This window comes from Euleptes europaea, chromosome 1 (assembly GCF_029931775.1).
Source record: "Euleptes europaea isolate rEulEur1 chromosome 1, rEulEur1.hap1, whole genome shotgun sequence".
In the NCBI taxonomy this organism is placed as follows: domain Eukaryota; kingdom Metazoa; phylum Chordata; class Lepidosauria; order Squamata; family Sphaerodactylidae; genus Euleptes; species Euleptes europaea.
The window spans coordinates 164,158,593-164,230,281 of NC_079312.1; the positions used below are offsets into that span (position 1 = coordinate 164,158,593).

The window sequence follows — 71,689 nt, forward strand, 5'->3', positions numbered from 1 at the left end:
TGGGGAAACAAATCCAGTTCACCGGATTAGCCTCTGCTGCTCATGTGGAGGATCATAGAATCATATAGAATCATAGAATCATAGAGTTGGAAGGGACCACCAGGGCCATCAAGTCCAACCCCCTGCACAATGCAGGAAATTCACAAATACCTCCCCCCTCCACACCCCTAGTGACCAGAAGATGGCCAAGATGCCCTCCCTCTCATCATCTGCCTAAGGTCACAGAATCAGCATTGCTGACAGATGGCCATCTAACCTCTTCTTAAAAACTTCCAGGGAAGGAGAGCTTACCACCTCCCGAGGAAGCCTGTTCCACTCAGGAACCACTCTAACTGTTAGAAAATTCTTCCTAATGTCTAGACGGAAACTCTTTTGATTTAATTTCAACCCGTTGGTTCTGGTCCGACCTTCTTGAGCAACAGAAAACAACTCGGCATCCGAGTTGGAGTGGGGAATCAAACCCGGTTCTCTAGATCAGAGTCCACTGCTCCAAACCACCGCTCTTAACCACTACATTTGAGGGACACTGGCAAGGGCAGCCCGAGGCTTTTGGTGTAGTGGTTAAGAGCGGTGGATTCTAATCTGGAGAATCAACAGGAATCCTACTTTCCCACCTGGTCCGACAGACCTGTCATTATTTTGTGACACTCAGCAGCCAATTACATAAACAGTGAGCAAACTAGTCAGCTGGCAATTATGAATAAACCATGGTTTTATAAAAAAAAGTCTTAGGCCATAGCTGTTTCTTCGTGGTCACCACGCCGACTATGTCGGGGCTTTGCTTTGATTATGCATGCATTTTCTGACCGTCAGAGGTTGCCTTGATCTCCCCACGCATTTCCGTGCATTCTCCCCATGTTTTCTGGATTTGTGTTTAGCCAGCATCCAGAAAACACAGGGAGAATGCACAGAAATGCGCGGGGAGACCAAGGCAACCTCTGACGGCCAGAAAATGCAAGCATAATCAAATCAAAGCCCTGATGTAGTCAGCAGGGTGACCATGAGGAAACAGCCACTCATGAATAGGCTTACAGTTCATTGTTTAAGTCCATGTTACCAATACTATTGCACAGGTGGGTTTTTGCATAGCTTTCTGGCAGGTTTAGTTCCCCGCTCACATCATTCAATTCCCTGACTTGACCACAGTCCTGAGTAGAATCATCTCACCTACTACGCAGATGCAAAACCTCCTGCATCTTGGCCATCTTCTGGTGTGTTTTCTGGTTGCTGGCTAAACACAAATCCAGAAAACGCAGGGAGAATGGGTGGAAATAAGCGGGGAGTCCAAGGCGACCTCTGACGTTCAGAAAATGCATGCATAATCAAAGCAAAGCCTCAACATAGTCGGCGGGGTGACCGTGAGGAAACATGGCCTAAGACTTTTTTATATAAAAACATGGTTTGCTCATAATTGCCGGCTGACTGGTTTTATCACTGTTTATGTGATTGGCTGCTGAGTGGCACACAGTAATGACAGGTCTGCCAGACCGGGTGGGGAAAGTAGGATTCCTGTTGAGTTGTGGGTAAATGCGCACCTGTGAATCACTGCCAGTGAATTTCCTACATTGTGCAGGGGGTTGGACTAGATGACCTTGGTGGTCCCTTCCAACTCTATGATTCTATGCAAAACAAGAACACGAAATTCTATCTCTGTAGCTGTGGTTGCATCTGCAAAGCTGTTTGAGGTGAATGGGTTGGAGGTTTGGCTCCAGGTGATCATGGCTGTCACATGTGGTATGTTCACCCATTCAACATGTTCGCTATGAAGTTCACATCCCTAATTGTGTATTTGCAATCTAAATTCGCTACTGAGTATTTTGAACCAATTAGCCCTTGTACTCTCATCTTAAGCTCCCTCTCTCTCTCGTCCGACTGCAAGGGATCATCTGAAGCCTTCAGTCATATCCCTCTGCTTTTAGGGATATGTATCCTGCCCCTCCTCCACGAAGCTCCAGACAGTGTACATGGTACTTCCCTCAGACATTTTGTCTGCACAAAAGCCTTGTAAGGTAGGTTAAATTGAGAACAGTGACCGGCCCAAGGACCCCCCCCCCCAGTAGTTTTCATGACAAGCAGACATTTGAACCCAAGTCTCTGTGATCCAAATCCAACACTGTAACCACCACACATAGTAACTCTCATACACATAGCTCATACGTCTAAACAAGCCAAATCCTGTAGCCGAGGGGTGTCAAACATAAGGCCTGCGGGCCGGATCCGGCCCCTTGAGAGCTCTTATCTGGCCCATGAGCCAGCCAAGGCAGCCACCCACCCCCCACTCTCCAGATGGGCAGGCGAGGCCTGGCCTGGCCTGACCAAGTGACATTGATGTCAGATCCAGCCCTCGTTTGACACCCCAGCTGTACCCTCTGCTCACAAGTTCCCCAATTCAGTAGGTGCTCATTTTTGCACCCATTCCAATTTTAATTCCCTCCTTCCTGAAAACGTGCTCGATTGGAATGGGACACAACACACCAGATACATCATCAGTTTTGTTCATTTGTTGCATTCAATTATATCCCTTATTTGTTTATTTATTCCATGTATACCCTGCCTTTAGGCTTGCCCGATCCCTCTTTGCCACTGGTGAGAGGTTTTGGGGGCGGAGCCTGAGGAGGGCGGGGTTTGAGGGAGGGACTTCAATGGCATAGAGTCCAATTGCTAAAGGGGCCATTTTCTCCAGGTGAACTGATCTCTATCAGCTGGATCTCCAGCTACTAACTGGAGGTTAGGAAGTCAGTACAGGAGCGAAAAACACATATAGGTGCAAAGAATGTTTATATGCTACTGTGTCTAATATAATACGCACTCATAAATACACAAGGTTAACAACACATACAATCATATCAAGCATATCAAGATGGCTACATTTGTGAATGTTACCCTTCGTGGGAACTAACCTATATCCAGCACTTTGAAATTCATTATTATTACTATTAAGATGTGCAATATAAGAGGAACATGCTCGAAGGACTGATGAAGAATTCAATTGCAAAGAATTTGAAACGGCCGTATCCTCCATGAAGTTATTCCTCCCTGAATATTAAGTATCTGTTATATCTGCTCACTTACCTGCATGAGATGTATACAAAATACAGAAGATTGATGTGTATACTTTGAGAGACATTGCACTTTTGAATTGAACTGTTCCTTGTTACCACCATCCCTGAGATGGTTTTGTATGTTTGTGCTTGATATGATTGTATGTGTTGTTCACCTTGTGTATTTATGAGTGCGTATTATATTAGACACAGTAGCATATAAACAGTCTTTGCACCTATATGCGTTTTTCACTCCTGTACTGACTTCCTAATCTCCCGATACTAGTACAGTGGTGTCTATTTTCTCCCCCACTAACTGGAGGTTGGCAACCCTACCTGCCTTTCTCCCTAACGGGGACCAAAACCAGCTTACATCAGACTCCTATATTTTATCCTCACAGTTTAGATGAGGCTGAGAGTGTGGCTGGCCCACACTGGTCACCCTGCATGCTTCCATGGCAGAGTGGAGATTTGAACCTGGGTCTCCCAGATCCTAATCCAACACCAATAGGCAACATTTACTCTCAAGCCACTTCACGAACACTAGGGTTGCCAGCCTCCAGGTACTGTTGTTAATAAAGAAACAGTAGAGACTCAATATATACCAAACACTATATTCAATGAAAATATCTGTATAACAAGGTGTAACAAGGACAATATGAGTGATACATACAAAATGACACTATATACAAACTGTTACAAAATAAGGCAATAGCGCTAGTAGCATATTAGCTATCTCCAATATAATGTAAAGGCTAGAGAGTCCAAACAAAGACGATGGTAACAGCCCAAAGTTGTGATGGCAAATGGCCTTGACGTTGCTCAAAAACAAAGTAGCACTTGGAAAATAAGTTCAAAGATGCTCAAAAGCAGCAACAAGGACAACGGAGGAAACGCTATTCCGGATATTCGTAGCGCTTTCACTACAACATAGCTTCGTCAGCCTCCAAATTAGAGGATACAGCTCATTGAAAACGTCTTCATGTCTGGGAGGTTCAAATTCTTATATTATGCAAGTTGCAACGTTTTTGTAAGAAACCTTCTAGGCTTAGGTTTATAAAATTTTTGCTTGTACTTTTTTAGCTCCCACTAAGAATGGGCTGCTTAAACAATCAGGTCGTTTGGACTCTATGGCATTGAAGTCCCTCCCCTCCCCAAACCTCTCCCTCCTCGGGCTCCGCCCCAAAAACCTCCAGTTGGTGGCGAAGAGGGACCTGGCAGCCCTAACCAACACTGATTCTGTAATATTTACATTCCACCCCTATTGAGTAGGCCGCTATTATTTTTCTCATTATGCAGATGGGGAGTGGAGGGGATGCAGTTGCTAGGATTACACCAGGGATTCTCCCCCCCACCCCAACTCTGTTTGAGGACAGACAATAAACAAAAAAGCGAATGACCTTACACTTTGCACTATTGAATTCCATTCCATTTCTATTACCCCGGTTCACAAGGCCTTCCAATTCATTCCGTGTATAAGGTCATCCATAAGGTCACCAACCACAAGGCGGGCATTTAACTTATGGATGTTGCTGTCACTCTGTTTTTACTGTTTAATGTATTGCCACAAACAGTGAGCTACACTTGCTAAAGCCCATGAAAATCGATGGGCGTTTAAATGCATAACACATGGATGGATTGGGGCCAGACTATTTCTTCTTTTTGGTATTTGTTCAATTTTTTGTAAGTTGCTTTCAATAAATAAAGAGCAGAACCGGGGACGGGGGTGGGGGTGGGGGCTTTGCATACGGAAGCTCCCAGCTTCAAACCCTGGCATCTCCAGTTTAAAAGATCAGGTAGCAGGTGATGTAAAAGTCTTCTGTCAGAGACACTGAAGAGCTGCTGCCAGTCAGAGCGGACAATATTAACCTTGAGAACCAGTGTGGTGTAGTGGTTAAGAGTGGTGGACTGTAAACTGGGTTTGATTCCCCACTCCTTCACATGAATGGAGGACTCGGGTTGGTTTCCCCACTCCTACACATGAAGCCTGCCAGGTGACCTTGGGCTGGTCACAGTTCTCTTAGAGCTCTCTCAGCCTCACCTTCCTCACAAGGTGTCTGTTGTGGGGAGAGGAAGGAAAGATGATTGTAAGCCAGTTTGATTCTTCTTAAAAAGTAGAGAAAGTTGGCATGTAAAAACCAATTATTCTTCTTTCTTCTTCTTCTGTTCTTTCCCCACCAGATCCTCAACACAACCCACTGGGATAGGTTAGGCTAAGAAAGAGCAACTGGCCCAAGTCCTCAAACAGCTTTATCATCCAGCCTTGTACGTGGAAGGTCCTAGGTTCTATCCCCAGCATAGCCAGTTTACTGGGTGTTGGGATAAACCTTCTCTTGAGACCCTGGAGAGCTGCTGCCAGTCAGAGCAGATGATGTTGACCTTGATAGTCCAGTTTTCTGACTCAATATAAAGCATGTTCATGTGTGAATATAAACGTGCTATCCTGTCTCAGCAGGGGGCCCTAACCACCCAAAAGCAGGCCTCAGTGTTTGTGTTGCCAACCTCCAGTTGGTGGCTGGAGATCTCCTGCTATTACAACTGATCTCCAGGCGATATAAATCAGTTCCCCTGGAGAAAATGGCCACTATGGCATTTGGACTCTAGGGCACTGAAGTCCCTCCCCTCACCAAACCCCGCCCTTCTCAGGCTCCAGCCCCAAAATCTTTAGGTGTTTCCCAACTTGGAGCTGGCAATCCTACTTGGTGTGCACCCAAAAACCTCCCGCCGATGGCGAAGAGGGACCTGGCTGACCCAAGTGTTTTTGTCAGGGACCTGGCTGACCAAGAGGGACCAAGTGTTTTTGTACCACGTTCACGGGGTGGGTGAACATGGTACAAGACACTTGGCCTTGGTTACCAAAAAATCTGGAGCGGGCCAAACGCAAATACAAAGAGCAAGCAGACAAGCATCGTTCTCCGGGCTGGAACATCAAGGTGGGAGACCAGGTGTACCTGTCCACAAAAAATCTCTGCTCGCTACGTCCATGTAAGAAACTCAGTGAGAAATACGTAGGACCATTCCCAGTCACTCGACTCATAAATGAAGTCACAGAGGAACTCAGCCTACCGAAGTTTCTAAGGGGCATCCACCCTGTGTTCCATGTCAGTTTGCTGAAAAAGTACGTGCTTGCTCCGGAGTGGCATCCGGATCCCGGACCCGGGCCCCCGGTATTAGTGGGGGGAGAGGAACATTTTGAAATTTCCAAGATTCTAGATCACTGGTTCCCAACCAGGGGTCCGTGGACCCCCAGGGGTCCACGAGAACTAAATTAAGGTCCGCGAAAAAAAGTTATAAACCCATAATAAATTAATATTTTCAATTAAAAGTTCTCTATTATAAAAATATATATTCAAATATTATTCTAAGTTTAATGTTTAACTAACAGTTATGATTAAAGTTTATTTTCAAATTCTCAGAATTTTTATTTTGAACCTTGGGGTCCCTGCACAGAACAAAAAAGTCCTAGTGGTCCCTGGTCAAAAAAAGGTTGGGAACCACTGTTCTAGATGCTCGGGTCCGTGGTAAAGTGCTCTACTATCTGGTACGCTGGAAGCACTCAGGCCCAGGACACGATGAGTGGGTGGCTGAAAACCACGATGCCGCTCCCCGATTGATTCCCCAATTTCATGAGGCTTACCCCCACAAACCTCGCCCGGTCTCTGAGAGGGGAGGGGGGCAGAATGTCAGGCCTTTGCTATTGTCAGGCCTTTGCTACCCTAAGCAGGCCCCAGCTGGCTCTGCTTCATGACCTTGGTTCTCAGACTTTCATCTGTGTACAGTTTCGTTTCCAAACTCCTGTTATGTCTCCCTCGCAACGTATCCTCTTCCCCCTCGCCTGGGAAACGGTATCTCGGATTTGGTAGACCCGTTTACTTTCTCAAGCCTGCAATGCATTTATACTGTACCTGAACCATATATCGCCATAACTAGCCTTCTTGTGCTTTTAGCAGTCAGTCTCTTTGATCTGTCTATTGGCTCCTAATAAAATCCTACTGCTTCAGAGCTACCTGCCTGGACGAGTTTGATTAAGGGATGCTAGGGACAGACGCCTGGTCCTGACACTGGCATCCCTATGGGTAGGGTTGCCAGGAGGGAGGTTTTGGGGGTGGAGCCTGAGGAGGGAGGGGTTTGGGGAGGGGAGGGGCTTCACTACCATAGAGTCCAATTGCCAAAGTGGCCATTTTACTCCAGGGGAACTGATCTCTGTTGGCTGGAGATCAGTTGTAATAGTGGGAGATCTCTAGCCAACACCTGGAGGTTGGCAGTCGCAATCCAGAGTGATGTCATAGTTAGACTGCTGGACTAGGGAGGCTGTGACCCAAGTATCTGCACTCTGCTGAAGCTCGCTTGGGCCGGTAACCCTAAATGGGATCTACCTCACATGTTGATATGGAGCTAAAATGTTGTAAGTGTGTGGGGGATGCACATAGGGTTGCCAACCTCCAGGTACTAGCTGGAGATCTCCTGCTATTATGACTGATCTCCAGCCGATAGAGATCAGTTCACCTGGAGAAAATGGCTGCTTTGGCCATTGGAGATCAGTTGTAATAGCGGTAGGGTTGCCAGGTCCCTCTTTGCCACTGGCGGGAGGTTTTTTGGGTGGAGTCTGAGGAGGGCGGGGTTTGGGGAGGAGAGGGACTTCAATGCCATAGAGTCCAATTGCCCGTTCAGGATGAGCAAGAAGGTCGAGCTTTTCCTACATTATGGAAATCACAGGCAGATCTGTAGGGTTGGCAAGTCCCTCTTCGCCACCACCAGTAGGTTTTTGGGGTGGAGCCTGAGGAGGGCAGGGTTTGGGGAGGGACCTCAATGCCATAGAGTCCAATTGCCAAAGCGGCCATTTTCTGCAGGGGAACTGATCTTTATTGGCTGGAGATCAGTTTAAATAGCAGGAGATCTCCAGCTAATACCTGGAGGTTGGCAAACCTACAGGTAGAGCTGAGATTTTTTTGGGTAGAGCTGAGACATTTTTTGGGCTCCCCCATTCTTTCCTACATCCATGTTGTCCTTTACCTCCCTCTCGGCCCGGCACCAAAGCCGACTCCCTGGGCCTCTCTGGGCTCCGCACAGCCCAGCTGCTCTCGCCTCTTTGCAGCCGGCCGCCCCCTCCCCCGCCTCCGCCGCGCTTCCATCTTATTCACCCCGGATAATTGCAGCAGCCGTGAGTCAGGTTGTATTAATGATCTATAGATCCCAGGTCACCCATTGCGCTTAAGACTTGGATTGCAACACTCCATTACTATTGGCTATACAAGGGCAAAGCCTCCATCGGCTCGGCCGTAAATCCGGCCTCGTTGGGCCATCACTCAGCGCCACTCCGCCTGTCCATCTTCACCTGCCCGCGGCTCTTTTGTATTTTACATTTCTAATTAAATAAAATTACACACACAGACACCCGAGACATGCACACACTGGGAGAGAAAAGGGAGGGGGGGGCATAATGAATTCCTCAATGATTTGCTGTTATATTTTAAAGGGTCCATAAAAGCCAAGGGTGATAAAAATTGATTTTGTCGTTATCTGCTCTAGTGCTGGAACAGGGAAGCGGTCCCCTCCTTCCCAGGGATGCTGGTTTCCCCCTAGATGAGTTTGGGCTTTGCAGCAAGGTTTGCAGTCGAACAAGGAGGCCAGGAACGAACAAGAGGGTTGTCTCTCTGGAAAAGGCTGGGGCCGGCAGAGCAACCCTGGTGGCTTTTTTTGCACCGTAGTGCCAGACTGTGGAACTCACCGCCACAACATCACACTGGGGCAAATATGATGGCCAACGTTGCCAGAGTGTGGCAACCACCTTAAAAACAAACACCCCCCACCTAAGGATCCCAAATCTGCCTAATTAAGGTTGCCAGCATAAAATACAATCGGTGCATGATCATCTATAGGGCACTTTCAGTATCCTTCGCATGCATTATCTGGCTTTCATCCTTCCAGCATCCCTTTAGGGGAAGTCCATAATGTTATTGTTATGTATGCAGTGGAAGCAAGGCTCGTGTTGAGCTTGCTATTCTCTCCAGGCTCCTTCGCCTGCGATTCCAATTGGACAGTGGGCCGTAGCCGCCCTATCACGGACTTGGGTTACGCCTGGGTTCACATTGGACAATGGACTACAACAGGCCAATCGTGGACTTGGGGGCGTGGCTCCGGGTGGTTGGAATTGGTATATAAGCCGGGGTGTTGTGCACTTGCAGTTCAGTTCTGAAGCGTTTGGTTCAGTTCAAGAGAGTTCTTGATTGTTAATAAAGTGGTTGTTGTTGGAACTTCGTCTCTGGTCCTGCGCATCACCCACGTGTACATAAAAGTTATAACCGTACCGCAAAAGGAAAAAGAGTCAGACTTGCCAAAGACCACCGAGCGAGTTCATGGTGGAATAAGACTTGAGCCCAGGATCTCCCAGATCACATCTCATTATCTTAGCCACTTGCCACAGCAGTGTTTTACATCAGAAAACCCCCCCGTAAAGGGTTGATAATGCTCCAAGCCAGCGAGATAATTCCTGTGTGTTGTAGAAGTTTCTGGGGGGCACCTTTATGTCAGAGGAGGCAGACTTTATGATTCTGAGAGCTACTTAATTTTTTTCAAGGCCTTTGAGAGGTGCCAGTCACAAAATGGCGACTCAGTGGGTGGAGCCAGTCACAAAATGGCGGCTCGGTGAGTGCCGCCAGTAGGGCTGTCGATTCGGCTCTATCCGAACTGAAAAACAGCCGAATTTCCCCCGATTCGGCGGTTTCCTGTTTGGATAGAACCGAATTCAAAAAAAGGCGGGAAAACGAGGAGCCGAATTCGGCGAGTTCATGCGAACGCCGAATAAATTCGGCGAATTCGGGGGCTTCGAAGCAGCAGCATAACCGTCACTTAGTAAGCAGCATTCTCCCGCGGCCAATGGTGGCCAAGCTGGGTCTTCTCCTGGCCAATCAGAGCAGGCATTCTCACTTTTGAAATGGCCAGGAGAAGAGTATAAAAAGTCCCGTCCCTCCCCGTCTGTAGTCAATCATTGTCTTCCATTTTGGTGGTGGTGCTACTGAGAGATCCGATTCCTGGCTGGGCCGAGCTGCTGGTGCTTACTGGAATAGGATTGGATTTACTTCTCCTCCATGCTCCTGCTTGAAGAAGACATCACACAGTTTGATTTTTGGGTTTTCCTCTATACCTTATCTCCTGTGTGTGTGTGTGGGGGAAAGCAGAGTCTGCCGAGGGGGGGGGGTTGAGAGCGGCGGTGCGGCTTGCATGTCTCTCCGTCCGCTTGCCAAATGCGCCTCCTGTGCCTTCATCCCCCCCCCCCGTTTAGGGTCCAGCGCTGTGCCCTATTGGTTTGAAAGGGGGGGAGAAAGGGCGGCGGAGCGACTCGCGTGAGTCTCCGTCCGCTTTGCAAACGTGCCTCCTGCACCTTGGTTTATTTTCCCCGTTTGGGGTGCAGCAGCCGAGCCGCATTGGTTTGAAAGGGGGGGGGGAGAAAGGGAGGCGGCGTGAGTTTCGTGAGTCTCCGTCCGCCTTGCAAACGCGCCTCCTGTACCTTGGTTGTTTTTCCCTGTTTGGGGAGCAAGGAGCCGCGCTACGTTGGTTTAAGGGGGGGGGGAAGAGCGGCGGCGCAATTTGCACCGCTTGGCAAAGGTGCCTCCTTCACCTTGATTTTTTTTTATTGCGATGGGCAGATAGGTGGGGGGACCCCTTCTGGCCCCATATCTCGGGGGCCCCTGCCCCAATCGCCACCAAACTTGGGGGTTCTTGCAGGAAGGGCCCCCTCAAGCTATGCTGAAAGTTTGGGACCTCAAACCCCAAAAATGCCCCCCCTGGAGCTGCGGAAAGGTGCGAATGTGGTTTTTTTTTGCTTTATTCGGGCGAATTTTCCCCCGAACTCAAATCTTGCGCCGAATTCCACGGAACCGAAGCAGGGGAGTTTGGACTTTGGCATTTCCCAGATCAAAATGGGCCGGATTTTGCCAAATCCGAATTTTACCGATTTTTTTTTTCCCAACAGCCCTAGCCGCCAGACACCAAGTGGTCCAAAGCAGGAGGACAGACAGAGGAGGAGGATGGGAAAGGATGCTAGTGCTGTAGGGTTGCCAGATCCAGATTGGGAAATACTGGGAGATTTTGGGGGTGGAGCCCGAGGAGGGTGTGTGTGTGGTGGAGGGGAGTAGGGTTGCCAACCTCCAGGTAATAGCTGGAGATCTCCTCTGCTTAAAGACTGCCAGTGAGGGGGAGCTCACCACCTCCATAGGTAGCTGATTCCACTGTCAAACAACTCTTACTTTAAATCCCCCCACCCTAATATCCAGCCAATACCTTTCCTCCCAAAACTTAAACCCATAATTTACAGTGAGTCCTATCCTCTGCTGCCAACAGCTCCCTGCCCTCCTCTAAGTGACAGCCCTTCAAATACTTAAAGAGACCCATTGTAGCCATTCAACAGACACGAAGGCAGGCCATTGCGAAGAGACCGGATTTTATTAGAATAGCTGCAACATGTCATATAAATATAAATATATGTATATTATATACACCCTATACATAGACTTGGGGGTCATGTCAAGATCGGGGGGGGGGTTATTGCTTTGAGCTTTTGCCATTGACCGTTATACCCAGTTAAAAAACAACAAAAAAAGAAACACTTTTTTTCAGGAAAGAATAATTGGTATATGCCTGGAAGCAGAAGAGAAACTCACGACCACAAATGCAGCGCACGAGGATGAAGAAAAAAAGTTCCCGCGCATGTGTGTGGAGGCGATACAGCCTCTCCAAAAAGGCACAGTCACTAGAGTCATTCCTCTCGTTGCTTCTCTGTTGCTACAGCTGCATGGGGGCCTGGCATCCTTTTCCCAGGGCCCGGCGGAGATGCCAAGAGGCAGGAGAAAGAAAAGTCATTTGCGAGCCAAAAAAAAAAAAAAACATCGTTACAAAGCGAGTGCAAAGCAGGGGGAATAAAACGTGGCAAGGGGGAGAAGCAGGGGCAATATATACAGGGGGGAACTAAAATGCAGACAATTTAATAAAACCAACACGATGAGAGAACTCGGCATGGGGGGGCGGTTTGCACCGCGGTGAGAGGGAGACACGTGCGGCAGCCGGTCTGCCAAGCAGCAAGCGGAGAAAGCGGTGGCGGCAGAAAGCCCTGAGAAAGGGCGAGTTAGAAACCAAATCAGGGGAATACCCAAGTCTACTTAAGGAACATTGGCTGGTCGGGGGGCCCAAATTTGCTGCAGTTCTCGCTGAAGAAATGCGGCTCCGCAGTCGTTATGGGAAACATCGTTAGGGGGCCTCGCCAGTTTCAGAATCCACATACCCGTGCAGCAGAAACACGTGGCAGCCTTTCTTGGACTGTACCACATAGGCAGTCAAGGGAATATTATTTGTTTGAATGCTCCCCTAGAAATAGAGTCACCAACCTCCAGGTACTAGCAGGAGATCTCCTGCCATTACAACAGATCTCCAGCCGATAGAGATCCGTCCCCCCGGAGAAAATGGCCGCTTTGGCCATTGGACTCTATGGCATTGAAGCCCCTCCTCCTCTCCAAACCCCGCCCCAAAAACCTCCCGCCGGCGGCGAAGAGGGACCTGGCAGCCCTACCTAGAAACCCAGACTCTGCACGCATTTTAACCAGCCCAATCAGGGGAAGGCTAGTATAGAACCCTTCCTTCCACGACATGTGTCATCTCTGAGTACTGGGGGGGGGGGACTTTTAAATTCCACGGGGGAGCAATCAAATAAATGATCCCGTTTGAATGGTACGATCCAACTTGCGGCACGCAAGTTCTGCTGCACGTGTAGATTGGCGACCAGACAATTCCCCAACAATGGGAGCCAGGCTGGGAAGTGATTGGATCATGATGGGTGAACTACCTCTCCCCTATCAAGTAACTTAAGAAGAAGAAGAGGTGGTTTTTATATGCCGACTTTCTATGCCACTTAAGGAAGAATCAAACTAGCTTACAATCACCTTCCCCTCCCTACAACTGACACCCTGTGAGGTAGGTGGGGCTGAGAGAGCTCTAAGAGAGCTGTGACTAGCCCAAGGTCACCCTGCTGGCTTCGTGTGTAGGAGTGGGGAAACAAATCCAGTTCATCAGATTAGCCTCCGCCGCTCATGTGGAGGAGTAGGGAATCAAACCCGGTTCTCCAGGTCAGAGTCCACCACTCCTAACCACTACACCACGCTGGCTCTATGGATGTGCAGGCCCCACTCAAGGTTACATCTCCGCTATTGTTCCTCTGCTCTGTCTGAGGCAGGAGGAACTACAGAATAACCTTTCAACTAGGAACGATACACTGTAGGATAGCCCTCATACTGCTCCCGTTGTCTCCTATTGGACTGATGGGATATCCCAAGCCTGGCGTTGCTACAGGGTCGATATCTGGTGGACACATAGGAGGCCCCATATGCCCTATGTCGGGGTGTCAAACATAAGGCCCATGGGCCGGATCCGGCCCCTTGAGAGCTCTTATCCGGCCCGTGTGCCAGCGGAGGCAGTCACCCCCTCCACTCTCAATCCGGGCTAGCAAAGCATGGCTCGTACCCCACCAAGTAACACTTATGTCATATCCGGCCCTCAAAACAATTGAGTTTGACACCCCTGTCCTACGTACATCATACCTGCATAGACTGGCGGAAACACAAGCAATATTCATGCTGCTACTGCAGAACCCCAAACATAATGAGTAACTGTTTGGGGCTTCCTCCATTTGAGAACTGGAATCATGCTACGAGCAGCATGATTCCTGTTCTAAATCATGCTGTGAGCAGCAGGGTTCTCAGTGGATCCTGGACATCTGGTGCTCCCAGGACATGATTCCGCATCCTGGGAACTGCAGCGTCCTTTTAAGTCTACACTAAAAGCAAGCTCCGAAAAAAGCTAGCCATGTTTCTAGGCTTTCTGATAGCAAAGAAAGGCTCAAGAATCTGAACGGGCTGTCAAACATTGCCTCTGCTCTGAGGGATGGGGGCCTGGGGTCAGGGAGAATCTTTCATAACAATCTTTGACTTTCATCCCAACTATATTTGCTGGCATCACCTGCCTCCATCTTTAGCTACTTGACTTCAACCCCATGACCTTCTCTCCTACCCTGATCCTTTCCAAAAGCTCCTGTTCTGGTTTGGGGCTATGAAAGCTCACAGTACGATTAACGGGTTATATCCTATCATGCTCCTCCATTAAGCGAGCAGACTTTTGTTTGGATCCCATGAGTTTCGCACCTGTCCTTTCCTGCTGATGTCCAAAATGCCCCCCCCCCCCGAAATGCTTCTTCTGGGGGACCCCAGGACTAAGTTGGGGGGAAGTGTGAATGGGGCGGCGGCAAAAAACCCTTCCTTGCACATGCAGAAAGTTTAGGTGGGATCCAACCCTTTTTCTGGAGGAAGGAACTTTCTTCCAGAGGAAGAGCTTCTTCAATGGATTCCTTGCACTGGAAGACAGTTCTACACTTAGTGGAGCAGAGCAGAAGGATACAACCCAATTGGTCATTGAGGTGACACAGAATCCTCTTAGGAAATCCCAACCTGTTTTTTTTCTGAAACACTGATTCTTTGCCATCATTTGTTTTGGGAGAAGAACTGTGTCACTGCTTTTGCAAATGTATATGACTTGCCTTGTTGATTCCTGAGGGGAGGGTAGAATATGCAAGATTTATGGGGGAGGGGGGTATTGGAGAACGCACATCACCCTAAACTAGACTGCCTCTGGGGAGGACGTAAATTTTAATCTTGCCACCAGGGCCTTTTAAATTCCTCATCCGGCAAGGAAGAAGAGCTGGTTTTTATACCCTGATTTTCTCTGCCTTTAAGGCGTATCAAAGCAGCTTACAATCGGTTCTTGTAGGTTATCCGGGCTGTGTAACCGTGGTCTTGGAATTTTCTTTCCTGACATTTCGCCAGCAACTGTGGCAGGCATCTTCAGAGTAGTAACACTGAAGGACAGTGTCTCAGACACTGTCCTTCAGTGTTACTACTCTGAAGATGCCTGCCACAGTTGCTGGCGAAACGTCAGGAAAGAAAATTCCAAGACCACGGTTACACAGCCCGGATAACCTACAAGAACCAATGAACTCTGACCGTGAAAGCCTTCGACAGCTTACAATCGTTTTCCCTTCCTCTCCCCACAAGAGACACCTTGTGAGGTAGGTGGGGCTGAGAGAGTTCGGAGAGGACTGTGACTGGCCCAAGGTCACCCAGAAGGCTTCATGTGGAGAAGCGGGGAATCAACCTCAGTTCTCCAGATTAGAGTCCACTGCTCTCAGCCACTGCGCCACGCTGGCACTCTGGAACGAGGGCCAACTTAGATGTTACAGCATCTACGGGTCTGACCTGTGGACGCCGTAACGTCTAGTTTGGTCCTGACTTTCCTCACATTAGGAACTCTTCATTTTGCAGACATTTTGAGAATATTCCTTGAGTTATTATTAAATTACCTTGGCTTGCTCACCTGTTACTTCTTTATGCAAAGGTAACAGCTGCATTTAAGGAAAGATTTTGATCATGGTATTTTTTTTTATTTGTTTGTTTTTAAACCCGTCTGATAATTTGCATCATGTTTGTCCCCTGGCATTGCGGAGACATGCCAGAAGTGGTTTTATTAGAAGTTCTTCTCTGCTTTATTCTAATTTACGTGTCTGTGAGTCTGGTAGCTTTAGCTGTTATTATGGGGGGAAAACAATGCCATATAATACATAAATGTAAGCAATAAAATCTTTTGGGGATTTTTTTCCGCGCCTGTAGCTAAAACAATAAATACCCACATTCATTCATTTCCATCCCTTGGTTTGCTTTCTACTCACACACTCTGCATTTCAAGTTCAATCAACAGAAGCCTGACCTGATGCTTCCGTTGTTGGGCTGTGCCAGTTAAGTGCAGCTGAGGCAATCAGACATTTGAATACTGCCACACGTAAAATATTATCTACATGTACAAGGGAAGAAGAGTTGGTTTTTATATGCCGACTTTCTCTCCCACTTAAGGCTGAATCAAACCGGCTTACAATCACTTTCCCTTCCCCTCCCACAACAGACACCCTGTGAGGTAGGTGAGGCTGAGAGAATGTGACTAGCCCAAGTTCAACCCGGTTCTCCAGATCAGACTCTACTGCTCCAGACCACTGGTCTTAACCACTACACGATGCTGGCTCTTGGGGGGTGGGGGTGGGGGAAGGCTAACCCAAAACTTTTCTTGACATCCTAGCCATGAGCAGGCAGGGAGCATTTAGTGCTGGGGCGCATTCAACCTTTGGATCTACTCCTCGCAGTCTGAGTTGGTACAACCCAGATACACCACGGGGGGCACCTGCTAACCTGTTTTAGCTCCGATACCACTCACTGCGCGGGTGTAACCCATTTCCCCCCTTTCGGTATCAGCAGCAAGAAGCTTAAGATCTGTGCCAAAGTGAGCAAAAATTTTAGCTATCTGGGCGTGCTTGTTGCTAGCATCCCCGGCCAAGGCTCAACCTCTTCTCATTTCACGCACATTATTCAACTCCTAACATTCCTTTTCCCATTTAAAATTCACCGTTGATACAGTTCAAGGGTGAATTTTTCTACTGTTCGATAAATCCCTGAAATGGGGTTTCTATTCAATGGAACCACTGATATGAAACCAGGGGCTGGCAGTCACTCTGTAGTTTTCCAACTATTTTTACATTGCTATGATGGTAATATGTGTAACAGGTTCCTTAAATTGCCAGCTTCCATTTTTTTAAAGAAAAAGTAACTGTTTACCTCTTTTCATTGTGGAGATGTAAGGGGAAATGCCTCATATCCACAATGAAAGGGAATAGAGACCTCCTTTTTTAATGAAAGCTCGGAATTCAGAGAACTTGATATAACAATACTCAGATGCAGATTTAAAAAAAAATTCTGATAAAGCCAAGGGGGCCTGGTAGAAGGCTGCTGCTGGGGTACTGGGGCAGGGAGACTGCAGGGAATCTTATCAACTATGTGAGATCTTGTGACCCTCTTGTGTGTGTGTGTCTCTCTCTCATCTCCTTAGGCCATCCATGTCTTCATTTCTACACCTCATCTGTGGCGTCCTTTGTCCTACTAACAGCAGACTGAAGTTTGAGCAGACTGACGCTTGAGAAGGACAGAGAGTAATGTTTGATTAACCCCCCTCCCCAGTGCATATTCTTAAATGTCTATTTTTAAATCTGACTGAGTGGAGTTATGATTCTATACTGTCAATAAAATGTGAGAGTGTCTAAAGTCTGCAAGTGAGAAATCCAAAATACGTTTGTGCACACACGCTTGAGGATACGGATTATCTGTCCCTGTGCACTGCAGTCTGGCCATTGGTAATTTGATGCTTGTGTAAATCTTGGAGTTCTCCTCTGACCCCCTGTAAGCTATGTAGGATGATAAGATGATCGTGTTTGTATGAATTGGCTAGTGAAGTGTGTGTGGTGTGGCAGTGCAAAGACGTAACTATCTCAAGTTAAAACTCTTATATACATGGAACCGCAGAGTGTTTTCAGATACACCTTTTCTTGGCTGTGCTCATGGTATTTTTCCACTGAGCGATAAACTTCACCCATAAAGGTTGCTGCTGTTTGGATGACCAGTACATAACTGTGTGGATGAATGAGTGGAGAGCCAAGAGCCCTTTGAAAAAGCACTGGCTTTCCATGGTGAGACCAAACTCATGACACTGCAGGATAACCGATGCTGTGAACATGTCCTCCATGTACGTGCTCCCCAAAACACATAAGGTAAAGGTAGTCCCCTGTGCAAGCACTGGGTCACTCCTGACCCATGGGGTGATGTCACAGCCCAATGTTTACTAGGCAGACTATGTTTATGGGGTGGTTTGCCATTGCCTTCCCCAGTCATCTACACTTTACCCCCAGCAGGCTGGGTACTCATTTTACCAACCTCAGAAGGATGGAAGGCTAAGTCAACTCTGAGCCGGTTACCTGAAACCGACTTCCGTCGGGATCGAACTCGGGTCGTGAGCAGAGCTTTGGACTGCTGTACTGCAGCTTACTGCTCTGCGTCATGGGGCTCTTGTCCCCCAAAACACGTATGAGAGGTTAAAGGAAGGCTATGAGTTAAATTCTGAGCTCTCTTCCCAATTTTGGTTTAACTTGTGTGTGCATTTTGGTGTATTTGTGGGTGGTGGCAGCTTACTTTGTGCCTCCCAACGCAAGCTGGCTGACTACACTGCTTTGGAGAAGGTCCCAGGAAGAAGATACCCCCCACCTTTCGTTGCCACTTAGAAGGGACACAGTATCCATCTTACGAGACTCTCCGTGGAAGAGAGAAGACATCCAGCCTGGATCCCATTGAAGAGGGTGAAGGGAAGCCGAGGGGACACAGCGGGAGGAGGAGAAAATGAGGTCACTCAAAAGGGAAGGGGTCATGAGTGTTAAAAAAGAAGTGCCCGTCAACATGCGTATCCAGGGCTTCCTTGTCACTCTCTGGCGGGAAGCGCTCGTGGCAGATGGGGCACTCCTTCCAAAGCGAAGGCGAGGGCAGGTCCAAGGGGGATGCACCCATCCCGCAGGGCCCTGATTCTGACATCTGCCGTGCTGTCAGTCCGCTGCATGGGGAGAAAACAAAAGAGAGAGAGAGAATGGAGGGGGGAAACAGGCTACATAAATCCCAGGCCCTGCACTTGGATTTTGGAAGGCTGTTCCTGGCTGGGTCAGGCCGAGCGGTGGAAGTGACTCACACCCATACTTAGTCGAAGCCAAGACCGAGTTAAGCTATAGTGCTAATGCCGACGAGACAACTAGTCATGCTGCCAAAGCCAACAGACCCACCAAGTCAAGCACAGGACATAATAGGCGCTGATAAGGTCATATATCTCTCCCTGCGTAAAACAGCTAAATACGCTTTCTGAGAAGCGGATACAGCATTATCTGCTGTCAAGTAGATCAGTGAACTGCGTGAGAGATGTGGCAACTTTTCTCTTTATAGAGTCAAGAAAAATTAAATTTCATTTCCCTTTTTTTAAAGTGTGAAATTTAGAAGAATAGCCAATGGCTGTCAAATCTGGGGAAAGGATAAAGTCATGTGTGAACAGTGAGAACAGGGTTGCCAACACCTGAGAGATGGGTGGAAGATTAACTTGTGGGGGTGGTGGTGGAGAGAGACAGAAGACATACTTGGTGATAAGAAGACTTCCCCCTATTTCCTGTTTGTTTCAGGGTCTGTTTTCCTATATTGTAAGCTGTTTAGGGTTCCCATTAGGAACAAAGGCAGAACATAACTAAAATAAAAGTATATATAAACAGGCAAATCTTTGTCTGTAGACCACTAAATTGTACACATAGTGCTAAAACATTCACAATTTGGAACAGGCCGCAATCCACATCCTACTCTGGGAAAAGTGGAAATCTGCACCATCAATTCAACATGTACGAGGGAGCATATTGGTATAATTTCTCTCATTTTGAATAATTTATTCTTTTTTCTCCTTACTAGTTTGCATAATCAGTCTGTTTTCGCTAGCCAAGAGCCTAGCCAGGGAGCTATACCGGGCCCTCATTTCTTCAGTCAATCAAAAACTCCGAAACCCCCTCTGGCTTCAGATTTCAGAGGATGCCCCCCCCCTTTCCATCCCATCTTTGAAAGCACACGCCCTAGACACTTGTTCTGTTTTTTTCCCAAACATGATTCTCAGGAGGATAAATTCTGTTGGGTTCTTTTCCCTTCCGCTGCGATGCTGCACTTTATTGTTACAGTGTGGGTTAGTAGGGAAAGGGAAAGAGGGAAGAATGTGCCGTTAAGTCACAGCCGATTTATAGCCACCCTGTAGGGTTTTCAAGGCAAGAGAAGTCCAGAAGTGGTTTTGCCATTGCCTGCCTCTCCCTAGCCACCGTGGACTTCCTGGGCGGTCTACTATCCAAGAACTAACCCTTGACCAAAGAACGGTACACTCCTTCTATCCAGGATGGTTGTCCTCTTCCACCGAGCGCGCCGCTTCGGGAGGGACGCACACAGAGCAGTGAGGGAGGAAGGGGACACCTGCCTAGCCGGCTAGATCAGCCGAATCAACCCTGGCGATCAATGGGGCGACAAATGACCCTGCTTTGCTTCTGAGATTGGGCTCCCCTTGGCCATCCAGGTCAGGGCCATTTTAGATGTTGCCAGCATCTAAAGAATTGCAACACTGGCTACAGTTGCAGGACCCATTTAGTCTCCCATTCTGCAACAGGGAAGTGTAATGTTTTTTAAAAAGAAAGAAGCAGTCTGGAGCCACACAGCTCTCCTCACCTGGCCACTTCGTAGAAGCCGTTGCCCAGCTCTGGGAGGAGCAGACTGGCTTCCTCGCCGCCGCTCTGCACAGCTGCCATCAGGACGGCCTTTTCATCCTCTGCCTCCTAGACATGCAAAGGGAGAAGCTGTCCAAAACAGGTCTGACGTTGGCTGCAACAGCCCCAGCAAGCGGGCCCCTCCTTTCTCCTGTCTATGGGAACCCACGGGGCACGCACCTACTAAGCCGAGCCACAGCAGAGTGACACAAACGTATTTAGGTTCTCCTTTAGCGTGCAAAAAGCAGCAAGTACTAGGATCAACAGAAGAAGAAGAAGAGTTGGTTTTTATATGCTGGCTTTCTCTCCCTTTTAAGGAGAACCAACGTACAATCTCCTTCCTTGGTCTCCCCACAACAGACACCTTGTTAGGAGAGGCTGAGAGAGTTCAGTGAGTACTGCGACTAGCCCAAGGTCACCCAGCTGGCTTCATGTGTAGGAGTGGGGAAACCAACCCAGTTCACCAGATTAGAGTCCATTGCTCATGCGGAGGAGTGGGGAAACAAATCCAGTTCACCAGATTAGTGTCCGCTGCTCATGTGGAGGAGTGAGGAATCAAACCTGGTTCTCCAGGTTAGAGGGAATCACTTATGAAATGCTACCTGTCTACCCTCATCCGAATCACACACTCTTTTGCTGTAAAGGGATCCTCTCCAGTGAACACTTCTTGTCTCTTAGGGTCTCACCGAGTCAGAACTGGAGTCCTCGGGCGGTTGTTTGATCTGGCCAGCAATAGGTGCAGGCTGGCTGATCACCACAGCATGAGCCAGCTCGCGGGCACAGGGTGGCGTGGTGGTGGCTGCTCGGTTGTCACACAGGCTGTAGGAGCCGAGCTGGGCAGGCAGGCGCATGTCCTCGGGGCACTCATCCTCGGAGTCGGACAGTGGAGAATCCAGGGAGCCTGTGAGGAGTATGCACACACATATGAACACACATGGAGCTGCCTCACGCTGAATCATATAATCAGTCCGTCACGGTCAGTGTTATCTGTTGGGACTGGCAATGGCTCTCCGGGGTCTCAGGCGGAGCTTTCACATCACCTACTGCCTGATCCTTTTAACTGGAGATGCCGGGAATTGAACTTGGGACCTTTCTCCACTCCAAGCAGAGGCTCTGCCACTGAGCCACGGCCACTCCAGTATGGAACTGAAGTACAAGAGCACAAGATCAGGTGAGCAAGCAGTATAAAACCAAACAGAAGGGAAAGAAACCGACAACCAACACAACAAATGATAAACAAACAAACAAAAAATGATTATTTAACACTAAGATCCTTTAGGGACTGCACTTGAATAGACTGTGCATTATTTTGGATGCAGGTCTTTTTGTTATATTTTCTATTAAGGATTTTTAGGATACAGAAATAAAAAGGGGAAATTGGGAAAGGGGAAGGGGGGAAAATATTCAAGTCATATGAGTATTCCAGTTTACAAAAATCCGTTTGATTCATACGTCCAATCCAATATTTTCGAGTAATTAGCATTATTTAAACCTACATTAATATTTACACTGGTGATGCATGTCATTTTCAACACCTAAGTAACTCTTTTCTCATTCTTATATATCTTCTAAAAACAATTAATTGATCTTACGTCTTTTAAGCATCAGCCGTATTTATCATAGAAGAGGTGCCATTTGTGCCGGAATTCATCTAATTGTTTGCTTATTAAACAAGTCAGTTTAGGCATCGTACGGATGCAGGTCTTTTTGGACAGGTGGCACTAAGGATATGTGCATGCTATTTCATTGCCTACAGGGCAATTCCTCTAGCATTAATTCCTCTAGGTTTTGTTTTGAATGGAAATTATTTTGTTGCCAATTTAACCCACTATCAATGGATGGAATCTTAAGGATGCTGTAATTTCTTGTCCCTGCAGGTCCTTTTGTGTACACTTGTTGTAGTTTGCTTTATCAATGTATTTTTAGCTATGGTTTTTAACTGGTTTTAAGATGTACTTTTATTATATATTTTCAATGGTTAGCCATTGTTGTTTTCTTTTATTATTTTTTTTAAATTGTATGTGTATATGTGTTTTTTTCTGTTGTAAACCACTTTGGGTCCCTTAGGGAAGAAAAGTGGGAAAAGAGGGCCAGTGTGGTGTACTGGTTAAGAGTGATGGATTCTAATCTGGAGAACTGGGTTTGATTCCCCACTCCCACACATGAGCGGTAGACTCTAATCTGGAGAACTGGGTTTGATTCACCACTCCTCCCCATGAGCAGTGGACTCTAATCTGGAGAACCAGGTTTGATTCCTCACTTCTCCCCATGAGCGATGGAGTCTAATCTGGAGAATTGGGTTTGATTCCCCACTCCTACACATGTGCGGCAGATTCTAATCTGGAGGACCAGGTTTGATTCCTCACTTTTCACCATGAGTGATGGAGTGTAATCTGGAGAACCGGGTTTGATTCTCCACTCCTTCACATGAGTGGCAGATTCTAATCTGGAGAACCATGTTTGATTCCTCACTTGTCCCCATGAGCGATGGAGTCTAATCTGGACAATTGGGTTTGATTCCCAACTCCTATACATGAGTGGTGGATTCTAATCTGGAGAATTGGGTTTGATTCCCCACTCCTACACATGAGCGGTGGACTCTAATCTGGAGGGCCAGGTTTGATTCCTCACTTTTCACCATGAGCGATGGACTCTAATGTGGAGAACCGGGTTTGATTCCCCACTCCTTCACATGAGCGGCAGATTCTAATCTGGAGAACCTGGTTTGATTCCTCACTTCTCCCCATGAGCGATGGAGTCTAATCTGGAGAACTGGGTTTGATTCCCCACTCCTTCACATGAGCGGCAGATTCTAATCTGGAGAACCAGGTTTGATTCCTCACTTGTCCCCATGACCGATGGAGTCTAATCTAAACAATTGGGTTTGATTCCCAACTACTATACATGAGTGGTGGACTCTAATCTGGAGAACCAGGTTTGATTCCTCACTTGTCCCCATGAGCGACGGACTCTAATCTGGAGAACCAGGTTTGATTCCTCACTTGTCCCCATGAGTGACGGACTCTAATCTGGAGAACTGGGTTTGATTCACATGAGCAGAGATTCTGGAGAACCGGGTTTGATTCCCCACTCCTACACATGAATCCTGCTGGGTGACCTTGGGCTACTCACAGTTCTCTCTGAACACTCTCAGCCTCATCTACCTCTCAAGCTGCCTGTTGTGGAGAGGGAAAGGAGATTGTAAACTGCTTTGAGACTCCTTGAAGGTAGAGAAAAGCAGGTTACAAAAACCAACTCTTCTTCTAAATATTTGAATTTTTTATAGTTAAAGAAAGTATAACTGGGCGCTTGATGCACAATGGCTGACAAAGTTGGTGTTGGGGAGACTGACCATGAGTATTCGGTGCTGCGTCCTCGTCATCATCAAGAACAGATTCACTCCATTTCTCATCGGCTACCTTCTCCAGACGCTCTTCAAGGCGCCGTATGTATGTCAGCAGCTCCTGAAGGCAGGGAACACGTGAGAAGTTAGCATCAGGCCCTAGAAGGAATACCCCACTACAGAGTCTGAACAAAATCTGACCCGTCTCACAGCCTGACCCACCTTTGCGGCAAAGACCCTCCCCCCACTTTGACACCACCAGGCATTCCCCAGCCAGTATTCTCTGCTCTGATTCAGGCCATGGGTATCACCATCTTCCCCTTCCCAAACTCCTGGCTGCTGATCCCTGCTGGACCCCTTGATCTCCACACACTAACCTGCTTTTCAGCCTGAAGATGTTCCTTTTCCTTCTGGACAACCTGCAGTGCGGCTCGAAGCTCACGTAACTCCCGGCGGCTCTCGGAGACCTGCACCTGGAGTAAGGTGAAGAGGATGCATCTAGAAGTATATTAGCGAGGAGTACACATGTGTGTGAATATGGGTAGGGGAAACGTCTGCCATGGAATTGAATATCCAACTCCCACATTCTAAAGCAGGGAATCTAGGGCCTTTTATGCAGGGATGTTTCCCGTGGTCAGCCCCACCAACTGCTTCGGGGCTTTCTTTTGATTATGCATGACTTTCCTGCCTGTCAGAGGTCACCTCACTCTCCCTATGCGTTTTAAGAACATAAGAAAGGCCATGCTGGATCAGACCAAGGCCCATCAAGTCCAGCAGTCTGTTCACACAGTGGCCAACCGGGGGCCTTTGGGAAGCCCACAAACAAGACGACTGCAGCAGCAGCATCCTGCCTGTGTTCCACAGCACCTAATGACTAGCATCATGACTAGTATCCATTTTGACTAGTAGCCATGGATAGCCCTCTCCTCCATGATCATGTCCACTCCTCTCTTAAAGCCTTCCAAGTTGACAGCCATCACCACATCCTGGGGCAGGGAGTTCCACAATTTAACTAAAACAGCATCCAGAAAACGCGGGCAAAACGCAATGGGAGAGCGAGGTGACCTCTGACTGTCAGGAAAGGAATGCATAATCAAAAGGAAGCCCTGAAGCAGTCGGCGGGGGTGACCACGGGGAAACGTCCCTGCATAGAAGGCCTAAGATGCTATCACTGGCAGAGCCTCCTACCCCTTCCCCCCCCGGCTCCTTAACACACAGGCAATTACCACTGGCAGAATACAGTGGGGGGAAGCAACCAGTGCCCCCCTCCCAGTGCCAGGCAATGGGATGCTCTCTCCCGATGGCTATAGTTTACCAGACTGGAGTCCCGCTCTTGTGCCAGCTCCATACGCAAGACCTGGCACTGAGCCCGCTCTTCCTGAAGGTTCTTCTCTAGGCGCAGCACCTCGGCACTCAGCTTCAGGATCTTGTCCTTCTCCACCTGCCAACATACACAGCGGCCAACCGTTAAGTGGCTGTTAAGGGTAAACTATGCTTTCACACATTTTGTTTAATTCGTTGTTTTAATGGGGGTTAGTGTGTAAAGTGGCAAGTTATTGTTCATTTTGTTAAAACTGAATGCTTCGTCCAGTGGGCGATGTTATTTATATAGTCCCATCAGTGTATGTAGTGTGGCAAAGGATGATGCAGGATTTTTTTTGGAGCCTTGAGTCTGAATGAATACTTATGCAGTTTTGTTAGGGGATCAGGTTCTTTTCATTGTGCTCATGCACACAGTCCATTTAACAGTCACGCTTTTCTAATTTTAAGAATGTTTATTACGTTGTTGTGTTGTTTGCTGATTTTAGCTGCCCTGAGCCTGGCCTCAGCTGGTGGATGGAGTAAAAGGTAAAGGTAGTCCCCTGTGCAAGCACCCAGACATTCCTGACCCATGGGGTGATGTCACATCCCGACGTTTACTAGGCAGACTGTGTTTACGGGGTAGTTTGCTATTGCCTCCCCCAGTCATCTACATTCCCAGCAAACTGGGCACTCATTTTACCACCCTCGGAAGGTTGGATTCTTTCAGTGTGTGAAATTGATTAAAATTTCCTCCCATACGTTAATATCACTGTTGTACACAGAATCCATGATCACTCGGGGTAGCTTGGGGTATGGGTGGACCGTAAGTGAAATATGAACATTCAGTATGAGGACAGGGACAAAAAAAGCTAATGAGATCTTGGGGTGCATCAACAGAGGTATAACATCCAAATCACAAGATGTCAGCGTTCTGCTGTACACTGCATTGGTCAGGCCGCACCTGGGGTACTGTGTGCAGTTCTGGAGACCTCACTTCAAAAAGGAAGTGGACAGAATTGAGCGGGTGCAGAGGAGAGAGACGAGGATGATCAGGGGCCTGGATACCAAGCCCTACGAGGAAAGGCTGAGGGAGCTGGGAATGTTTAGTCTGGAGGAGGTTGAGGGTGGGGACGATTGCTGTTCCTGTTGGCAGCAGAGGATAGGACTCGCAATAATGGGTTTAAATAGCAGGCGGAGAGGTACCAGCTGGATATTAGGGAAAAATCTTTTTACAGTAAGAGTCTTCAAGCAAAGGCTGGACAAACACTTGTCAGGGATGCTCTAGGCTGATCCTGCATTAAGCAGGGGTTTGGACTAGATGGCCTGTATGGCCCCTTCCAACTCTATGATTCTATGATTGTACTCGAGCATGTAGTGTCCCCCCTTGCTTCTTTCATGGCAGTCTACTCTCAAAAATCACAGTCCTCTGCACAAGGGACATAGGGGACAGAGGGTTCATTAAAAGTTGTCAGGCAGACAGAATGCATCTCTTCCTCTCTTGCCCACAAACCTCCATGTTCTGCAAGAGAGTAGCTTTCTCCTTCCACCACTGCCCTTTGCCCTCCTTCCACTTGAGGGTCATGTCGGCCAGCTTGATGTTGATCTCCGCGGCCTCCAGGCGACTCTTGTGCAGATCGGAGATGGTCCGGTCCCGGATGGAGGCTGCACTGGCCAGCTCATCCCCCAGCAGCGCCACCTTCTGCTGGCTGGCTGCCAGGATGTCCTGTGTGGAGCGAAGTTGCTCACACAAGCCATCCATCTGTGCCTGGCAAAGAAAGAAAGAAAGAAAGAAAGAGAGAGAGAGAGAGAGAAAGAGAGAAAAAGAGAGAGAGAGAGAGAAAGAGAGAGAGAGAGAGAGAGAGAGAGAGAGAGAGAGAATGAGCCCAAAAGAGGAACCGACAGGTCACGAGCAAAGCATTATGGGAGCTTCCAGCATGACAGCAGGCAGCCCAGAACCACCAGGATCACCAACAGCGCTACTGCGTCTATCAAGCACATTTTTATCACGTGCTTCTCTCCAAAGAGCTCGGGGTTGGCATAAAATGTCCCCCATTTTAAGAAGAAGAAGGAGGAGGAGTTGGTTTTTATATGCCAACTTTCTTTACCACTTAAGGAAGAATCAAACTGGCTTACAATCACCTTCCCTTCCCCTCCCCAAGGCCACTCTGACATGGTCGCAGGGTGCTGGCAGGCACTTACAGTGCGGCGATTCGCAACAGCCAGCTTCTGCTGTAACTTGTTAATGTCCTCCTTCAGCAGCAGAGTCTGTGAGACCCTCTCGCCATGGCGGGTCTTGGCTTCCAGCAGATCGGAAGCCAAGTTGCGGCTCTCCTCCTCTGAGGCCTGCAGCTTCACCTAGGGAACATAAGAACATCAGAAAAGCCCTGCTGAATCAGACCGAGGCCCATCAAGTCCAGCAGTCTGTTCACACAGTAGCCAACCGGGTGCCTCTAGGAAGCCCACAAACAAGATGACTGCAGCAGCATTGTCCTGCCTGTCTTCCACAGCACATTTTGATTAAGTATTTTAAGGGCTGTCACTTAGAGGAGGGCAGAGAGCCGATCCTGTTGGTAGCAGAGGACAGGACTCGCAATAATAGGTTTAAATTGTGGGAAGAAAGGTACCGGCTGGATATTGGGAATTTTTTTTTTTACAGTAAGAGTGGTTCGACAGTGGAATCAGCTACCTAGGGAGGTGGTGAGCTCCCCTCTCACTGGCAGTCTTTAAGCAGAGGCTGGAGAAACACTTGTCAGGGATGCTCTAGGCTGATCCTGCATTCAGCAGAGGGTTGGACTAGATGGCCTTTGTGGCCCCTTCCAACCCTATGATTCCATGATTCTAGCACCTAATATAATAGGCATGCTCCTCTGATCCTGGAGAGAATAGGTATGCATCATGACTAGTATCCATTTTGACTAGTAGCCGTGGATAGTCCTCTCCTCCGTGAACATGTCCACTCCCCTCTTAAAGCCTTCCAAGTTGACAGCCATCACATCCCTGTACTACCCTGCTGGCTCCCATTTTGTCCTGGCACCTGTGCCTTCTTCTCAAACTATTTCCCGGCCCGTCCTCACCTGGTACTGCTCCTTCTCGGCATTTTCCTCTTTGAGCTGGCTGTGAATCTGCTCCTGCTCCCGCAGAAGAGACTTGACTGTGTCCTTCATCCTGAGGAGAAGATGGAATAGTGTCATGGGTCGAGAGGTCTGCCTTCTCTCCTGTCCAGAGTGAGTTGAGGCCCTAGTATAAACTGGCTTTGGTGGTGAGCCCTTCATTCACTGCATCCTGCTTTCTTAAAAAAGAATGGGCAACCAGAGAATTCTTGGGCTGGGACCCAAGCTGATGCTTCAGTAGCGTTTTTGTTTCTCTCTACAACACAAGAAATACCACATGGGCCTTTAATGGACAAACTTCTGTGGGCAGAACTTTCCCTGACAAAACGTGGCATGTTGACTGATGAGGCTGAGAAACCAGTAGGTATCTTATGACAAGATAACCTTTTTTTGGGGGGGGGGATCAGTTCACCCCAACAGCATGGGAGGTGTCACTCTGGCTGTAGGTAAATTGGCTTGTTTAGGGGTTTGATGACACAGCTGGGCGACACTGGGTCAGACACAGGAGTAGGTCTTCTGAAAATGGGCCATAGAAGAAGAAGACCCCCGCTTTTCTCTCCCTTTAAGGAGTCTCAAAGTGGCTTACAACCTCCTTCCCTTCCTCTCCCCTCAGCAGACACCTTGTGAGGTTGGGGAGGCTCAGAGAGTTCGGAGAGAACTGTGACTAGCCCAAGGTCACGCAGCTGGCTTCATGTGTAGGAGTGGGGAAACCAACCCAGTTCACCAGATTAGCATCCACTGCTCATGTGGAGGAGTGGGGAATCAAACCCAGTTCTCCAGATTAGAGTCCATCGCTCATGTGGAGGAGTGGTGAAACAAACCCAGTTCTCCAGATTAGAGTCTGCCACTCTTAACCACTACACCACACTGGCTCTCATAATGTTGTACTCTACCAATTTCAGGATGGTTCAGGCTATAGCAGTTCAGATGAAGGAGCTTTGGTGATTCAGTAACTACTGACAAAGACTACCAAAATGTCCAATTTAGTAAATAAGGATCAACATTACGAGCTGTTTTTTGAAAAATGGAAACTTTATTATCAGTATGTCAAGGCTTAATGACAGGCGAGCCTAGAGGCTGGAAGGTTAGAATGGTCTTTTTAAAATTATATTTCCATGTAGAAAAAATGACTTGTGTAGGTTATTCAATAAGAAACGGACATATTTTTGCATTTATACTAACATGTAAAGGTTTAATGCACTGTGGTAAGATAACTGATGTTAGAAGGCTAGAATTGATAATATTTTGACATCTCTATAAACCATATTTTTGTGTTGGGTAAATGTCCTGATTTATGCAGGCCATGGAGATATGCAACGTTTATGTATGTTCCCTTTTCTCTATTTCCCTTACCCTTTTCCTTTATAATAAAAATTAAAAAAGTGGCTGGAAGGCTCCTGCCTCTTTCTAGTAACTGGCCCACCATCAACAAAAAGGATGGCCTGTAATGAAAGAGCTCCATACTTATCAGTTCTTACATAGTTGTATATCTGTAGGGCTTCTCATGGGGTTCTTCCCAGCCATGGAGCTCACCTGTCAAGTTCCGTCTCCCTCTGCAGCACCTTCTCGGCCATTGTCTGGATATCGCCCTCCAGTTCTCGGATCCGGGCTGAGCGCTCGGTCTCTTGAAGGCTCAGGGCCTCTTTCTGCTTGGACACTTCCTCATAACAGCTCGTTAATTCCTAGTGGAGGAGGAGATGGAGAAGAATGAATCATCTCCACAGCACACAAGGAAACGGGAAACTTCCGTCATCTAACGTTGCTAACAATGTGCAGTATGTGACAGAAAAATCCAGTCACTCTAAGCACGGAGAGGTAACAGTATCTACAAGCCTGGATTACATCAGAGCAGCCCGAGACCCCAAAACTTACTGGGGACGACACCAAAGTTCTAAGTAGCTAATGAGGACCACAAAAAAGACAGCAACCAAAATGTCTCTTCTAGAGCCTTGGAAGTGACAAGGCCAGGTTTCAAGGCCAAAATGCCTCACAGCAAAGAATATCTAGCACATTCTCATTCCACCCTTCCTTCAAGGCGATTAGGGTGGTCTAGATTGTTCTTGCCTCCTATTTCCCTTCACAACAACCCTGTGAGGTAGGTTAGGCTGAGAGAGAATGACTGGCCCAGGGTCACCCAGTGAGCATCATAGCATATAGTGGTGATGTGAATCCAGGTCTCACAGTTCCTACTCTAACCACTACACCGAACTGCCTTCACACACACACAGTTGTAACACGCACAAGATAGTGACTCAGTGAGGAGGAATCTTGGAAATTCCCCCCAAAGTCCCCTCTATAGAATAAAGGGGAGGGGACTTTGGGGGGAATTTCCAAGATGCCTCCTCACTGAGTAGAATAATCTCTCAGGGGTTTAAGAATGCTAATTTCCCCTCTTCCCCCTTTCCCATTTAATTGAAACTCAACTGCTAGCCGTGTTCTGTGCCTCCTGTTTTTGGAGAACACCCCTCCCTTTTGGCTAATTTACAAAGTCATGTTTTTTCTGCATATCTTGGACGTCCTTCCAGTATGCAGAAATGCCCACTGGTATGAGGGAGGCCTGAGCTTTTCATAATGATAAAAAGGGGTGGATGCTGCACTATTAGCTATAGCGAAGGGTATATGTGTACTTAGCAACCATGATATCAAACCACTGCCTCAAAGCAAAAACAGCAGAGACTGGGTTTTACAACCTACTAAGATCAGACCTCCCCCAATCTGATTATCTCTGTTTCTTCACAGTTCTGGGGAAAAGAAGAGTTAGTTTTCATATGCTGACTTTCTCTACCATTTAAGGGAGAATCAAACAGGCTTACAATCACCTTCCCTCCCCCTCCCCACAACAGACGCCCTGTGAGGTAGGTGGGGCTGAGAGAGCTCGAAGAGAGCTGTGACTAGCCCAAGGTCACCCAGCTGGCTTCATGTGTAGGAGTGGGGAAACATATCCAGTTCACCAGATTAGCGTCCGTCGCTAATGTGAAGTATTGGGGAATCAAACCCGGTTCTCCAGATTAGAGTCCACCGCTCCAAACCACTGTTCTTAACCACTACACCACGCAGGGTGTGAGCTTCAGCTCATGGTTGAGTGGTAGAAAACAAAACAAATGATCTTCTTGGGCCTACCTCCTGACTCTTCTCTCCAAGAACTAATCTGTATATCTCTTGGTGTCAAAGCTATCGGGTGTGGGATGTTTCCCAAAGAGTAAGGCGATACACAGTTTGCATATACAGCAAAGCAGACAGTTAACTGCAGCTTTAATTAGTGGTTGATTAGTTGGCAGCTGATTAATCAGTGGAGATCAACTTTATCGGGTAATGATAAACTGTAACAGTTAAATGCATACTTGTTAGCTTTTATGCAGACAGCTGGTTCTGGTGTGTTACTGTAATACAGGATGAAAAAGAAAATATTTTTTAAAATTAAAGATGGCCATAGTTTCTGACAACAACTGGTATCTTTTGTTAAGCAAACTGTGGTGTCTCAAAATGGGGAATATGCTGAGATTTTGGCAACATAACTCATCTTTTCAAGGGCTTTGCAAAAATGTTTGCTTATTCATCTAAACTGTCTTCACTTGCCCTCTTTTAATCACCTTCATTTCCTTGCTGTGACATCACCATGTAATCAATTCCGATTGGCTGTGTAGCAGCCTGTAATCATCATCAGTGAACTCTCCAAGAGTGTAGGGTGTGGGACCTTAATTACATATCTACCTATCTTGTCCTTCCTTAAAGGAAATCTGAGTGGTGTACATAGTTTCCCCCTCTCCTTCCTCCATACAACAACCACCCTATGAGGTAGGCTGAGTGGGTGTGGCTGGCCCAGGGTCACCCAGCAAGCATAAGGGCAGACTGGAACCCAGGTCTCCCATGGCCCAGTGGTACAGCCTCTGCTTGGCATGCAGAAAGTCCCAGGTTCAATCCCCGGCATCTCCAGTTAAAGGGACTAGGCAAGCAGGTGATGTGAAAGACCTCTGCCTGAGACTCTGGAGAGCCGCTGCCGGTCTGAGTAGACAATACGGCCTACTCACAATACTGACTTTGATGGACCATGGGTCTGATTCAGTTTAAGGCAGCTTCATGTGACACTCTAACCACTATACCACACTGCCTCTCTAATATCGCACAGCAAAAGGAAACAACGATGCCATTAAAGAAAAATAAATATTTGTAAGTATTTTGGGGGGAAATCTCCTCACCGCCATAGAGCTAGCATCATCTAAAACAAACAAACATGGAGAACATTCAGCATAGGCCTGTCAATCAACTACAGCAGGGGTGTCAAATATACAGCCCACGGGCCAGATCCAGCCCCTTAAGAACTCTTAACTGGACTGCAAGCCAGCCGAGGCAAAAAAAAAAAAAAAAAACCCCATCTGAGCTGGCGAGCCCACTGTGGGCTCATCGGCCGAGGCAGCCACCTCCCCCCCCCACTCCCGATCTGGGCTGGCGAGGCATGGCCCGGCCAAGAGATATTTATGTCCAGCCCTCGTAACAAATGAGCTTGACACCCCTGAACTATAGATTCTTTAATGAGTTGAAAGCCCTAATCGTAATCTACAGCTCTCTTTATAAAGAAGTGTGCATAAGTCATCCTCCAGGGAGAAAAGGCAAGGGTTTCTTACGATGGTGAGGTGCCACCCCTTGGGTACCATGTGTGATGGGAGTTACTGAGCAAGGATCTTTTCCATCGCTTCCAAAGAAGATGAAAGAACGAGGAGGAGGAGAAAGGAGTTCAAGATGATGCAAAGGGAAATTTCTCTTGACCATCTCTCTCTCCAAAAGGCAGAGGAGTACTCTGGGACATCCACGCAAGACTTCATTGGCCTTAATCCTCCCATGAGGAAGAAGTGGGCAAGGGATTCATGTGTGAACAGTACCAAACACTCTTGCTCCCGAGTATCCCCTTTATCTGCCACCGTTCACATGGATCCAGACCTGGTCTGGAGTGGTTACCTCCAGTCCTTCAGGTCATAAGGATGTGAAGAAGTCATTTGGATAACTGGCTTACAGCAGCCCCAGATGACTCAGAATAATTGCATCTGTAGGCTTTGGCTAGAAGAAGGGCTGGATGAGGGATATAAGAACAAGGAATTCCTCGCTTTGTTGAGAATGCCTTGGGCCAAAGAGGAATCCAAACTTTGACTGCAGGACGCCAGTCAGCCTAGCAGGGAGAGGCTAAGCACTGTTAACTGGAGACCCATTCTGAAGCCCTTTGCATACACAGCTGTCTAGAAAGTAGACAACGCTTGTAAGTATGACAATCTCTGGACAAGGGTTAAGGAGGACCTGACAGCCGAGGAGGGAGTGCTGGCATGGCAGGGCAATCTTGTTGCACCTGTATGAGCACTTTTAAAATTCTGAGAACAGAAAAGAGGCACCACCACAAAATGTCTGCCATAGTGGGCAGGGCCCAGCATAAAATGGCTACCACGGGGTAGAGGGGCCAATCACAAAAGGTGGGAAGTTGCAATACAGGCATCCTCCTCCTCGCAAGTCAGTTGTTTTTGAGATTTCATGTTCCAATGAGGTGGAGGAAAACCAGAACTGGATCTCTGCTTTGGGGAAGAAGCCAATGGGCACCAGGAAAATGCTGGGGATCGCTGTGGTAGGGCATCTCCCCCAAGATGTTCTCAAGGGAAATGGATCACCTCAAAGGTCTCTGAGATGTCGTTTATCTCCTATTTTGTGTGAGGAGAAGAGCCCAGGGGAGCAAAGTGCTCCAATTAACCCCGGCGATGCTTAAAGGACGTGAAAAGAGGCATACTCCACTATCTCCTCTGGGAGAAAGGGGTGTGAGCACACAAGGGGGTGGCATGCTAGAAAGCATGAGGGGGGAGGTAAAGGAAGGGAGGGGCCCTGTGCCTGCAATCAGCCTTTGGATGCGACCACATGGCCAGCTGGGAGGGAAGGAGGCATGGTATAGCCTAATCTCATCAGATTTCAGAAGCTAAGGAGGGTCAGAGCTTGGGTCACTTCACATACAGCCAGCTTAGTCCTTTTTGAGGGTAGGCACTTGGACCACAGCAACAGAAAGCCCTTTGTGAGGGTGGGCTCTTTGACCAACAGAAAGCCCTTTCTGAGAGTGGGCATTTGGACCACAGCAACAGAAAGCCCTTTCTGAGGGTGGGCACTTGGGCCATGGCAATAGAAAGCCCTTTCTGAGGGTGGGCACTTGGACCACGGCAACAAAAAGCCCTTTCTGAGGGTGGGCACTTGGACTATGGCAACAGAAAGCCCTTTCTGAGGGTGGGCACTTGGGCCAAGGCAACAGAAGTGGCTACAATTCCCCCTTGTGCACTCAAAGGGATGGGACCTGGGCTGGCAGCTCTGAGCCCCTCCCCAGCTTCCTGCCTTGCCTTGTATTGTCCGGCCAGCTTGGTGTGCTCGTCACGCAGTGAGCCGAGGACTGCTTCGAGTTCATCCACGCGGCTTCTCAGTTCCTCAACCTCGTCCTTCAGGCGGCGCGACTCCTTCAACAGGGCTCCGTGCTCCTGCCGGCTCGCCTCCAGCTGCGTCTGTGAGAGGAGAGGGGTCAAAGAGCACTGAGACCTGCCCATGAACAAATTTGACAGATCTGTGCTTCATGTTAACGCGCTGGCAAAAGAATGAGATTGAAAAGTGATTAAAAAAAAAAAAAGCACACTGAAAAGTTCTTGCTGGGTGGAGGACTCTCATCTTTGAATGCTTCCACACATAAACATGAAAGAAAAATCGTTTGCACACACAGAGTACGTTCAGGAGGCATAGTTACTTTCCACATATAGGAAGAAGAAGAGTTGGTTTTTATATGCTGATTTTTTCTACCTTTTTAAGGAGAATCAAACCAGCTTACAATCTCCTTCCCTTCCTCTCCCCACAACAGACACCGTGTGAGGTAGGTGAGGCTGAGAAAGCTCTAAGAGAACTGTGACTGGCCCAAGGTCACCCTGCTGGCTTCATGTGTAGGAGTGGGAAATCAAACCCGATTCTCCAGATAGAGTCCACTGCTCCTAACCACCACACCACGCTGTCTCTATGTTGCAAAATATGCAATCCCCACCCTGCAGTCTGAAGTGATGTGGTTCAGGAAGGACTGTACCATGTTCTTGGTAGGAGCAGGCCATGGCTGTTAGCAATGCCTAGAGCACGGGCTGAAGCAGTAGCTCTATTCCAGGGTCTTTGCAGCTGATAACTGAAAGGGAGGAAATGCTAGGAGTCTGGCAGAAAACCCTGCTGTTGACCCTATTCTTATGTCATTATACTCAGGGAGGGCAGATCCATCAATGGTTACTAGCAGCAGTGACTAAAGGGAAATCCCAGAGCCACTAAACATCTATGCCGTTTGTCGACCCTCCAGGGCAACTGGTTGGCCGCTGCGTGAGGCAAGATGCTGGACTGGATGGACCACTGGTCTGATCCAGCAGGGCGCCTCTTACGTTTTTACCCTTGGGGTGGGCAGAAGGCAAGGATTTTAGTATATACACCTAGCCAGTCAAGATGCTCCATACTGCCAGAAGAAGGAGCCAACCAAAAGTGATTTTGGCTAAACATTAGGAAGAACTTCCTGACAGTTACAGTGGTTCCTCAGTGGAACAGGCTTCCTCAGGAGGTGGTGGGCTCTCCTTCCTTGGAGGTTTTTAAACAGAGGCTAGATGGTCATCTGTCAGCAATGCTGATTCTGTGAACTTAGGCAGATCATGACAGGGAGGGCAGGAAGGGTTGCGTCAGTGTTTGGCTCTTGTGGCCCTTTTGTATATGCCCAGGGTAATGCTGATCGCCACTTTGGGGTCAGGAAGCAATTTCCCTCCAGATCAGATTGGCCAAGGATCCTGGAGGATTTGTTTTGGCTACCTTCTGGACATGGAGTAGGGGTCACTGGGTGTGTGTGTGTGTGTGGGGGGGGGAAAGCAGTTATGAATTTCTTGCATTGTGCAGGGGGTTGGACTAGATGACCCTGGGGATCCCTTCCAACTCTATGATTCTATGAAAGATCAGGGCTGGGCCAGGATGGGTGGTTTGAGATATGATCTGTGAACCCATCTTGGAGTTGTTACCTCTAGCACAGTGGCCTTGGGGACCACCAACAGCATGTCTGTGCCCCCGCCATCATCGCTCGCCTCCTCCAGAGTGACAAGCTCATCCATAGGGCGTGGCTCGCTGAACTGGAACGGGGCGCTTTGGCCACGCACTTCGCCATGGCGATCCACATAGCGGAACTGGTACTGCTGGGGGCCAGGCTTCGGCAGGTAGCTGGCTGCAAACAAGGCAAAGGCGTTTATTAGTTTTCATGATTTAGGTAAACAAAACGGACCAATAATAGTTCAATGCAACCATCATCATTTAGTTTCAAAAATCAGGAAGATCATTTACACGAAAAAGTGAACGGCCCTCACTAGCCAGAAAGGCTGTGAATGTTCTGTGACATCACAGCAGCTCAACGAAAGGCTGCATGCGGAGGGGAATATTTTGTAGTTCATCAAGAAAATGGCCTTTGTCTAACATGCGTGTAGGATGTGTGCATAACTTTTGTGTGCAGGTTTTAAAAGTGGCCTAGCCAGGCATTTCACTCAAACCAACTCGAACACAGATGAATAGCCCATATTTCTGCTCTCTTCCATCTGCCTTGCCCTTTATTTCCTGAATCCACTTTCCACCTGATTCTGAAAACCTCCATTCAAATATTATTTGGGATTCAGTGATAATAATTTATTAATAAGGTCACTGACCAGCAGATAAAACAACAGCCACAACAAATAGTAAGAAAACCACCACAACAGCTACTACTGCTACTACTACTACAAATAAATTAAGCCTAAAAATTACATATTACATGTATGAATAAAATTTATATAGACATCATATAACTTGGTGTGACCCCTTTAATATTTTCAGTAATAAAGTATTTCTGCTACTCTTATCCTGTCAGGGTTCCGTGTATTTTAATAGTGGCAGCGCAGAATTTAGCAGTTAAGAGCGTAAACTGTGATTTTTCATCAGTTAGGAGCTTCTTAGCCAGAAACTTGTCTGGTTGGTCAGAGAACGTGTTAAGCAAAGGGGAAAGAACCTTTGTGCAGACTTCTTGGTAGAACAAACAACTGACCAAGACATGTTCTGAAGTTTCTATATCCCCTGACCCACAAGGGCAAAGCCTTTCTGCTATAGGGACCTTCTTATATCTTCTCTCCGATACCACCAATGGTAAGACCTGGCACCTAGTGAGGGGGAAAGCTTTCCTATTATTTGGGAGTCTCCATTTACCGATTTCCAGGGACTGCCTGGCCTGGCGCACCCACCTTGGAACTGGACGCTGCAGTGAAGAAGGGCTCCCGCAGAAGATCCCCCATCTGGCAGAGTGCACCACACAAAGGTGTAGTAGTCACGGACTGAAGAGGCTTCCACCTGAGAGAGAATGGGAATAAAGAATTCCAGAAGACCCTCCTAAGCATGTTGCTAAAACAATTGCATCAAATGATGGGGCGGGGGGCAAAAAACAACAGAGGATGGAAGAGATTCAAGTTCTTCTGTTGCATCTGCTCTGCCTCTGTCTTGGCTTCACGTTGGACATTTACGCATGGGTACTTGGACTCAAGTTCGCCCCCGTCTGACTCGGTTTCTTGGAGTTCTGCATCAGTTTTCCGTCCATTAGAAATAACCTCACTGTCAGCCCTCACAATGTCCGGGTCTTCCCACCCCTCTGTTAACCCGACTCTTCCCTCTCCCCTGAGCTCAGCCCAGCTGAAATCTCCATGCAGAAGGCAAAGCCCAGGACACAGAAGCTTGGCATCTCTCACAGCCAATTACAAAGCAGTGTGTAAAGAGGCAGGGATTCAAATGCTTCCTGCTTCCTGGGAGCTCTTTCTGAGCAGAAGAAAGGGTTTTTAAAACCAAGGCTTGGATTCCCCCCACTTCAGATTGCTCTGGTTTTTGGTTTTTGTTCTTAAAATGCTTTTTTATGAGGCAATTGGGTTTTGGGGTGGGGGATTTTCTCTCACAGTAAGCACTACAAAGTAAGCCAATTACAAAGCAGCATTTAAAAGGGCAGGACTTGATTTGAGCTTGGAGACTGCTGGTGCAGAGATTCCCAACTGGAAAGTGTGGGTCCAGCCAGCAACGAACCTCAGGTAAAACTCCCATCCATAAATGACGGTTGTCTCGCCCACTAGGGCAGGCGTCTAAACCAGAGTCAAAGTCCATAACAAGGAATATAACCTTAAAGAGAAATGATCTGGGCTGCCTGGAGTCTTCTAACTACCCTTTGTTTAGGCCTGGTCTTCACATCGAGAAGAATGAATCCAGAGAATCCAGAGATGGAACCTTATATATATAGGAAGGTGGAGGTGCCACTTTGGCTTCTGAATGAATGCTTCTCGGTCCCCCAAACTCCCCGCAAGTAAAAACCAAGCAACTCAGGGAGAAAGATTCTAGCTCTACCCTGTTATGCTAGTTTTCTACTTATAGGGAGGCTTGTAGGCAATGTTATCTCCCACTTGCAGCCTGAAGTGCTTTAGCATGCCGCTTCATTCTGTGGCAAATCTATATCAGGCCGTAGTGACCAATGAAGCTACATTCCACTTTTAGGTCAATAACAACAATTACTGGGCATCCCTAGGATTGAAGACAACTTTCTCAAGTGCTGGGTCTTAAGAAAAATCCAGCTCTTCCACAGTATTCACTATGGGGTGGGAAGTATTTTCCCAGTTATTAGGAAAAGGAGGGAGATCCCACTGAAATGCACCCCAGAGATCATCACGAGATTCCCAGCACTTGTAGCAAAAACAAGGGAACCCCCCTAGCTCGTGTTTTTTTTTTTTTTGCAAGAATAGCCTTGCATCTTCTTCTGTGACCTGGTCTACACATGCCTCAGAGTGAGGAGGTAGAACGGATTGTACCAAGTGTGGGTAGGTGGGGTACCATTTTCAATACTCCCCCTTGTAAAACGTTCCTGTAAGTTAAAAACAACAACAACAACATACACCCTATCGCATCAGAAGGAAAGATTCTGGTCTAGGTCTCTCAACTCTCTTCTGTGTTTCCTACTTTCAGCAAACCTTTCTATGTAATAGGGCAGGGTTCAGAATGAAACCCCCCAGCTGCAGTCTGAAGTGGTACCATCCACTCCATACCACCCTATTCTGCTGCAAGTGTAGACCAGGTCTGCCAAAGGTGTATCAATGGTGTAACACATGGGTGTCAAATATAAGGCCGGCAGGCCACATCTGGCCCCTTGAGAGCTCTTATCTGGCCTGCAAGCCAGCTGAAGCAGCCACCCTTCCCCACTCGTGATCTAGGCTGGCGAGGCGTGGCCTGGCCCGACCAAGTGGCATTTATGTCATATCCGGCCCTCGTAACAATTGAGTTCGACACTCCTGGTGTAATGGAAGTGTCTTCCTTGTTACGCACTGTCAGATCTGAAAGTGATAAAATGATGACGGCCAGAATTGAAGGGGCTTTGGAAACCACACAAACAATTTCTTCTTCTTTATCCCTTTCCTTACTGGGGAGACCCTATTGTTTTCCCCTCCCTTATTCTTCCCTCTGAACTGGTTCCTGCTATTTTCATATAGTTTAAGGGCACCCTTGGAATTTTTAATAGATATTGTGGATTTTAATTATTGCTGAAATTGCTGCGAGTCGCCCTGAGCCTGACGTAGCTGGGAAAGGGCGGCATAGAAGTCGAACAAACAAACAAACCAAACAGACCCAGAATTCAGATCCGCGCCCTCGCTGGAGACCTTTTCCCCAGTTGTCATACCTTGAAGATCCCAATCCAATCTCTGGCTGAAGGTTTCATGCCCGGGGGAAGGTTGTAGTGACATTCCACCTTGGTGTGGGGGACGTAGTTTGGGGCCACGTTTAGGAAAGCCACACTGGGGTGGGACTGCACTTCTTCCATCTTGGCGGCCTTATGCTGCAAGGCAAAAGCAGGCAAGGTTGAGGGTCAAGGAAGGGCTGAGACAATGCCTGGAAACGGCAGCTCTGCGGATGGGGCCGTTCCAGAGCAACGGCAAGCTCGGTTGCCAAGAGACGTCTCTTGATGGACGGACGTGTCTCAGGACTTTGGCCCAGATCTGGGTAGCATTATGGGGATTCTGCATCATGTGGGGCCGATAACATGTCATAGCAGGGTAGGGTTGCCAGCTCTGGGTTTGGAAGTTCCTGGAAATTTTGGTTGAAGCTTGGGGAGGGTGGAGCTTGGGGGAAAGGACCTCAGCAGGGCTGCCAACCTCCAAGTACTAGCTGGAAATCTCCTGCTATTACAACTGATCTCCAGCCGATAGAGAGCAGTTCCCCTGGAGAAAATGGCCCCTTTGGTAACTGGATTCTATGGCACTGAAGTCCCCTCCCCAAACCCCGCCTTCCTCAGGCTCTGCCCCAAAAATCTCCCGCTGGTGGCGAAGAGGGACCTGGCAACCTCAGTGGAGTATAATGCCATACTGTCCACCTTCCAAAACAGCCATTTTCTCCAGGGGAACTGCTTTCTGTAGGCTGGAGATCAGTTGTAATTTTGGGGAGATCTCCATGCCCCACCTGGAGGTTGGGAACCCTACAGCCAGGGCCTTAAACATTCTGCCCCAAGAAAAGCTGAATCCTGAAATCTCTAAAAACCTGCATGACATCTTTTAACATTTTTGATTTTTTTCTTTGCACATAGTTCACTCTTATTCTGCTACCAAAGGAAGGGAGGAAAAGCTACTGATCGTTCTGACACCCTGCAACTGTGTAATAGTTCACTAGGCATGACCCACAAATGTACAAGGAACCTAAGGTTGAGCTGGAAACTAAAAATTCTTATAAAGCAATATATTTATTTGGTGTACACAATGCAATAGATCAAAACACTGGGCCTGGAATACAGGCTACACATAAAACCACCAGTATTTGCACTTTTCTGGTTGAGGATTTTCCCGTTTTTGTTGTCCACAAATGTACAAGCCCATGTCTTGGACGTCAGTGGGAAGGCACCTGATATCTGTCCCATTTTTGTCCTTCCCTTCCTGCATAGGCCTTCTTCCTTTCTCATTTTATCCTCACAATAATCTTGTGAGGTGGGTTAGGGCAAGAATGAGTGTGAAGCCCGAGGCAGTCACTTGGAGAGCTTCCTGGGGACTGGAGCCCAGGTCTCCTTGATCTAGTTTAACACCATCTAATCACTCCACTGGATACAGCAACTTTGCCCAAGCTAGGTAGGTCTGGTCCATGATAGAGCCCCGTGGCACAGAGTGGTAAGCTGCAGTACTACAGTCAAAAGCTCTGCTCACGACCTGAGTTCGATCCCGATGGAAGTCGGTTTCAGGTAGCCGGCTCAAGGTTGACTCAGCCTTCCGTCCTTCCGAGGTCGGTCAAATGAGTACCCAGCTTGCTGGGGGTAAAGAGTAGATGACTGGGGAAGGCAATGGCAAATCATCCCGTAAACATAGTATGCCTTCATAAATGCCTCTACTGGATTAATCCGTCCCGGAGTCTTATTTTCCAATAGAGGCATTTATGAAGAGAGGGATACATTTAAATCTAGAAATGGATGTATATAGAGAAATTATTGAATGGAAGGAAGGGGAATGGGCTTTGAGAAGTAGAGAAGAACTTAATATTAAGGATTGGTTTTTGTATTATAAATTAAAAGATATTTTTAATAAAGACAATCAGGTTGGATTTAATAAAAATAAATCCAAATTAGAAAACATATTAATAAAGAGAAATAAAGGACTGATAGGAAGGATATACAGATTATTAATTGAAATAAATTTAGAACAAGAAAGAATTAAACCAGTAATGGTGAAATGGATGAAGGAGCTAGGATACAATATTGATTTGGAAACATGGGAAAATTTATGGAAGAAAGAATTTAAATTTACAATAACCAATGAAATTAGAGAAAATTTATATAAAATGTTTTATAGATGGTATATAACTCCCGTGATATTATCCAAAATGAAAAAGGAAGATATGGATTTATGCTGGAAATGTGGAAAGAGGAACTTTTATGCATGCATGGTGGATATGTAAAAAAATTAAAAGCTTTTGGAAAAAAGTTATTAGAGAAACTAATAATTTGATTAATATGAGAATAAAAAGAAAACCTGCATTTTGTTTATTGGGAATTCCACAAGAAAATATGGGTAGCAATGATAGGGTCATTTGTCAATATAGTTTTGCTGCTGCAAGAATTGTAATAGCTAAAGTTTGGAAGCAAGTGAATAAACCTTCATTTCATGACTGGAGAGAAAAATTATGGATGTACACGAGGATGGCCAAAATAACAGAATTCCTACATGGAAAAGATATGGAACAATTCAAAAAAATTTGGGCAAAAGCCGTCACATATTGGTATAAACTGGCAAAAATTGATTTTACTATTTTAGTTAGTGAGTTATAGAAACAAGTTTTATTAATTTTTTATTATACTGTTAATGGAAAATTTTAAAACTGTTAAGACACTTCTTCGGAAGTCTGGTGATGGGGCCTTTTTTAAGGTGGGTGGAGGGTCAAAAGGGTATTTTTTGTTTTCTGAACTTTACAATTTTGTAATTATGAATGTATTAATAAGAGCATATGATTGATACTCTTTTGTATTTTCTTTTTATTTCTTATTTTTTATTTATTATTATTATTGTATTTGTTTGTACTTCTTTGTTTTGTTTAATGTTATAAAAATAAAAAAAAGTATTAAAAAAAACACATAGTCTGCCTAGTAAACGTTGTGATGTGACATCACCCCATGGGTCAGGAATGACCTGGTGCTTGCACAAGGGACTACCTTTACCTTTAATCACTCCACTGGATACAGCGACTTTGCCCAAGCTAGGTAGATCTGGTCCATGACTGGATGGGAAACTAACTAGAACTTTAATATATGCCAGCTTGAGTTTCATGATGGAGAAAAGGGCAGGATAAAAATGTAATACAACAAAAAAATAAAATACCTAGGTTGGCTCCAGCCAGCTTTTTCACTTAATGGGCGAAAACGTATGGTCGCTTTAGCCTCCTTTATTCTTTGTTTCAGCCAGGATTCAGCCAGGATCGAACGCACGTTTGGCGAAACGCATGCCTTCGATCCTGGCTGAATCCTGGCTGAAACAGGGAATAAAGGAGGCTAAAGCGACCATGAGTTTTAGTCCAATGTCACCCAATTATTTTCCATACCACAGCTCATGTTACACATTCGGGTCCCATAATTCTCAGCATAAGCTTTTTTGGGGGAGTAAAAAAAGATCCCTCCGTTCTTTTTCGCTCAGAAAAGCTGGTTGGATGCAACCCCTTGTCCTCACTCCCAAACGAAAACACAAGCAGTTTTTAAAAACTACATTTATACCCCACCGTTCTCCCCAGTGGGGACCCAAGGCAGCTTACTTTGTTCTCCTGTCTTCCCTTTTATTCTCACAACAAACCTGTCAGGTAGATTAGCCTAAGAGGGCATGACTGGCTCAAGATCACCCAACAAGTTTACATGGCAGAGTGGGGTTTTGAACCTGCATCTCCCAGATCCTAGTCCAGGACTCTAACCACTATATCACATACTAGGTAGATAAATAGATAAAGTATGACCACGTGAACAGGCAACCCAGGGGAGCATTCAGGAAGAACAGGAGGAACATGAAACAAAGCTGTAGATTTTGCTTTGGTAAAAGCTGAGATAGCCTTGACCTGGATGGCCCAGGCTAGTCTGATCTCATCAGATCTCAGAAGCTAAGCAGGGTCGACCCTGGCAAATATTTGGATGGGAGACCTCCAAGGAATACTAGAGGCGTGATGTGAGGGAGGCACTGGCAAACCACCTCCGAACGTCTCTTGCCTTGAAAACCCCACCAGGGGGCTGCCATAAGTCAGATGTGACTTGGCAGCAAAAAAAATAAATAGATAAAAAGCGGAGATGCGAGTAGTTAAGACGGAAGAATTGCAGATGGATTTTAAAGAAGGAAGGGGAATGAGGCTGCATCATGTGAGATGCAATGTTGTATAGAGGTTAGCGTGCTGGATTACAACCGTGAAGAACCAGGTTCAAAGCCCGCACATAGTTTAATGGGTGATCTTAGTTGGGTCAGTCATGCTTCCTTGTGTGTATGTGTTAAGTGCTGTCAAGTAGCTTCCGACTCATGGCGACCCTATGAATGAAAGTCCTCCAAAATGTCCTATCTTTGACAGCCCTGCTCAGATCTTGCAAACTGAGGGCTGTGGCTTCCTTTATTGAGTCCATCCATCTCTTGTTGGGTCTTCCTCTTTTCCTGCTGCCTTCAACTTTTCCTAGCATGACTTTCTTTTCCAGTGACTCTTGTCTTCTCATAATGTGACCAAAATACCATAGCCTCAGTTTAGCCACATTGAATTGTCACAAAGCTAAAAAGGAGAGCAGAGAACCACAGAGAGCCTTGAGCTTCATGGAGAAGGAGAGGTTAAAAATCTGACTACTCTCCAGGAGGCAGTTCCCAGAAGCCGATCAATCTTTCCCCCTTTCTCAAAAGGGATGACAACATTTTTGGAGCGTAGGAGGGGAAGAAAAAAGAGCTGTCCCATCCAGACAGGTTTCTTTCTCCAGTGTCGTAACGATCTGTTATATTTCTCCGCAACTACTTCAGTTGCAACCTCAGCGTACAGAGAGCTGTGCCATCCTCGTCTCTGACAATCACTCCACCGCGGTGAGAGTAAGTCAGCTTGAGAGCCACGTGCGCCAGACGCCAGCCTGCAAGTCTCACGGGGCAAGATTTGGATCCGGGTCTCCCACATCATGCCTCGAATGCTTTGGTGCGGTTCGCTGCCAAGTTCTGGGAACTGGAAGGGCCTCGGCGGGAATGAAATTGGGTTTCATGTTTTGCTGGAACTCCTATAAATAGCGCTCTCGGATCAGTGAAGGAGTGTGGGTGAACCATCTGGCTCAGGGGTCCGTACCTTTTTACAATTACAGAGCCAACATTCAAAGTCAACATTCAGAGCAAGAGAGCAACAATGAACCAACAGAAAAAAGGCCGTTTTGCGTAGCTGAACCTATACAACTTCATTTCACCGAAAACTGACATGTGGATTAATAATTCTGCAACAGTTCCACAGCCTAAGAATGGTTGCTGCGAGTCCTTTATTAGGAAGCGGCACACAAAAGGTCACACAAGATGCGACAAATACACACGGGAACACCCCGTGTAATAGTTTTGGAAAAGGGGCATAACTCTGCACACGGTTTGCGCTTGGATTACCAGCAACTGCTCACCTCTATCATTCCCCTTTCCGCAAAGCATCTTTAAGAAGCTCTTTAATCCCCCCAAAATGGTCACCTGCTGTTTCCTTCAAATACTGGTTGTTCTAGCATCCCACCTACCCTGCCAATATCCCATAACTTAAAGATTTCACTTTTAAAAGAGCCATGTTTAGTTCCAAACTCAGCCCCATTTGCCCTAGGCTGCAAACCCCTGTTTCAGCTAGTACACTTCCTATCGAATTGCTCGGGCTTTTCTTCCCTGCCCATTTTCAGTACAGGGCCCTTCTCTTGAAGTCCAAAAATGCTGTTCTGGGATCAGCAGGCAAGGGGGAAAAAAAATCAAGCCAGGCAAGATTAGAACAAGTAGCTTGCTGTACAACCTCCATTTCTTTATGCATTAAAAAGGGAGAACTTTTTTGAAAGGTTTGTCCATTTCAGCAAACATGGCCATTTTCAAATGGCATTCCTCCGATTCTTCAGAAGCTTCTGAAGGATCGCTTGATGAAATAAGCTTCCCAAATCACTGGGGTGTTATTTGCATTCTGTGACACACTTTCTGCTTGCACTGGAGAGCGCATCTAGGGCAGGCCATTCATGATCTTTCTAGGACACACGCCTGTATTCTTAGCAGGGTTTGGTGATGGGAATGTCAGTAGAATGGCTGAAAAACCCATGTGGTTAATCTACAGGAAATAAGGGAGGTTTCTCTTCTTGTGTGTGTTTTCTCGCCAGGCAACTGTCCAGGCCCCAGCCCAGCAAGAGTGTATTCACTCTCATGGCTGCCCAACGGAGGCCTGGGTTCGTACCAGCCTAAAGTTAGTAAAGCGAGAAACGGAAGACGGCTCGCAGTCAACAAGGAAAAAGCACAAAGGAGTCGCCCGCGTTGGAACGCAGCCTGGAGGAGAAGACAGAAGTCAATTGGCACCTTGAACGTTTGTGAGTCAGAGCTCACTTCTTCAGAAGCCAGGAAGAAGAAATCGTTGTAGCAACAAGGGAATCACTTGGGGAGTTTTTATAGGGAAAATTACCCGGCACTTTAACACACACACACACGGAGCCCCAGGATGGAGAAGCAATCAACAAGTTCAGTCTTGAAACTCCAAAAGCGACTAATACGAACTCAAACGATGCCATCACATCCAATAACCATATTCTTACATATCTCTTTCAAGAAGAAGAGTTGGTTTTTATACGCTGCTTTTCTCTACCATAAGGAGTCTCAAAGCGGTTTACTATCCCCTCCCCTCCCCACACCCAACAGGCACCTTGTGAGTAGAGTTGCCAGGTCCCTCTTCGCCACCGGCAGAAGGTTTTTGGGGCGGATTTTGCCATACAGTCCAATTACCAAAGCGGCCATTTTCTCCAGGTGAACTGATCGCTATTGGCTGGAGATCAGTTGTAATAGCAGGAGATTTCCAGCTAGTACCTGGAGGTTGGCAATCCTACTTGTGAGGTAGGTGGGACTGAAAGAGTTTGGAGAGAACTGTGACTGGCCCAAGGTCACCCAGCAGGCTTCATGTGGAAGAGTGGGGAAACAAACTCGGTTCTCCAGATTAGAGTCCACTGCTCCTAACCACAACACAATGCTGGCTCCACTGTCTAGTCTAGGATGAACCTAATGTCCTGAACCTAAAGCCACTAATGCAACACAGTCCCTCTTTCAACGAGAACCTATTCCAGAGATGCTTTTTGCTGAAACAGTTAGGAAGACGCTTCTAGCTCTCATCAGAGTAGAAGATACTTTTAGAAAGGGATTGCCTTTTTCAGTTAGCATATATTTTGCCTTTCCTGCATGGAACTCAGTGTGGTGTAGTCTATGGAGGGGTCCTCAGCCATCTCCCCTTCCAGGCAGTAACCAGACTCAGAGCTATTTAGCTTCTGCAAGATTGCTCCATCATGTGCCTTCAGTAGGGTAGCCAACCTCCAGGTACTAGCTGGAGATCTCTTGATTACAACTGATCTCCAGCTGATCGAGATCAGTTCACCCGGAGAAAATGGCCACTTTGGCAATTGGACTCTATGGCATTGATGACCCCCTTCCAATCCCCGCCCTCCTCAGGCTCCACCCCAAAAATCTCCTGCTGGTGATGAAGAGGGACCTGGCAACCCTAGCCTTCAGACCTTGGGTCCAGGGCTATGAAGGCTCTGGGACCCCAAATCGTGCATAACACGATTTGATAACATGACTGGTTAACGTGAGAGTGGGTGTAGCAAAATGATTCAACGAATGAATTATGAAGCAGGAAGTTCCTGGTTTGACTGTCACCTCTTCCATGAAATGGCCTAGTGGCTTTAGGCAAGGCATTTTGCCTCAGCCCTGCCTCTGCAATACGGGGTTAACAAGCAGGTGGCCCATGAGTAGGGTTGCCAGCTCCAGGTTTGGAAATACCTGGAGGTTTGGGGGCAGAGCATGAGGAGGGCGGGGTTTGTGGAGGGACTTCAGTGCCATAGAGTCCAATGGCCAAAGCGGCCATTTTCTCCAGGGAAAATGATCTCTGTCGGCTGGCGATCAGTTGTAATAGCAGGAGATCTTCAGCCACCACCTGGAGACTGGCAACCCTATCCATGAGGAATCATGGGGAGGGAACACTATATGGAATTTCCCTCACCTCCATGATTCCCTAACTTCTTCTGGCTCAAGCAGGCTGATTTCGTTCCACCCCCTTTGACTGATGCTCAGCCGCTCTCTACTTTCCATATTCTTGGAGCATGCTCAGTCTTCATCTGATGTTTTTTTTAGCCATTGGGAGACCAAATTTCCATTTTAATTTAATTTACCTTATCCCTTGCATGAGGGCCAGTTATATTCTCTCAGCCAAATGGCTGCGACTTGAAAGCAAAGCAAAACCATACAAAGGGATGAACACATGAAGCTGCCTTCTACTGAATCAGACCCTTGGTCCATCAAAGTCAGTATTGTCTACTCAGACCGGCAGCGGCTCTCCAGGGTCTCAGGCAGGGGTCTTTCACATCACCTACTTGCCTAGTCCCTTTAACTGGAGATGCCGGGGATTGAACCTGGGACCTTCTACAGGCCACACAGGAGTGTTGTGTGGATAAATTGGAGGGGAGGAGAACAATGTAAGCCCATTTGGGTTCCCTACTGGGGAGAAAGGCAGGGTACAAATGAAGCAAAGAAATAAATAGATCCCCACAACAGTTATAGTCCACCACCTTGTTTGTGGCTGGCCTGGTTTTTCTGCTTTGAGAGCCAGCCAGTTTACTATTATAAAGTGACAGACAGGAGAACGAAACTAAATCAAAGGAGAGTGGAACGATTTGCAAATCTAATTACTCCAAATCTCCCACACACCCCAAACTTCCTAGACACTCAGGGGATCCAGCTAGCTAAATCCTTCTTTAAGCATTTCATCCCTTCTGGAGAGTTTTCAGTTCTCATATTTTTTAATAGCCCCCTCACTTCGTGGGTTAATTTACAAAGTCATGTTTTTCTGCATACTTTGGGTACCCCCTGAGGATGTATTGATCTCTGCCGTATCTGTGTGCAGGCCAGTCTGATAGCTTGTTTTCATCTATAGGACTAGCTAGTTTACTATTAGCTATAGCAATCATACTGTCCTACTTAGCAGGCTTGCTGTTCAGATGGAGCCAAGATAATGTAAGTGAAGTGCTTTGAGGGTATGAGAGCCCTTTAGAATCATGAAGTATCACTATAACAGAGTGTTAGCTACTGCCTCAGAGGCTTTAAGAATGGATTAGATGCATTACTCTAGGATAGCTCTATTAACAGTTTTAGCCAGCGTTGGGTACTTTTTAGAGTTTCGGATTAGGATCTGGGAAACCCTGGCTCAACTCCCCACTCCGCCATGGAAACTCGCTGGTTAACCCTGAGCTCTCTCTCTCAGCTTGACCTACTTTGCAGGGTGGTTGTTGTTAGGTTAAAATGGAGGAGGGGAGAACAACTTGTAAATTGCTTAGAGCCCCCACTAGGGAGAAAAGCAAGGTACAAATAAATTTTAAAGACCATAAAAGCGGAAGGGAAGCTCCATATGCAGAGGCAGTACACTTCTGAGTGGCAAATGGTGACGATAAAAGACAGGATGTCTGTGACTTCCATGCCATGCTACAAGTATCTGGCTAGCAACAGACTGATAACTGAAGAAAAACGGGAACAAAGAAAATCAACCTAAAAGTCAGGGGAAACTGAAGGGCTTGAGCTAAACGCTAATATGGCCACCAAATAAATCTATGCTTATTATATATTGTACACAATTGTATTTAAAAACACAGGGTCTGTTTTTAGTCTTTTTATGTGTTTTGGTCATTTTATGTACAAACATCAACTGTAATGTTTGTAACTGTGTTTGTGCTTTTTAGGAAGCCTGTATATTAGGCCCTCTGTTTTCAAATACAATTGTGCACAATATATAATAAAAATAGATTTATTGGTTGCAGTATTAGATCGTGTTTAGCTCAACCCCTTTGGTTTCCCCTAGCACTAAATTGATGCAATGGTATAGTGTGACCCAGCAAAGAAATGATTGAGGGTAGATTAAAGATGAAGAAACTGAGAAGCAGCAGGCCTGTTGCCCCGGGGTAGAAGGGAGCTCTGCAGATCTCTCCCCCCTGTGTCTGTGATGCCTTACAGTTAACCTTTTGGGATTAGTTTTCTCTGCAATACTTGCAGCCCATTAGGAAACCTTACACAATGGGGTTTGTGCTAGATAGCTGCTAATCTACATGTCGCCAAGACAAGTAGCTTATCCCAAAATGCCCTGTGACGGTGACCCAGGCAGAGCCAAGCTGCATGTTATGACGAAACTCCGGCTGCTCTCAGCTGCTCGGGCCAAATTCTTGTTTTCCCCGGGAGCATTTAAGGGAAAAAGCTGGGCCGTGCTTCTCAAATGGAGTGCCAGGCAAGAGACTTTGAAAGAGGCCAGGCGTGCCCGTGCAGGACGAGGCAAAAAGGAAACCCGCGATCAGATCTAAGTGGCAGAGGCGTGAGACGGATTAAAGGGAAGAGCGCGAGCATCTCTGAGGCCTGGTACAAAGCCTTGCGCAAGGAACCCATCGTCCTGGTTTATGAGGAGGCAGTGAGCAGTTCCTTAGGAAAAAAGATAAAAGTCTTCCTTAATAACATTTTTTTCCTCTCTCGGCGTCAGGGTTTGAACTCGGGGGCTGGAAGCCAAAGCAAACAATGGAATCTTGTTTTCGAGAAGCCAGAAGCTCCACGCTCCTTCTCACATAAACATAAGCCCCGCTCTCCCCCAGCCCTAACATCTTGGCTGGGAAAGGGCGGGATACAAGTCGAATAAAATAAAATAAATATACTTGTGGAACGCCCCAGGTCAGAAATAATATCCCACGGCAGAGCAGGTCAAGAGACGGCAGGCAGGAAAAGAGAAAGAAGGGCCCAAGTCTCAAAACTACTTTGGAAGTTTGAGCGTGGATCATAGTGGGAGGTGGGGGGAAGGGTCAGAGATAATAGGATCACTAAACTCCAGGGAAGAGCGGATTCTTTTAAAGGGCATTAGAGAGCCTCCCTTAACTGCCTTCTCGCGCTCCTCTACCTTCACCCCTTCTGGGCTGCCAGTCCAGAGCTCAAGGCCTACCGAAGCCCGTTTTGCCCACATCTAGTTTTCCTTTCTCTCCCATCCCCAAAGGAAGGCGAGGCAGCAAGGTAGACTTCCCCTGACTATGGAAGATCCACTGATCTAGCAATTTGTAATAATCTCTTCCCCCCCGCCGTTTACAGCCACAAAGGAACCAATGCAAACTTCCAGCTCAAGCCTTTGAGGAGGAGGGAATTGGGGGCCGAAGTCTCAAAACTACTTTGGAAGTTTGAGCGTGGATCCTGGTGGGAGGTGGGGGGAAGGGTCAGAGATAATAGGATCAGCAAACTCCAGGGAAGAGCTGATTCTTTTAAAGGGCATTAGAGAGCCCTACTAACTTTTAAAAGGCATTAGCAACCCTACTAACTGCCTTCTCGCGCTCCTCTACCTTCACCCCTCCTGGGCTGCCAGTCCAGCGCTCAAGGCCTACTGAAGCCCGTTTTGCCCACATCTGGTTTTCCTTTCTCTCCCATCCCAAAGGAAGGGAACCAATGCAAACTTCCAGCTCAGGCCTTGGAGGAGGAGGAGGGAATTGGGGGGGAGGTCCAGGCCACGCTAAGAAATCACCCCCCCCCTTGCACTGAAAGCAACTGGAGGTGCTTCGACCTGGAAGGAAGGAAGGGGGTTCCTCCCCCCAAATGCACCCCCAAATCCTCTCCTTCCCTCCCCATCCAAGCCACGGCGAAGAGAGGAGGAGGAGGAGGAAGCAGCAGCAGCAAAAGTGCCCCCTTTCCCCCTCCCCAACACAGAAAACGCCTCTTACCCAGAGAGCAACCAGCTGTTCCACTAACCTTTTTTGCATCAACAATAACAGCTCCCCAAGCCAGCTGCGGGGAGGCGGAGGCAGGCCGGCGAGCGAGGCCTGCCGGGAGTTGTAGTTCTCTCGCGACGGCCGGCGGGGAGCGGACGCGGGGCGGGAGGACTGCATCTCCCACAGAGCCGCGCGAGCCCCGGGAGGCCGCCGGGGGTTCTGGGTCGAGTAGTTTCCAAGGGCGAGAGCTGCAAAGGGAGACGGCGGCCGGGGAACTCCAAGTCCCAAGGAGCCGCGCTGGCAGAGGTGGGGGGTGGAAGTCGTTCAATGGCAGGGGATTAATTAGGTGCTGTTTGCACAGCCCAAATAATGCATTTTCAATCCGCTTTCATTGCACCTTAATGATCGTTTGCAAGTGGCTTTTGCCAGTCCGCACAGTAAAATCCACCTTCAAAGTGCACTGGAAGTGGATTGAAGGTGCATTATTTGGGCTGTGTAAATAGCACCTAGAAGCTGAAAGGGCTAAACTGAGGCTGTCGTATTTTGGTCGTGTCATGAGATGACAAGAGTCACTGGAAAAGACAAGCTCACACCCTACCCGAAAATATTTTTGTTAGTCTTGAAGGTGCTACTGGACTCTTGCCCTTTTCTACTACTGCAGACAGACTAACACGGCGACCCCCTGGGAATGATCTTCATGGAAAAGACAGTCATGCTAGGAAAAGTGGAGGGCAGCAGGAAAAGAGGAAGACCCAACAAGAGATGGATGGACTCAATAAAGGAAGCCACAGCCTTTAATTTGCAAGATCTGAGCAAAGCTGTCCAAGACAGGACATTTTGGAGGACTTTCATTCATAGGGTCGCCATGAGTCGGAAGCGACTTGACGGCACGTAACACACACACACAAATAGCACCTAAATAATTTAGAGGGGGTTCAAGTTTCTGAGGTGGGAATCCAATACCCCCGGGCGTCTTTCTGCAGCTAGGGGCCTGGGCTTCTAAAGTAATAGAAGTTGGGTGCTTCTAGGTAGTAGAAGCCATTTGCAAGCAACGTCTAGTGCAGTGGTTCCCAACCTTTTTTTGACCAGGGACCACTAGGACTTTTTTGTTCGGTGCAGGGACCCCAAGGTTCAAAATAAAAATTCTGAGAATTTGAAAATAAACTTTAATCATAACTGTTAGTTAAACATTAAACTTAGAATAATCTTTGAATATATATTTTTATAATAGAGAACTTTTAATTGAAAATATTAATTTATTATGGGTTTATAACTTTGTTTCGCGGACCTTAATTTAGTTCTCACGGACCCCTGGGGGTCCACGGACCCCTGGTTGGGAACCAGTGGTCTACTGGAATGCAAATTGCACGGGAGACCCTAGGGACAGTGGCAGACTGGCCAGGGTGTCCGCTTGCCCGATGGCAAGTGGGGTTGCCAACATTCAGGTAGTATCTGGAGATCTCCTGCTATTACAACTGATCTCCAGCCGATAGAGATCAGTTCCCCTGGAGGAAATGGCTGCTTTAGCCATTGGACTCCATGGCATTGAAGTCCCCCCCTTCCCCAAACCCCGCCCTCCTCAGGCTCCACCCAAAAAACCTCCCCCCTGTGGCAAAGAGGGACCTGGCAACCCTAGCCCCTGATAAATTGGGCCCCCTTAAACATTAGACAATATGTTTAAAATGCTAGTGACCTTTTAGTAGTTTGATAATATATTAGAAATCCCAATACTATTACTGTATGAAACTAAAATTTTAATTGTGCCTTTTCCCCACTTATGTATTTTTTGAAAATTGTGTTTATTTCTTATAAAAATTAAATGATAGCCTTATAGTTGTGGGTGGGGGCCCCCTTTGTCTCCTGGCAACCAATATTTTTAGACCCAGGCCGCCACTGCCTAGGAAACACAGTAATGCAAAAGGGGGGCCGATACTGAGGAATGCAACCTGGGGGATGGGGGAGAATGCACGTTACTTGCACAAAGCACGCATACAGGAATGGACGTTCACCAGGAGAAGCATTCACTGATCTTCTCATACACTATTTATAGATCACCCACAGACAGAGGAGGTTGTAGCGGATTACAAATACCTTTGATGCAGAAGGGAAAATGAAAAATAGACGCGCAATCACAAATAGGAACGCAAAATAAGAAAGTGCATGTACAGAATACACGCAAGAAGGGAGTCAGTGGCACTTCAGGATACATCCTAGTAAAGACTGATCTTGCACCGTGCACGTGTAAATGTTACCAAAGGCATAAAAGGGTGCACAGCCACCATTCCTGACAGTGTAATCCTAAGGACCCTTTTCTGGGGCCCCATAGAGTAGACTTGAGTAGGATTCTGAGCAGGCCTGTTTAGGATGTCACTGTGAATATCGTAGAGGCTTGCTTCTAAATTCGCCTCCAGAAGCCGTAACTGCCCACCCCTTCTACGAAATCGCACAATTCTCCCACGTTTTGCAAAATTTAACTTGCAAAAGATCCAAAGACTTGTCAGGGCCTGTTTGAGGGAACAGGTCAAGTTTTGCAAAGCTCATTTTAAGTAGCTTGGAGCTGAGCTCTTGCGTGGTGCTGTTTTGATCTAACAAGAGCAGCTTTTTATGTATTTATTTACATTATTGTAAATAATGTATTTACATTATTGATCATCCACCTTTCTCACTGGGACTCAAGGCGGATTACACAGAGTGAGACAATGCAGTCAACAGGATGGGACATTCTGTTGACAGAATATGCTGAGCATGCAGAGAAGCGTGTATATATAAAATATTCAAACCATTCAATAAAAACATACAGACATACAAAGACACATGTATGCATGCTGTGATTCCATGGGGATGCAGAAAAGGCGCAGAATGTATTACTGGGCGCAGAATTTAGCTCCCTAAGAATGTCAGCATTCCTTTTTCTAGCAAAGATATGCTTGAAAATATATGGACAACATCTACCGCCGTGGTTCCCAAACGTTTTGGGCCACCGCCCCCTTGGTTCCACAGACTCAACCCCAGAGCCCCTACCCTATCCAACAACACAGTTGAAGGGGCCCACCTCTAGCACCCCCTTGCCTCTTAGTGCCCCCCCCCAGGTAATCCCACCGACCCAGGGTGTGGTACAGCCCACTTTGGGAACCACTGATCTAGTGAATACTCAGAAACCAAAAGAGTGGCTAGATAAACAAAGTAGCTGCGCCGACACAATCGCATCGCTTCCGGTTTACACCTGGAAGCACTGCATCACAAGGGGCCTTTACCACTCAAACTGGGAGTTTGAGTGGTAAATGGCCCCTTGCGATGTGGCACTTCCGGGTGTAAACTGGAAGTGACGTGGCATGGCGGGCAGACTCACGTGCACACGTTGCCCACTGACCCTCAGCTGGTCGGCGGGCAGCCAGGTGGATTGGTGGGGGTTTGCCCGCCACCACCTGGCACTTGGCAACCCTAAGGAGATCTCCAGCTAGTACCTGGAGGTTGGCAACCCCGTCATTATCTGGCATCTCCAGTTCAAAGGCTCAGGACACAGGTGACGTGAAAGACCTCTGCCTGAGTCCCTAGAAAGCCACTGCCAGTTAGAGTACACCATACTGACCTTGGTCGACCCATGGCGTTCAAGCTCAGTGGTACCATACTGCTCTTGTCTTTGACATGGACTGATGGGGGAAGCATTCCTTCACAGTGGGCCTTTGGGGAACAGCAGCATTAAAATGACCATTGCCTGCAATAAGACAAGAGGGGATGTAGTAAGAGATGGCATAACATTTTGGGCTTCCGTACCCCCCATCCCAATCTCCAGTTTGGGAACTACCTGGAGATTCTGGGGTTTGGGAAGGGAGGAACCTCATTGGGATATATATATATAATACTATAGAGTCCACCCTCCAAAGCAGCCGTTTTCTCCAGGGGAACTCATCTCTGTTGTCTGGAGATTGGTTGTAATTAGGGATGCCAACCTCCAGGTGGGGGCTGGGGATCTCCCGGATTAACAGCTCTTCTCCAGATGACAGAGATCAGTTTCCCTAGAGAAAATAGATGCTTTGGAGGGTGGACTCTATGGCATTGTACCTGGCCACTGGCGGGGGTTGAGGGGGGGTTGGGTTGTCAGCTCCAGGTTAGGAAACTGCTGGAGATTTGGGAATGGAGCCTGAGGAGGATGGGGACCTCAGTGGGCTACAATGCCACAGAGTCCACCAAAGCATCCATTTTCTCCAAGGGAACTGATCTCTGTAGTCTGGAGATGTAATTCCGGGGGATCCCCAGCCCCCTCCTGGGGGGTGGCATCCCTAATTGTACCCCACTGAGGTACCTGTCCTCCCCAGACTTCATCCCCACGTTTACAGGAGTTTCTCAACTTGGAGCAGTTAACCCTATCCCCCCATCCTCGGCTGGTGGCCAGGGAGGACATGGCAACCCTAGTTGTAATGCCAGGAGATCTCCAGGCTGCACCTGGAGCCTGGCAACTAGGGTTGCTAGGTCCCTCTTCACCACCGGTGGGAGGTTTTTGGGGTGGAGCCTGAGGAGGGCAGGGTTTGGGGAGGGGAGGGACTTTAATGCCATAGAGTCCAATTGCCAAAGTGGCCATTTTCTCCAGGTGAACTGACCTCTATCGGCTGGAGATCAGTTGTAATAGCTGGAGATCTCCAGCTAGTACCTGAAGGTTGGCAACCCTACTGGCAACCCTGCCCAGTTCCTGTGCTAGGCCGGAACCATTCTGATGTGTGCAGAACCAGTTTGTGTAACAGAACAAAAAGATGGAAAGAAGAAATCACCGACTCTACCCGCCGTTGCCTTTATAGGTACTTGGGGCTTTGTACTGTAAAAAGCAACAAGAGCCTTGTTGGGTTTTAAGCAGGAATTGAAGTACCTTGAGAGGGCGGTTTAAGAGTCTGCAGAGCCCCGTGTCAGCAGCTTTCTTACTAGCATGGAGCGCACGTACGTGGGATGAGAGTGCACAAATATGCGTGCGTGTGTGTATGGGGGAAGCGCATGGGCGTGCTGGGGCCGAGAGCATCGTTAGTCGGACATAAAAATATCGGTCTCCCCCACCCCCCCGCCCCCAGCACGCTGCAGACTGGGCTGCCGTTTGGAGGACGGTGACGCCGCACAGTGCTAAAAAGCGGAGACCACTGCTTGATAGGGACCTAATTAAGTTTTCGATCCGGCTGGCTCGTTTGCCTTGCTCATTAGTGCCTCCGATGCCAGGCCTGGCACTAAAATGAACAGAAGGGGCTGTTGGCTCAGCGCTCAGCTCTCTTTGGCCGGTCTCGCACCGTGTGCCAGCCCGCCTTGTCGCGCCAGGCTGCTCCTCTTCTCCTCCTGCCTGCCTGCCAATCAACGGGATTAATGGGAACCTGCTCTCCAGAAGAACATTTGGCCAGCGAATTTTTGATACATGTGTATGTGTTTTGCTTCCTTTACCTGTGTACTGAGACAAGCCCTTTGGTGTTTCTCTTGCCCTTCATCTCAGAAGGAAAGTAGAAATCTAGAAGGGTAGGGCTGCTATCAGAAGAATATTAGTTGCAAATAACCTGTTCATAACTTGCTCATGTTCATGTCCCATGGTCTCCCATCACTCTCTCACTGCTGAAATTTGAGGCAGGGACTGACCCTGCTGAGCCATTGTGAGGCAGTGGTTTGGATATCAGACTAGGAGCTGAGAGATGTGGGTTCAAATCCCCATTCTCCTCACTGGGTGATATTGGGTTGGTCACTCTCATCATCCTAAACTACTGCAGCAGCATTATCCTAAACATTACCCTAAACATCATCCTAAAGCACTGCAACAGCATTATCCATAGGCGTCTTGTTTGGGGGCTTCCTAGAGGCACCTGATGGGCCACTGTGTGAACAGACTGCTGGACTTGATGGGCCTTGGTCTGATCCAGCAGGGCTTTTCTTATGTTCTTCTTATACCATTAGGAAGGCATGTTTAGAACTATGCACAGGGACTTTTTGCCCCAAAGAAATTCCAGGAGTACCCTGTGATCAATACATCCCCAGCAACAATGCAGAGCTTCTGAACCAGTGTGTCGGGGGTCACCAATGTCGTCATTGTTAAGCAGCTTGCTACCCCCCTTTTGATTTTTTTTTTGGTTTACGCATGCGCACTAGTGTAGTGATAAATCACAAGATCGCTACCGCAAATCAGCCTGGCTCTTTTCCATCTGGCCGAGGACTGCAACTGTTGATCTAAACAGATTCCATCAGGCTTTTCTCTTTACAAATAATGGTTTTAAATTAATTTCCCCTCCTTCTTAAATTGCTACTTTCTCCTAGCCCAATCGAATTACAATAAAGGGTCATGACCCTTGAAAATCAAACATTGCTGGCGATAATTTGTAAGCGAAACAAAAGGGAGAGTCAGCCATAGCATGTATTTTTTTCCTGCCTTCACTGTATAACTGGGGGCTGAATGTTGTGACCTGGATGGTCCTTGGCATCCCCTCTCCTTCCCCCAGCACAGATCCTGCTCCTCGTGAACAGGTAGCGATGAAAATAAAGACAACCCCCCTTCCCAATCTATTGCAACTCACTAAAGAACAGATTGAGGAGAGGGCTACATGTATAACACAAGCATGCATATGTGTATGCATGATTAGTGAATTAAAGAGTTCTGCCCCCGGTCAGTTAAAGAACATGTTCTAGCTATGAGTGCAGTGACTGATATTTGAGTTGTAATCTAAAAGGGGTGTGTGTTCAGCCACTGCCAGTATAGTGCAGCAGAATGTTTGACCAACACTTGCTGTGAAACTGACCAAATAAGCTCTCGCTTGTGCACTGGCAAATAGCTTCCAGGGGAGGGGTTGGATGAGGGGAACAGACACGTGGGAGGGAGAAGCGAGAATGGACGTGGGGAGAAAAACCCAAAGTGACAAGTATGCACAGAACCGGCTTTCAATTTGGGATCAAGGCTGACTTTAAACTCAAAGTGACAAGTATGCACAGAACCGGCTTTCGATTTGGGATCAAGGCTGACTTTAAACTTGGGGTAAAACAGCATCCTGAAAACACAGGGGAAAGACAAGAGGAGAGCAAGGTGACTTCTGAAGGTCAGAAAATGCATGCATAATCCCAACAAAGTCCCAAAGTAGTCCAGCAGTGATTGCGAGGCAAACAGCATGCATAAAAGGCCTACATGTTAGGGAGAGGACAGGAGAAAAGGCGAACACATGAAGCTGCCTTCTACTGAATCAGACCTTTGGTTCATCAAAATCATTATTGTCTACTCAGACCAGCAGTGGCTCTCCAGGGTCTCAGGCAGAGATCTTTCACAACACTGTTCTCTATTGGCTGGAGATCAGTTGTAATAGCAGGAGATCTCCAGCTAGTACCTGGAGGTTGGCAACCCTAAGGGTCCTACCCATGGTTGCCATAACGTCTAGTTTGGCCCTGAGGCTCAAACCAGTAGTGGTTAACCACTAAGATGAGGATTCAGATGAGGAAGACCTGGGTCAAAATCTCCACTCAGCCACAAAACTTTCTCTCTCAGTCTGACCTGCATCCCAGGACTGTTGTGGGGAAAAAACAGGGGAGGGTAGAACCATGTATGCCACTGTGACCTCCTTGCAGAAAGGGTGGGATAAAAATATATCGATGGAATCCTCATGCTACTCCGACTTTACAAGATGGCAACTAATCGTGAGTAGCCTACACAACTAGCAAATTACATGGTAAAACTGCTCTTGGATTGTACTGTTTCAGATTTTAGAATTTATTCATCTTATTCAAAATATTCAAAAATAAAAGGATGCCCCATTATTTGACAGGAACAGCCTGGCCTCCTCCCTGCTGGTTCTCTAAATGCACAGTTTTTCTTTTTCAAATAAAGCACATTCATTCAAACATTCTCCCCAGTCTGAAAATAGTCCAGCCCAGAACAGTTTTTACCATGTTTGTATAGACTAGCTGAGGAGTTGTAGGTTCAGTGAGATTGTGTCCACACCACAACTCTTCCCCAACTGAGTCTTACCCCAGCATGGTGTAGTGGTTAAGAGAGGTGGTTTGGAGCAGTGGACTCTAATCTGGAGAACCAGGTTGGTTTCCCCACTCCTCCACATGAAGCCAGCTGGGTGACGTTGGGCTAGTCACAGCTCTCTTCTTCCATGTATCCAAGCTTAGGCCAGAGCAACTTCCTCCAGCCGAAGGAGCCTTCCTGCAGCTTCCTCCAATGGAAGTGCCACTTAAGTGGGCCAACAACTGAGGGAGCTTTTGTGGGGTGGAATGTAGGGTTGTCAGGTCCCTCTTCGCCACCGGCAGGAGGTTTTTGGGACAGAGCCTGAGGAGGGCAGGGTTTGGGGAAGAGAGGGGCTTCAATGCCATGGAGTCCAATTGCCAAAGCGGTCATTTTCTCCACCCTAGTGGAGTGTGGGGAGGGGGCGCATCACTGATGTAGCAGTGTCACTTCTGGGAGTGTGTGGGGGATGAAGGCTGCTGGGATATCACTTTCGGTTTTGGGATAGGACATCGACATCATGTGGCAACATTCTAGGAATTTCCAATAGATATTTGAAAGTTTTTAGAATGTCACGATATCACTTTCTGTTCTGAAACCAGAAGTGATGTCCTTGGAAGTGATGTTACCATGTCAGTGATGCTCTAAGAATTTCCCCAATCTCTATGGTAAAGACCGTACTGATAGGGGGGAATTCTTACAGCATCACAGATGTGGTGACTGGAAATGACATCACTGTGTCTGTGCCATCATTTCTTCCCTCTCCTGTTCTGTTCCACTGCTGAATTGTCCGAGTGGGCAGGGGTGGGAGGTTGATTGCCACGGGCAGGAAACAGGCAGCCCTAGACTAGAGACAGGTCTTTTATGCACGGTCTGTTTCCGCTGGATCTGCTGCTCTCTAACTGCAAAGTATTTGTAGTCAAATTCTCAAAACACTATGCACAGGAGCTTCCCCCGCCCCCTAAGAAATTCCAGGAGTACCTTGCAATCAATTGTGCACCCCCAGCAAAAATGCAAAGCTTCTGAACCACAAGTGAGTCCTCCCGCCTGAAAACACTGCTTTGTAATTGGCTATGGTGTATTTTAAAAAAAATACGTCACCAGCCCCTGCAAGCCCCACGGAGGGATTCTTTCATGTGAGAAGACACATGTAAGGGGAGGGCAGCAAATCATCCCGGCTGAATTCCATCCTGCCGAGAACTGAAACTAACCCACACTCGTTGTGAAATTGACCAAATAAGCAGCCGCATAGGTCATTTGTGATTATTTCAGCATTCTCTCAACTGTTCGATCTGAAACTGACCAACACTGGCTGTGAAACTGATCAAATAAGAAGCCTCATGGTATTCCAGCATTATTCTCTTGCTAGTGCACTGAATAATGGCTTTGAGGGGAGGGGTTGGATGAGGGAGACAGACACATGGGAGGGACAAGTGAGAATGGGCGTGGGGAGAAAAACCCAAAGTGACAAGCATGCACAGGACTGGCTTTCAATTTAGGATTGAAGCAGACTTTAAACTCGGGATAAAATAGCATCCTGAAAACGTGGGGAAAGTGTGATGGGAGAGCGAGGTGACCTCTGAAGGTCGGAAAATAACAAGCATAATTAAAACGAAGCACCGAAGTAGTCAAGGGGTGACCATGATGGGAACAACCCATGCATAAAAGGTCGAAGACTTCAAACTTTGCTCCAAAGAGTGGTAGGATATAGGCCATTGTCCTCATATGTGCCTGGTTGGCTTTACTGGAGAGTTGTGTGAAACTTTAAAAGGGCTCCATGTTGCTGGCACACTCCTGGTTGTGGCAGCTGGTCTGAGCAGACGGGCCAGTCACTGCCTGTTTTGGCTGGGCTATGTGAGGGTGGCGAAAGCCAGATGGAACCCATGTCATGAGCCAGGCCTTACTGCTGGGGCAGAACTGACAGCAATGGCTGTGGAATGAGGCCGTGCACACATGCATGTGATCCAGTGGGACAGTCATGCATGGTCAGGCAGGATGTTCGATGTTAACAGATTCCATGAAACCATGTTTGAGGCCGAGGGAATCTGTGTAGCACATGGCAGTTTGAGTTTTTAACCTTGCACCCAAATTGGGACTGAACGGAGCTTTGATCTTTTTCGTCTGGTGCGGTAGGGTTGCCAACGTCCAGGTGGGGCCTGGAGTTCTCCCGGAATTACAATTGATCTCCAGAATACAGAGATCAGGACCTCTGGATAAAATCGCTTCTTTGGGTATGGACTCTACGGCATTACACACTGCTGAGGTAGGGTTGCCAACCTCCAGGAACTAGCTGGAGATCTCCTGCTATTACAACTGATCTCCAGCCGATAGAGATCAGATCACCTGGAGAAAAGGGCCGCTTTGGCAATTGGACTCTATGGCATTGAAGTCCCACACCTCCCCAAGCCACACCCTCTTCAGGCTCCACCCCAAATACCTCCCATTGGTGGCAAAGAGGGACCTGGCAACCCTATGCTGAGCTCCACCCCCAAATTCCAGGACTTTCCCAACCTGGAGAGGGCAGCCTTATAACTCGTGAGAACTACTCTTGTTTACTGCAATGGGCAGCAAAGGCCCACGCCTGTTCTGAAAGGCTCACCTCATACTGAGAAGCACTGATCTCAGTGATCGCAAAATGCTTTTTTCTTCATTGGCAATAGAGAGAAAGCAAGATTAACTTTGCAAGAGCTGAGCTGCTCAAGCAAAGCTGATTCCTTATGATAAAGCTCGACTTTTCATGCAACATAATTAATACAAGCAATGGAGAAGATAAACCTCGTACAATTATTCAGCTTGATAAAAGTCTGATTTTTTTTTTCTTTTTTACATGTTCCCATGTGTGAGAGACCTTTTAAAAATCGACTATATCATGTTAAAATTCTCCCCCACCCCTTTCAGGGTCCATTTATATGGTTTATTGTTCTTGTGAGGCTTTTCAGGGACACGGTCCTATATGCACAATTCAGATTTGCTTCTGGCTGCCCTGAGTGGGATATAAATCAGAACAAATAAACCACTAAATAAAGGATGACAATAAAAAGGGCATCTTAAATGTTTTGGCTGTTAATAGTCCTTTAATAATCTGATATGAATGAAGCTGGTTATTGGCCTGAGATGTATTGATTTCGCTTCCAGCATGGATCAGGGGAAGAAGACAGAACATACTCAGAGGGCACATGCGGCAAATTTACAGCTGAGGCTGCATAGACCCGGCCTTCTTGTCAGATGCTCTGAGCTTCCTGGAAGAAGAACAGGGGGGAAGAAGAAGAGGAGGAGGAGGAGGAGTTGGTTTTGGGCTGACCCTGCTTAGCTTTCAAGACCTGACAAGATCAGGCTACCCTGGGCTATCCAGGTGAGGGCACTGTATCCCTCAATGGTGGCAATAAAGTTATGTTTATAGACTGCTGGCATCTCATTGAGGAAGCCAGCAAGATCAGACCTTTACCTCATGCTCTGAGAGATCTGCTTTCCATCGTTCCATCTTTTAGAATCTCATAACATCAATACTGACAAAGAGTCCTGGTGAACTTAAAAGCTTGCACGGTGTTTTGGGCACCTTTGGTCAGTACAATAAAATGTATTACATGGATTCTGTTCTTGTTTTTGCAGGACAAAACAAGCCATTAAAGTCTTTGCATAGGGTCACCAACTTCCAGGTAGTGGCTGGAGATCTCCCACTATTACAACTGATCTCCAGGCGATAGAAATCAGTTCCCTTGGAGAAAATGGCCGCTTTGGCAATTGGACTCTATGGCATTGAAGTCCCTCTCCTCTCCAAACCCCACCCTCCTCAGACTCCACCCCGAAAATCTCCAGGTATTTCCCAACCCGGAGCTGGCAACCCTATCTTTGCAGCATCTTAAACATTAAGAAATGGGTTATAGCATAAGCTTCCAGGCGTTTGCATCCAGTTTGTCCAGGGCATTACTTGTGGCAATTAGTAGGATATAAGTAGACAAGCATAGGATCAAAATATACTTGAGGATATTCAAATTGTGACATCTGCCTTATCAAATTGAGGAGGAATAGGGAAAAAAATGTAACAGAGGCCCAAATCTGGCACTGTGTAGTACTAGTCATCTCTCTCTCTCTCTTTCTCTCTCTCTCTCTCTCTCTCTCTCTCTCTCTCTCTGTGTGTGTGTGTGTGTGTGTGTGTATCTCTCTTCCCCCTTGCCAAATTGATATCAGAGCCCCAAGGGTGCCAGTGGAGCTCACGGGGAGCATGAGACCAACAGATCCCACCCAAGCTGTGATCAGAGCATTTTCCTTAAGAACCACATGTCTAGAACCACGAAGTCCTTCTGCGCCCCTGGTGCTTCCCATGTTGTGTGAGCAGCCGGTGATTAAGCAAGCTACTGACTGGATAATAGCAGCGCAAATGTGGTGGCTGCTGTCACCGGGATTTGGCGGCGTGTTATTGTAGAATCGCTGTGGCGGGTAATGACTCTCCACTGCAGTGAACACGGTGATTATCTGGAGACAGCGTGCTCCTCAGCCTTCAGTGGAAGGGCAGAGTGGTTGCCAAGGTTGGCCGGTGGGTGGCCAACTCCTCGTTCCGTTTCAGAAGAGATACTATTAAAAACACAAGATTACTTTCTGCCCCTTGCTTGTTGACAATATGCACATTCAAATATTTGATATCAGAATAACAAAATATTATTATTGACACATTATCTCATAAGGTGATGGAATGCCCCCTCTTTAAACACCACCGAGATAAATGGATTACCCCCATATTGGCGAGAATTCCTGCCCCCATAACAAGAGACAAAATTGTCCCCTTTTTGCTGATGGATAGAGATCCAAATATAACAATGGCCGTGGCAAAATATCTCTCCATCATATTTTCCTCTAAGAAATAACTGCTTGGGACCTATGGGTCATAGGAGCAAAGAAGGAAAGGAAAGGACATTCAGATATTAAAGTTTTTAATTTGTTGTTGTTGTTGTGGAAAACAGAAAAGAAGAATCTGTAGTAAAAATGGTGACAATAGTATTATTTTGAAGAAGGCACCTAGTCACACTAGGGTTGCCAGGCCATTCCTGGCAACTGGCGAGAACTGAGGGGGGGGGGCAAGTTAGGGTATGCACCATTGTTTGAGCCATGACATCACTTCCAGGAAAAACCAGAAGTGACATCATGTTGCTCTAGGAATCCCCAGAAAGTCTATGTGAAAACCATAGACTTTCTACTGATTCGTTGGGCAATGTGATGCTACTTCCAGGTTATACCTGGAAGTGTTATCACACTATGTGCATAACTCATAGCTCATCACACATAGCTCAGAGCAGCAGTGGGTAACAAGGTTTGCCAGGGGGAGACCTCTAGGGTTGCCAGGTCCCTCTTTGCCATCGACAGGAGGTTTTTGGGGTGGAGCCTGAGGAGGGCAGGATTTGGGGAGGGGAGGGACTTCAATGCCATAGAGTCCAATTGCCAAAGCGGCCATTTTCTGCAGGGGAACTGATCTCTATCAACTGGAGATCAGTTGTAATAGCAGGAGATCTCCAGCTAGTACCTGGAAGTTGGAAAAAAGAGGCACTAGGTACTTGTATGGGAATAGAGAACAAAATTAAGTACCAAACAACAACTGGAATGCAAACAAAAATTTAGTGCAAGTGAAAAATCAGTGCAGAAAGTGAAACAATGACTAACATCACAATACAATTCTAGAATACATTGCTCCCAACGGAGTCTTCAATGAGAACGTTTAAGTCTCTTTGCAAAGGTCCCAAGGACTTCATACAAAATAAGAAGCAAAAAGCAGAACAGGTCAGGTCGTGGTCGAAACGCAGTCCGGATTAACTTGACGTTTTCACCACCGCAACGGCGGCTTCATCAGCAACTCTGTTCGGTATCAGGAGACAAAGCTCCTAAATAAAACTCCTATATAATACAATAAATACTATAAATATTTAAAATTAATATAGAATACAATAAATAGAATACAACAAGGTCTGCCCGACATACCTTAATACAAAAAGTGTATCAAAACTCTGCAGGGAGTAGAACAATTTCACAGCGCTCACAGAGCTGCTCCGTTCAAAGTCGGATGCTGAGGCTACAGGTGATACTAATTTAATTTTGTTTGCATTCCAGTTGTTGTTTGGTACTTAATTTTGTTCTCTAGTACCTGGAAGTTGGCAACCCCAGAGACTTCCCATTACAGCAGGAGACTCGGCAATCCTAATTCACAGACCCAGGAAAAAATGAGTTTTTCAGAATGGTATATACCTTCCTATCATTCAAATTAAAAACAGCTGCTTTGTCTATTTATTAATTTAAGTTTCTAAATTAAACTCTCATTCGCCTTTCCTGGCAATAGCCTAGGCTTTGTGCAAAGTTTGGAAAAACCCTACAAAAGTCTGCACAAAAAACACCAGCAATAAATCACAAGGGTAGCAGCAAGACAACCAATATTAGCCAGCAGAACAATAAAACACCGATATATGACATCCACTTATTCACACTTTAAAGACAAGTAGATATCCAAGAGGTATTTTTACAAGTACACTACCTTGACTGAATTTATAGAAATGTGGTTTATAAATGAAAGAAAAAAAGTGAGAGCTCAGGATTATTTAGAATATAGGTCATTTCCTCTGCTTGATGCCTTGCCAGGGTATGACCTTTTAAGGCTGCCATCTTCACCAAGCAAGATCTGAGAGCAAGATAGCTGTCTAGGGCTGTTGAAAAAAAATTAATTTGGTAAAATTCATTTTCGGCAAAATTCGGCTCATTTTGATTTGGGAAATGCCGAAGTCTGAACTCCCCCGATTCGGATCTATGGAATTTGGTGCAAGATTCGGAGTTCGCGAATAAATTCGGCTGTTAAAAGCCATTAAAAACACATTTGCGGCTTTCCGTGGCTCCGGGGGGCATGTTTGGAGGTAGAGGTCCCACACTTTCAGTGTAGCTTGAGGGGACCCTTCTTGCAAGAACCCCCAAGTTTTCTGAAGCTTGGGTCAGGAGGTCCTGAAATATGGGGCCTGGAAGGGGTCCCCCCCTCCGCCCATTGGAATGAATAGAAATAGAATAGACCGTTTGGACTCGGAGTTTGCAAAACCATGCAAAGCAACACGGGACGCAACCTTGGGAGTTTGCAAACCATGGAAAGGGACAGAGGCGCTGTCATGGCCCAGGCTTCAACAGGCGAAGCATCATCAGAGGAAGAGCCTGAGCAGGGAGAAATAACGGGCATTGCACCTCAGGCAGCTGAGAATGCAGGGCAGGGCGAAGGGCAACAGGTAGGAGTAAACACTAGCCCTGCTGAGGATTTGGAAGTAAACACAGAATCACCTCCTTCGGCACAACCAGATGCAGCTGTAACTCCACAGAAGCAGGACCCACCCAGCTCACCTGAAGACACTCAACAACAGCAAAGGCAAAAAGGAAGAATGCAGTTACAAAGTAAAAGGAGAAGTGCACGTTTACAGGCATTAAGGAGACGGCTCCAAGACTGTGAGTTGTCTGAGGATGAGACCTAAGGCAAAGGGAAACAGCTTAAAACCAGGCTTGGAACAGACAGACGTTGTGAAAGCAATTGTTGCAAAAGGATCTCTGACTTTTGTTGCTGATGCTCCTAGACTTTGTTAAACGGACTTCTGACCCTTGGACCGGACTTTTGACTTCCCCTCTGCACGCTGACTTTATTTTGGTTTCCAGCTCCTGGCGGGACTCCCCCGGATTCCTGCATTCCAGAGATAACAGCCTGCTCTCAAGACCAGTAGCCGGCAGTAACCCGAGACGACCTGGCCTAGCACAGGCGCGCTAGCTATGCATAAGGAGCAGGTAGGGGTGGAATTTCCCCTTTTGCATCGGACTCGGGAGTTGGGACTGGGCAAATGCATTCTTTAAGTCACAATTTGAAAACCAGTTTTGAGCGAGCATCAGACCATGAAAAAATGGCCCCAGAGTATTTCCTGCCCTGCTCCTTTTGTCATGGTGGAGGGAAGCCCCCCCTTACGCAAACGACCCCTCCAAATGTGAGAAAAGTTGTGCACCCCTCCTCTATTTCTCTTTTGTATGGTTCTATTCTTTGACTTTCCAAGGTGGGGTTACCTATTCAGCATTCCCCGGGAAAAATTGGGAAGCGGGATGTAGAAACGTTTGCTGGCACACTCAACTCCGGGCGAGGGTGGCAACAGGCAAAAAACCCAAAAGCAGAATGCTCATTCCCGCAGAGGTGAATGGGCACCCCCCCTCTCAAACCAGCACAGCTCGGCTCAACCCGGCCCAAACAGAAATGAACCAAGGAGGAGGAGGCGCGCTGGTGCCGAGTGGAGGAAGACTCACGCCGCACCACAGCACTCAACTCCGTGCGAGGGTGGCAACGGGCAAAAAACCAAAAGCAGAACGCTCACTTCCACAGAGACGAGCAGGCACCCTCCCTCTCACACCAGCACGGCTTGGCTCAACCTGGCCCAAACAGAAATTAACCGAGGAGGAGGAGGCATGCAGGTGCTGAGCGGAGGGAGGCTCACGCTGCACCGCCACACTCAACTCCGGGCGAGGGTGGCAACGGGCAAAAAACCAAAAGCAGAACACACACTCCCACAGGGGCGAGCGAGCACCCCCCCCGGCAGAATAGGCAAAAGCCTCCCTTTGGCTCCCCCCCCCACAGAATCTGCCCCCCCCCACAGAATCTGCTTCCCCCCCCCACACAGAAGTAAAGGTATAGAGAAAAAACCCCAAAATCAAACTGTGTGGATGTCTTCCAGCAGGACAGGAGCACGGAGAAGTAAATCCAATCCTATTCCGGTAAGCAGCAGCAGCTCAGCCCAGTCAGGAATCAGATCTCTCAGCAGCAGTGCCACCAAAATGGAAGGGAATGAAAATGGTCGAGACGGGAGTCTTCTCCCGGCCATTTCAAAAGTGAGAATCCCTGCTCTGATTGGCAAGGAGAAGACCCAGCTTGGGCCACCATTGGCCGCGGGAGAATGTTGCTACTAACTGATGGTTATGCTGCTGCTTCGGGGCCGCCGAATTTTCCTGAATTTATTCGGTGTTCACCCGAACTCGCCGAATTCGGCTCCTCATTTTCCCGCCTTTTTTGAATTCGGCTCTATCTGAACTGGAAACCGCCGAATCGGGGAAAATTTGGCTGTTTTTCGGTTCGAAATGAACCGAATGGAGAGCCCTATAGCTGTCAACTCTGGGTTGGGAAATTCCTGGAGATTTGGCCGTGAAGCCTGGGGGAAGGTGGGATTTGGGGAGCGGAGAGACCTCTGTCATAGACTCCACCCTCCAACGCAGCCATTTTCTCCAAGAGAACTGATCTTTGTAGTCTGAAGATAGGGTTGCCAGATCCCTCTTTGTCACTGGTGAAATGTTTTTGGGGAGGAGCCTGAGGAGGGCGGAGTTTGGGAAGGGGAGGGACTTCAATGCCATAGGGTCCAATTGAAAAAGCGCCCATTTTCTCCAGGTGAACTGATCTCTGTCGCTTGGAGATCAGTTGTAATAGCAGGAGATCTCCAGCTAGTACCTGGAGGTTGGCTTCTATCTGAAGAGCAGTTGTAATTTCCAGGCCCCACCTAGAAGTTGGCAACCTTAATTAGGGATCTCTTCACTTGCTGGTGGAACTAGGATTCTCAACACTGCCTTGGCAAATGCTGGAAGATTTGGGGGGCATTGCCTGGGGAGTGTGAACTTTGGGGAGGATGTGATGTCACTTCTGGATGACATTCTAGGCTGCTTCCCCTAGTTTCTATTATATTTAGGGAAATTCTTAGGGTGTTACAACATGGAGTAGGGTTGCCAGATCCAGGTTTGGAAACTCCTGGAGATTTGTGGATAGAGCCTGGGGAGGACAGGGACCTCAGTGGGGTGCAATTCCATAGAGTCCACTCTCCAAAGCATCCATTTTCTCCAGAGGAGCTGATCTCTGTAGTCTGGAGAGCTAGCGTGGTGTAGTGGTTAAGAGTGGGGACACTAATCTGGAGAACTGGTTTTGATTCCCCACTCCTCCACATGAAGCCTGACTGTTTGGCCCTGTGCTACTGCCTACTCAGTAAGTTGTACCTAAGCTGGGGTATGTGTATATTTGTCATGTACACTAGAGTGTTAATCTCTGATCCTTTGGACTGGAACTCTAGCACACTTTCCCAAAAGGTTGACTGCCTCTGCTCCAGGAGGGGCAGTTTTGGTGAGGAATCTGTACAGCTCAGTCTTGGATAAAATGTATGCATGTGTCCATTTTTCATTCCTGTCCATGCTTGGCTCTAGCGATATGCAAAGGACTCAGTTCCCAGAACCCACAGGTAGCTGTCCACAACTCTCCCTTTAGTAAAGTTTGCTCAACCTCTGTTTCCCCTCTTTCTTGAGAGATCTTGGTACAATTTCAAGAATTTTTTTTTTAAATTAAAATTCTGGCATTTGCTGAAGTTATATTCAGAAAGACCTGGTCTATCTGTCAGTGGAAGCCAAGGGGCAAAATACCAGTCTTGGCAGCTTAGATTCGGGGCAGCTGAGAGAGGAAGAATCTTGCCCTAAGAGCAATAAATCTGAGAAAGGGTTGCTGGCCTTGCCCAGCTGGCAGCACTTTGCCATCTGGAGAAATGAGATCTTGGAGCTTTTGGGGGGTTAATGGTTTTCCGATCCTGGCAAGGAGAATACCAGCCTTGGAAAAGACCATTCCATCTGTCACGGGAAGTCAAGGGGCAAAGGACCGAATCTTGGCAGCTCAGATCGGGGAGGTCTTGCTTCAGCATAAGCCAGGGAAGAAAGGTTCTCAGCCTTGCCCATCTGGCATCTCTTTGCCAGCTGGAGCAATTAAATCTGTGCCGTGGAGACCAGAGGGCAAGGCTCTGAGCGGAGCCCGAGACTTCAACCTCCAATTGTTTTCCTGGAACTGGCTCTATCAATCTACAACTGTGCAAAGTTCTTCCATCAATCTTCTACCCCATAAGAGAGAACCAGAAGTTTGTCAGAGAGAGTGTCCTTATCAGAGAAGCAATGGTAAAATAAGGGGACCTTCCTCTTCCACCCCAATCTGCTCAGCACACACTACCAGCTTACTTCCCCTGTCCCCAGTTTAAACAGCACACAAAGTGGAGGTCAAACTCAGTGCAGGAAAATATACCTGCAGAACAAACCATTCTGGATGACTCAAGCAAATGAGCCAAGCTATACACAGCAGAAGACTACACATACTATATGGTTGCCAACTTTCAGGTGGGGGCAGGAGGTCTTCTGGAATGACAACTGATCTTCAGACTACAGAGATCAGTTCCCCTGAAGAAAATGGTTGCTTTGGAGGGTGGACGCTATGGTATTATATTCCACCGAAGTCCCTCCGCTCAGCAAACCCCGCCCTCCTCAGGCTCCACCTCCAAATCTCCAAGTATTTCCCAACCAGAGCTGGCAACCCTATTTGAGGGTGAGAGCCAGTCACATATTAAATGCAAGTTGGGTGGAAGTTTTCCCCAACCTACTCTTTTAACATCTTGTCAGCTATTTTGAAGGTAGGGTTGCCAATGTCCAGGTGGTAGCTGGAGATCTCCTGGGATTACAATTGAAGTTAGTTCCTCTGGAAAAAATGGCTGCTTTAGAAGGTGGGCAGTATGGCATTATATCCCACTGAGGTCTCTCCCCTCCCCAAACCCGGCCCTTCCCAGGCTCCCCCTCCAGATCTCCAGGAATTTACCAACCCAGAGCTGGCGCCCCTAAAATGCTAGAACTAGAATATAACAATGCTTTAAAGAAGCAAAGCAATTCTCACTGAGAAGAACAAACCCAGGTTTTCGCTAGGGATGTTGTGAATTTTGTGGCAAACATTTTGATGGGCGAACGTAACATGCTCGAAAGCCAAACCTCTGATCGGTTCTCCTGTCTGCCAGTTGAACAGCTTTACCTGTGCACAGTAGCTGTGGTGGTGGAATTTCACTTCCTTGTCTCCCAGGTGCTTCTGTATCTGTGCATGAGATGCAAAATCCCCGGAAAGATTATTCTTTCATGAGATGATTCTAACTGGGGTCACACACGTTCTGGTTGGGCAGTTAAATGATGTGAGGAAACTATGTGTCCCATAAGGCTGTGTGACAATGCACCTGCACAAAATAACATTGATAACAGGGACTTAAAACAACACCAAACTGTACGTTTTTGTTAAAAATGCAATGTTATTTTATCATTGCTGGCTGACAGATTGATTTACTACCTGTTTATTGATGCAACTGACTGGCAAACACTGTACAGCGACAACTGATCTGTGTATGGGGGAGAGTTGCACT

The 71,689-nt window shown here is 47.3% G+C and overlaps 1 protein-coding gene across 1 annotated transcript; it reads right to left on the bottom strand.

Moving 5' to 3' along the window:
- Positions 1–18,252: 18,252 nt before the first annotated feature.
- On the bottom strand, positions 18,253–51,554 carry CALCOCO1 (calcium binding and coiled-coil domain 1). Its single transcript, XM_056857093.1, has 15 exons — positions 51,527–51,554; positions 39,758–39,913; positions 37,299–37,404; positions 36,060–36,259; positions 34,383–34,541; positions 29,560–29,708; positions 27,991–28,081; positions 27,116–27,271; positions 26,427–26,681; positions 24,930–25,055; positions 23,992–24,087; positions 23,624–23,735; positions 20,958–21,211; positions 20,234–20,340; positions 18,253–18,554 (listed from the first exon to the last, which is right to left on the bottom strand). Exons 2-15 carry the CDS (start codon positions 39,896–39,898, stop codon positions 18,353–18,355), a joined length of 2,154 nt encoding a protein of 717 aa, XP_056713071.1. The 5' UTR covers positions 39,899–39,913; positions 51,527–51,554; the 3' UTR covers positions 18,253–18,352.
- Between the last annotated feature and the right edge of the window lie 20,135 nt (positions 51,555–71,689).

What these genes read in the sequence shown, in the direction of transcription:
- CALCOCO1 (XM_056857093.1), bottom strand. Translation starts at nt 39,898, where the DNA reads ATGGAAGAAGTGCAGTCCCACCCCAGTGTGGCTTTCCTAAACGTGGCC. An exon ending in AGGGAGACGGAACTTGACAG is followed by an intron (nt 28,082 to 29,559) that starts GTGAGCTCCATG and finishes TCTTCTCCTCAG; the next exon opens with GATGAAGGACACAGTCAAGT. An exon ending in CCGAGAAGGAGCAGTACCAG is followed by an intron (nt 27,272 to 27,990) that starts GTGAGGACGGGC and finishes TATGTTCCCTAG; the next exon opens with GTGAAGCTGCAGGCCTCAGA.